The following is a 72,089-nucleotide window of genomic DNA, read 5'->3' as shown; positions in this document are numbered from 1 at the left end:
AATAAGCAGCTTTTCTAATGTCAGTCTAAAAGGTGAGCCAAGGAGGTTTGTTGAACATAAATTATCAGTCCAAAATTCACAAGGCTTGTTATCTTTGATTTTTTTCAAATTTTTTTTCAATGAATATTGCTTCCACCCCTAAATGAAAAATATTCTTCTTGCACAATATCACATCCAGATTTAGCTTTTACAATCAAACTCCTACATGTGTGCAAAATTAACAGCTATGGTAGAAAGCTTTCTTCCCCACAGTTCCCTTGATAGGCAGAAGCAGGGTAGTAGTTCTGAAAAGATAATTTAAATAACAATTGAACCATTGTACATGAATGACATTTCATATAGACTCTTTGATTATCATATTCCATGCTCCTAGGAGCTATAGGGCAAAAACAGAAGACAAGATTACCCTTTCTATGCTGTAATTTTTTTCTCAAAAAATGTCTCTCATTAAAGACATATAAAAGGCATGATTTTACTTTTGAACTATACAGACATCTCTTTGGTATTAAGCACAGATACATGTACATTTTTAAACATTGCATTGCATTGATGTTTTTGAATGTCATATTGTAATTGGAAGATACTGCTGTCTAAGTAAATTTATGCTGATTTGTATCTCTTGTGAATCTCTCCTGGTAGCAAAGTTGTAGGTGTTTATACCCTCCTCCCTCACTGGTGCATACTGTCCTGCAAAACTTTCTGACAAGGCTGACTTGTCAGTACTCACTAGCAGCTCAGCAGTCGATGCCCGTTCAAAGTCTATACTTTCTCTGACTTTGCTTTTTAACACCAGACATATACAACAAGACACAGCTCATTGTGTGTTTGCTTCAGAAAGAAAACCATGCTGTCAACATGACAAAATCAAGTACAAGACAAGCCAGGACACTGTAAAAATCATTTATCCTCAACTGCATGTAAAGATAGCATAAAGCAAGGAATACAAGTTTTGACAAGGCATTTAAATACTCACAACTTTCTGATATCAACCCAGTCAAAAATATTTCATTTTAAGATGGACAAGAATAACTGGGACAGAGCCTGGCTGTCTCTGCAATATTTCTTATGCTGACAGAGACACACAAAGGAGCAGCTGTGAGACTGTATGGGCAGCTCATTGCTGTCTTCTGGCCCAGCCTTCATCCATGGAGCACAGAAAGGAAGAGAGCCTTGGCTGTAGCTTGGTAGAAACAAGAAAAGCAGTTCCAAAACACCTCAAAATGCTTCTGATGTTCTAACCAACATCTGAATAGGATCATCAGTTGAAACCTACATAAAAATATTTTGAGACTTTTAAGTCTGGTACATGATCTTTATCTTGCTCTCTGTGACCTAGGTGACAGCTCAACAGCTATAAATGTCACCCCAGGCAGAAACATCAGGCAGAGTAGACAACTGCATTTTATTGTCAGTTTTCTGTCCCATCCCAAATCTGCATGCAAACTCAAAAAGTGTCATAAATTTTCTACCATCTAATTTTTATCTATTTGCATTTTATGAACACAAGTTTTCTTGGGATGTTCACTTCACTTCATTTGAAGCATTCAAGGTATCCATGTATGATTTTGTAAGTTTCGCTTACAAAATTATTGTTGGTGGTGATGAATCTATAGAGGTGATGGGCTAAAATAGGTATTTCACTCTTGTTTTATAATTCAGACCTCAGCTAGGCTGACCCATATTTGGGAAAACCCTCTTTTCCTCTCTCCCCATTAATTACAAAATAAGCCTTGAGGTTAGTTTTCCAGGATTTGCAATGGATCTGGGCATCTAAAAATGGACCAGATGAAGTTGGACCATGTAGAGGTGTCCGTGTCTTTCTGCCTTGGCCAGCCCTGACACCTCAACAGTGAAGGGCACGGTGCGGTAGCAAGATGAACCTCACCCATCCTTTGGGTTCTGGTTTGCCCAAACGAGTCAAGCGATGACAGCAGGAAAGAAAGAGGGAGTCTTCTCAGGGTTTAACTACTGGCTTTATTCATCCCACAGTGGGGATAACCTCACTTCAAGTGACCCCTTGGCAGAAGCAGCAGGAAAAAGAGGCAAGAGACCCCTCCCAGGTAACATCTTTTATTGGGGAGAGGAACTCAGGGATGGGTTTAACTGGGGACAAATCAGGGATCATGTGGATATGGCTCTCCAGGTAAATGACACATGTTATAAAAAATCAATAACTCGAGTGGGGAGACAGCTGAAGTCTTGTCCAATCACTTGGGGTCCTTACTGGAACTTTCCAGACTTTTGGGAGAGACCCCAAAGTGACAGACAAGACCCAGGGGCTCTATAACTTATGATTGACATATAACTGGGGTTGGCGTAAAACCAAGAAGGGTTGAACATGGGTGACATGGGGCAAACCATTACAACTTATAAAAAGGAATATAAAACAAGGAACAAATACATACATAAAACTGATAAAACCAAAACCACACCACTACAGGACCCGATCTGGTTGTGGTCCAACCAGATGATGTTGGACCACAGCCTCTGCATACGGGCTACATATTCAAACTTGAAGAGATTTTAGTTAGATAAATCAATACTTGCAAGTCATGAATGTGTTAGGAAGTAAATAAAGCTTGGTTTATTTCCATTTGCCCTTCAGTATATGTTTTGAACTGAAGGTACTAGCCTTTTACCTATATGTGCTCTATCTTTCAGTCTTCTTTTAATTAGTTGTCAGTTCATAATAAATCTGCTGTGTATGCATTTTTTGTCAGACAAACCTCTGGTACTGCTATCACATTTCAAGAGCTCAGGGGAGGAAGAAGTGGCTTTCTGTTGCTATGAGCAAATTTGTAGATTTATTAGATTTATTTGTGAGCTGAGGTTCATACATGACTGACAGTTTGTGTTTTCAAATGTTGTTTAAATTCACATCCATTAAGTAGTTTCTGTGTGCAAAATTAAATCTTTTGACTACATAATTTCCAAGTGTTTTTATTGTTTTTTTTTTTTTGGGGGGGGGGGGTGGTTTTTTGTGGGTTTTTTTTTTTGTTTGTTTGTTTGTTTTGATTGGGTTCTTTTTTTGTTGTTGTTTTGTTTTGTTTTTAGTTTAGTTTCTTTCTGGTTTGGTTTTGTTGGTTTTTTGGGGGGGATGGTTTGTTGTTTTTTTTCTTTTCATTGGTCAACTGATTTTTTTGTTCTGTTGTTTCGGGGTTTTTTAATCTGTAAAATACTCACCTGTTACTCCTCAAGTTTGCAGTTAGAGCACTTCAGCATTCCATCTGATCTTCTTTCCCAAGATGAAAATTATGATTCTATACAGGGTGCATGCAATGAAATTAACTTGGTGATAGAACATGGAAAAATAATTACTGGATTGTTATTTCTTTTATAAAAGGGTCACAAAAATATCTAGGAATTTAGGCCTGTTATTTTATCAGACAAAAAAATGCTAACACTCTCACTTCCTTGTAAAGTCAGGTTGGCTGTTGTTGATTTCCTTGGAAGTTACTGTTGCTTCATCAGAAAAGGGAACTCAATAAACATTAGTTACTTCAAAACAAATTATGAATTAAGCTAATCACAGAAAATACGCTTTCAGAGAAAAGAGAAACAGCTATTCATGTATGCTTTTTCCTGTGCTCTTCAGATCACCTTATGACTATCACAGCTTAAAAAGCCTCTGGAGGCAAAGTTCGTTTGGTTTCTTTCCTTAAGAGGCTGGGGCAAGGCTAATCATGTATACAATATTTATTTCCTTTTACTAGATCATTTATAAAGATCTCAGCTAAATGAAGCAATAGAAATTAAATTAATTTGTAAATGTTTTATGAAGAGGTGTCTTGTCTCTCTGCCTCGGCCAGCCCTGACACCCCGACAGTGAAGGGCACGGTCGGTAGCAAGATGAACCTCACCCATCCCTGTGAGTTCTTGTTTGCCCAAAGGAGTGAAGCAACGACAGCAGGAAAGAAAGAGGGAGGGAGGCTGTTCAGGGTTAACTGCTGGCTTTATTCATCAGGGTATCTGCCCCAGCAGACATCCCTCAGCAGAAGCAGCAGGGAAGAAAGGCGAGGGAAAAAAGGCGGGAAAACCTCCCAAAGTAACACCTTTTATTGGGGAGAGGAACTCAGGGATGGGTTTAACTGGGGACAAATCAGGGATCATGGGGGTGTGGCTCTGCAGGTAAATGACACACATTGTAACAAACCAATAACTCGGGTGAGGAGACAGCTGAAGTCTTGTCCAATCACTTGGGACCCTCACTGGAACTTTCCAGACTTTTGGGAGAGACCCCAAAGTGACAGACAAGACCCAGGGCTGTATAACTTATGATTGACATATAACTGGGGTTGGGGTGAAACCAAGAAGGGTTGAACATGGGTGACATGGGGCAAACCATTACAACTTATAAAAAGGAATATAAAACAAGGAACAAATACATACATAAAATTGATAAAACCAAAACCACACCACTACAGTTTTATTTGTTGGTATTTGAGACCTTGTACTGCTTGTTGGAGTGAGGGCACAGAAAACTCCAGGTTTCAGCTCAGGTAACTACCTTCCACCTCAGGAAAATTTCCTCTTCATTGTTTGTTAGAGTGAGGTTTTATTCTTTTCTTTGTCCTATTTTTTGTATCTTGCTGTGCACAGTGGAACTGCTCCTGTGTCTCATTTTGCACCTTACTGAGCTGTAGTAGGAAAGCCACTGCCAGACCATCTCCTTTTGTCAAGCGGTTCTTAGGCCATTTCTTGTTTATATCAAGTCAGCACTTACACACAGGTAATTTTGCCACAGCTAACAGCACTTAGTGTTTCTCCACAGGATACTGCAAAGTCTAAACACTTTCTGGGGTTATCACAGGGATTTCAAAATTGTCAGTATAAGCTGTACCTATTCCATAGAAATACTTGTTACTCTGCAGTTGAGAAAGGAAAGTTTGGGGGTTGTCAATGCTCATAGAAATACAAGCCTGGTTTCCATTGCTCTCTTCTTGAATTTTCCTAGACAGAGGATCAATAGCACAAACACACTCCAACTGAGAAAACTCTTTAAAAATGTGTCTAAAGGCAGTGCCTTCTAAACTGAGCTGTCCATTAGGCACCCAAGTGAGATGACAATTCACTGTCAGAAGCTGTTAATTGAATAAAGAAACAGCAACATACTTTCCAAAAAACATCTTCCCCTCATCATGTTATTTTTTTTCACCTTGACAATTATGTGAACATTTTGCAATTCCTTTCTATCCACATTATCAGTATTTCCATTGTATTTTCATAAGATGCTAAAAATTAACTAAATATTTTGCATTCACTGATAAGTCATGCATTTATTTCTATAAAGCATTTGTGAGATCACTAGTTGAAGCATTTCAGTCCCTACTGATGTCCTATGACTATATTAAATCAGCGAATTGGACATGCTTAGGTTTGTTCTCTGAGAAAGAGTCTAATAGACAGAGTGCGATCCACATTCAGGTTGCCTATTAGCAAAAGTTTCTGCCATCTCTAGACTCTTTTTTCATATCCAGGGAATGCTTGCGAAAGTGGTAGCTAAGGCCAAAACTATTTCAGTGACCACTTAAAACTTTTCAATGATGCATATAATAAACATCTAGCACTTGGGAATATTCATGACCACTGCCTAACTAGTTTAGACACAGAACAGAATAAGTTTTTCGAGATCTTGATTACTAGGTATTCCACACACTAGAAATATGTTAACACAACGACAGGTATACTGAAAAGAAACCAAAATAACCTTATATCTAATACATATCACTTGATAGGATTCTTAAGATAAGTAGTTTGCATGGTTTAAGATCATAAATTTATGGAAGAGAAACCCATAAAAGAATATCAAATACAGAGAAGCAACACATGATTTGTAGTATAAGTTGCTGAACTGAACACAGTGTGAAAACATTTAGAGGTGATAATAGGATAATTTCCATTCTTGCATAGTCTTCATTTTCTGGTTCTAGGTAGTTTATTCTTGTTGTTGTTTTTTTGGTTTTTGGTGGGGGTTTTTTAGTTTGGTTTTTGGGTGGGTTTTTTTGTTTGTTTGTTTGTTTTGTGGGTTTTTTGGTTTGGGTGTTTTTTTGTTTTGGTTTGGTTTTTTTTGGGGGGGTTTTTTTGGGTTTTTTTTTGGGGGGGTTGTTTTTGGGGTTTTTTTGTGGTGGTGGTGGGGTTTCTTGTTGTTTGTTGTTGTTGTTGTTTTGGGGTTTTGTTTGGGGTTTGTTTGTTTGTTTGGGTTGGGTTTTTTTTTTTTTTTTTGATTTTTTGTTTTTTTTTTTCCCCAAGTATATAAGAATTCCTTTATTACTTGATTTCCTTTTCACCATTCTATGTGAAAGATAACAGATATAACACAGAAAGAATGACACTGTTCCCATCCCTTCTTCCGGCTATGGATTTCACACAGGATATTGACATTTTGTTTGTAATTCAATGAATGATGTTGCATCCACTTGGCATTCAGTCACTACTCATGTCCACCATGACTCACTATTGGGGCCAGCCCTGTTTAATATCTTTATTGATCTGGATGAGGGGGCAAAGTTCACTCTCAGGAACTACAACACAATTACATGGGATCTGGAGGAATCTGGACTAATGGATTGACAGCCCAAGACCAGCAGCATAAGTGTCAACAAGACCAAGTTCCAGGGTCTCAAACTCTCATGAGGTCTCAGGGTCTCATCTCTCATGAGGTGCTACAGACTGGGGAAAGAGCAGCTGCAAAGCTGCCCATTGGAAAAAGACCTGGAGATGTGGGTCAATAGTCAGCTTAACATGACCCAGCGTGTGCCCAGGGGGCCAATAAGGTCAATGGCATCCTGGTTTCTAACAAGACTAGTGTGGTCAGGAGGAGCAGGGCAGTGATTGTCCCCCTGCACTCAGCACTGGTGCAGGCACACCTCAAGTGCTGTATCTAGTTCTGGACGCCTCACAACAGGAAGGACATTGAGGTACCAGGGCAACAGAGCTGGTGAAAGATCTGGAGAGTAAATTATATGAGGAGCAGATGAAGCAACTGGGGTTGTTCAGCCCGTAGAAAAGAAAGCTCAGGGAGAGCTTTATTGCATGGAGTTTGCAGCAAGGTGGAGATTGGTGTCTTTTCCCAGGAAACCAATGACAGAACAAGAGCACATAAACTCAGGTTGCACCAGGAGAGGTTTAGATTGTATGCAAGGAAGAATTTCTCCCAGGAAAGGGTTGTTAAGCATTGTAATGGGCTGCTCAGGGAGGTGATGTAGCCATAGTGCAGTCACCATCCTTTGAGGCGTTCATGAAAAGTCTGGGTATGTCGCTTGGTGCTATGGTTTAGTTGACAAGGTGGTGATCAGTCAAAAGTTGGACCTGATAATCTTAGAGGTCTTTTCCAACCTGAATTGTTCTCTGATTCTTTGATTATCTGTATTGTTGATGCATACCATGTAATTCTGGATCTTTATCAGTCTCAGCATGTTTGTCTCTCTGGACAGTGAAAATCAGCAGACTGCAGTAATTTTCTCTTTTTTGTTTAAAAATAATTTTTTTAAAAGACTGAGCAGAAAGGAGGAAAGATAGTGTCACTCAAATTACTGTACAGTGCAGTAGTCATGATGCACCTGGTGGTAGTAGACATAAATGTCTCCCCTGAAATAAGCAGAGTATGGAAATGGGAGATAGACCGCATTTCTGTAGGTTAATGGGATATTAGATATAAACTCAGTACTTAGCCTTCATTAGATTTTCAGGAATGACTTTCTCTTCTTCAATATGATCAAGTTTAACAGATTTCGTGCTTATCACTTTTATTCTAGCCTAGACTTGCAAGACTGACTCAACACAGTTCTTCAAAGTCTTCTTGATGTAGTTGCCTCCATTTCCTTGAATTGAAAGCCCAGATTATGGCAATGTCCGTATTTCGTTTAGGAATTTAGCATTAAAATTCTCAGTTGTTCTTTGTGCTTTCCTATTGATCCTACACTGTAAAATTTAATTGAAAGCAAAATTCAATTAAAAGAAAATATTACTCCTGTAATGCAATGAATACCTGCACAAATCTTGTAAAAAGAGTTTTAAATATCTTTAGTATCATTAACATCTGTGTGTGATTTGTGGCATAAAGGTCACATCTTTAGAGGAAATTTGAAAGCTCTTCGTAGTATTACATACTCATATTTCTTCATATAAAATGAAACCTTTTTCTGAAAAGTTTACAGTCAGCCAGTTAGCCTTTTGGACTTGCTGTTGTAAAAGTCAAATGAGCAATCTGCTTACAGCAGTCAATCAATCTCTCTGTAATGTGCAAACATAAAAAATAATTTACTAATTTAATAATCTTCCTATTCTACAGCCAGGAGATTGCATATTCTTTCTTTATTTTTTCCCCCACATACAATGTACCAATCTACAACGGTATGCCATTGGTGTTAAAAATAATAGACTGATGGCTTTGCAGAAAATAATATTTTATTTCATTAAAGGTGTAACATGAAAAATATTACTTTTTCCACTTTGACTCACACATCATCCTCGAACCCTAAAGTTTTAGAGCTATCAAAAGGTAATGAAACTGTCTGAATGTCTGAATGCCCTGCTAAAAAAGAAACATTGGCTACATTATAGACTGAGAAAAGAAAAAACCATATTTACTTGTAGAAACCCCCACCAAATCTAAATCTATCTTAAACATTCAGAATTTATGTCTAAATTTTGACATTTACAGAGATATAAAACAAACATTGTCAACTGTACTCAAAACACTTTTAATTTGTTGATCGTTTATAGCTTAGATTTAATTTACCATTTTTGCAATGATTTAATGACATTTTCAGTAATTTTTGCTTTTGACACTGAAACAGCATGGGGTTGATTTACTGTGTTTTCAGACTTCTGCTTTTATGTAAACACATTAGTATTTTCACAGCATGTTTGGAACAAATGGAGCAAATTCTGATCCTTCTACACCTATAAAAAACCTATTAACTTTATTGAGCAGCAGAGAGAAAATTTGACTGAATTGCTGGAGTAAGTCAAGAGGAATCAGGATAAAAGATGAAAAACTTTTGCCTATTCTAGGGGACAAGAGAAACCAATTTCATGTAGCAATGAAGAAAATGGAATAAACCAGCAGTCAAGACAGCTTCTTTGTCTGACAGCTTTTATCTGTTATAGCTTTTATTACAGCTAGCTTTACCAGCTTTCATAGTCATAGAAAATAAGTTCTCATGTATAGATGGCTCAATACAAAACAAATGTGTTGTACACATAACATCTTTCAAAAGAAGTGATCCCTAAATGTTCTCATGGACATAGGCAAAATAATTGCAAAATGAAATAACAAAAAATAGAGGGAGGAAAAAAGAAGGTAAATATGATAAGGTAGAGGATTTGTTTTCAGAGGAGACTTGAAATTATAACATCCCTATGAATTATAGCTTTCACTGGTAAACACTCCTGCTGTTGCTGACAGATTTTTTTCTATCTGCATTGCTTGACTTTTTTATACCACTGCAAAAGGCAAAAGAAACATCACATGGCTCTACTTCACCTTTCTAGCAAACAGGATAAGTCCTGAAAGGCAAAGGTATTGGGATGTGTTTAGTGAGAAGTGACATGTTGGATCTAATTCTGTTCTGTTAACTGTGAAATGCCATCGAAGTCACTGTTACACAGATGAAATTAGCAGGAGATTCTGCCTTTTACTTCTGAAAGTCTGCTAGCAGTGTCAGAGAGCAGAAGCTCATCTGAAATCTGTTTAACTTATCTCATGTTCTGTTCTTTTAGCTTTCCTCAAAATGTGTCAAAAGATATTTTTTCCTGGACCTTATTCAGCCTCCATAGAAATGAAAGAATTTTTTTTTTTTTTTTTTTTTTTTTTTAAACTAGTGGCCTGTGATCTGTCTGTAGTGGAGTCTTGTGAACAAATAAACTGACCAATGGGAATATTTACTTATATGTGGGGCTTTTTTGCTAAATCATAAGACCTTATGCTCTAGGGTGCCAGTCTTGTAAATCTTATCTATTTCAATTGGATCAGCAGGACTACACTTAAAGACATGGAATGGTTCATTTTCAGTAATCTCCTTTCTCTAATTGTAAGTTCCCTGCTACTACACTGTAGGTTTTAAATAACAAAATAATTGGCACATTAAATAAGTCTGCAGTTATGTATGTAAGTTCAAATTCAGATAAATATCTCTTGTCCAAAGAAAATTTGAGCATGCATTTGACCCAATAAAATTTTAGAACTATTTAAACACCTTCTTAAATGACTGGACACAGAAGTTTTCCTGCATCATCAGGAAGATGCTGTATTTGAGTCTACCAACAGGTAAATGCTACCTACAGGCAATATTTCAGTTCTAATTAAACCAATTTTTAACCCTCTAAAGGAATAGGTGGCCATTTATAGGCAAACTTGTGATTTGTGTGAACAATTACTGAAGTTGTAAATACAAATTGGGTTGAAATTAATCACTTAAATTTGTAAACATATGAATTTGGGGAAATCAGACCCCCATGCTTTAAAATAAGATGTAAATTGTACAAAGTGTGGCTGAACCAACGTCAAGTGAGGAATTTTAATTTGAGGAATTCCCCAATTGTGTACTCAATGTTATGCTAATTCTTTTTCCATTAATGGCTAAAAAAATTCATTGCTTCTGTTTTCAATGGGCTTGTGGCTAATGAAAAAGATCTTTTGTTCCATAGCAAAACTGTATAGTTCAGGCAGAATGATAACATGCTGGCTCTTTACACTTTGGATGCTAAAAAGCCTCAGGCAAAATATTTTGCTGAAAAAGGCAAGCCTGGCTCCATTCATTTCACAAGTACTGCCCTCTTACACTAGCTGTGACTTTGTCTCTTTATTTAATGATTCACTGAACCCAGATTTTGCATAACAGCCTATATCTATATGAGCTAAGTGTCAGCCTTCCTTTTAACGTGATCAGTTTTGAAGAGTAAGAATATATTCTTTTGTCCTGGGGTATCCTTCCAGCAGTTGTTGTTGAGGCAATAAAAATAAATCACAACATTATTGCAAAATGAAATTAACAGAAACAAAATCCTATGTCTCCATCTTTTTCAAAGGTGACTTTGAGCCTGAAAATTCTATGTTGTTTTGAATGAGGCCCCTATTTATCCACGGAACCAAAAAGGAGGGGAAACTCTTCAGGAACTACTATTGATTTTAAAAATCATTTAGAGCAAAGAATAGATTTCAAGTGACCTTCTGCTGTGATAACAATACCTGTAAACTTAAAAAACAGCTTTGTCTAAAGGAAGTCAAAGTCTCAGCTTTGAAACACAATATATAACAATTTAAGTTTAGTTTAAACCGCTAACCAGTAATAATATACCAGTTGATACATCAAGAAAGCACTTTACTGAATCAAGAATTTTGATCTTATTTTGATGTTCTGCTATTTTCAGTAAATTTTCAGTAATCACAAGCACCCAATGCAATCATTCAAAGTCTTGTGTTTGGTTTGGTATCAATCGTTACGCTCTGTTTTGTATTTTCCATTTTCTTTCATTTCAAATTTCTTTTACAATAAAAAATAAGTTTATAATTTATTTGTGTTTATTGTCAGCATATAAAATATAGAAACCCAAAGGATTTACAGTTAGCTCGGACACTTCATTCCTGATAATAAAAAAACATAATAGCAAAGCTACAGTCTTATTCTGCATTATTATTAGTGCATGGAAAGAGTCTTTAATCACTAACACATCTGCATTTGTTCATAAATACTTTATGAAGGGGATTGTCTCCTGAGTTTGCATGGGGTTTGTGAACAAGCCTTTTCACAGTAGGTAATGACTTACTACCCATAAGATTTTTAAATATTGCTACGGAATTCTGTTGGAGAAGTACAGAAATATCTCTTTCTGGGCAAGAATATAAGTTAGGAGATTTATGAAAGCTCATTTTACCTGAGATATGTGATGGCATGACAGTATAATTTAGCAAAAACTATAGGTATATGTAGCACTTATTCTATAGCTGAAATCTTTTCCCAAAAAGGGCCTGGGATTACCCATTTTACAGTGAAGAGTTATCGATTAGCATGTCTTCGTAGAGAGAGTATATCCTGGTTTCTCACATCACCGCATATTCATCTTAGACTTGCAAACACACACTCTTCTTCTAGTTGACCTTGATATCATTTACATATTTTATTAAATAATTTGAGCATTTATTCCTAGGTGAATACTCACTAATCTTTTTACATACGAGGGAAAGGGGAATAGAAACTGTCTTGTCTAGCTGTGACTTGAAAGAAAAGAGTGACCTCTGCTGAAGCATGTCACAGAACTCACATGGCAGGTGACAGCTCCATGCTATGACTCAAAATTGCTGCGGCTGAGAAGCTGGCATTTTCAAGATGAGTTGGAGGGAAGAGTTTTTGCACTGTGCATTTTGGGTATCGCCCTCCTGTAGTAAAATGCCTGCTGCAAATTTCTTTCTGAAGTCCTTCAAATCCCCTCAAGCCCTGAGTAAAGAGCACTGGAGCAGATTCTTCCTTGTTGGTTCCCCTGTGTGATATAGCTGTTGAATTCTGTAATTTCTTCATGATTTTGCAGAATTTTTTGCAGACTTTTCTTCTTCCCTGCTGCCTGTGTAGGCATTTACAAACATACATAGGTTCTTGTTTCAATTATTTATAGTTATATTTGGTTCTGGGAAAACAAAAGCATACATTTAGAGACAAAAATTTCTATTTATTGCTGTTCATTTCATCAGGGTCTAAAACAAACATCACAGAATTCTACAGTACTACTTGTAAGGAAGTGGATGCGAGTGATTCTAAACATTTTTACTTTTTGTTTTTAGAAGTTATTAACACTTATTTTTTAGTCTTCATGAAAACAGTGGGCTCTGTTCCTGTCACACAATCTTAGTATAAAACCCCTGTCAGTGTGGAAGCCTCATTTCACCAATACTTTCATTTTAAATCATTACTTTGTGGTATCACTACTTTTCCTAGAGAGTTGAAGTCCCATTCTGAACTTGTCTCCAATGTTTTTACATAGATGTCAACCTCACAGCAGAATAAAGTTCAGTTTCACTCATGGCAATGAAAACCAGATCAGAAATGAGGTTATGGTGGAACTGACATCATGACAAGAGTTCTTATCACTCAAAACTTTTTTCACAGCTTTTCCAGCTGTTTTCCTTCATGTGCAGAGTGAATCTCCTTCAAAATACATGCACGTAGCCCATAAATACACACTGAGCAAAATTCAGAAATCACCTCACCTGAATGGCACTTTCAGTGAAAAGGGAGAAATAAAAGTAGTACACATACTATAACGCATGCCAGCAGAATATGGATGGAGACACACCTTTCATCAAAGGATCTCCCTTCTCCTGAGCCAGGGAGAGGAAACCCTAGCCACTGGGAGAATAATTTAGTCACATTTTTCACAGCCAAACCCTTTCTTGCACGATTTGCACATCTACACATTTGCTTGAAAATCCAGGTGGTGAGATAGGGAGACAATGTATTATTAAGCACACAAATTATTCCTCTGTCATTTTGTTTTATGACTTTCTTCTGATATCTATCATGGTTGTTTAAAAAGGCAGCGGCATCTGATCTGAACACACATTCATGTGTATTGAAGCCAATACCTCAATTGGAGGTATTAGCTTATGTGGTTACAAATGTATGTGCAGTTCTTATAAGTAGCAAAGATATCCATTAATCCATTTATTTGTACCATTTGTACTACCAAGTATTTTTTACCCTACATCCAATTTTTAACAGCTATCCAACAATACATTCAGCTGTAAGGATCTGTAAATAAGACCATCACCCGGATTAAGAATATTCTTTAAAAATGATCATCCAATGAATTGAACAGGTACTGTTTTAACATACATCTTGGAGACAACATGTAACACACTCACACTGTGTGTGCAGATAATAGTGTGATCTCAGTACACAAAAACCTTCTGCTGAATAACTTTGGCAATGAAAGTGAAAATTCTACCTCCACTATCAGCGTTGCATTCACTGCAACTTCTGAAGTTGCAACTCCTTAAGCTGTGAGAGGAGTGAGTGATCCTCTCCCCCAGGAATTTCCTGGGAGAAAGGAACCCTGTGTTGTAAAAAGGGAATTAAGATATATGGAGACTTTTTCCTCCCATGTATGAAACATTTAACAGCTGCCTATTTGTAAAATTAAAAATAGTAGATTATTACTTAATTTGCATGAGTTCTCTATCTTCTACTATTAAATGGTTTTGGGTTACCAGGAATATTAAACAAAGCAAAGGCATATTTTATTTATGAAGTATTTTTCAGAATATGAGCTGGTAAAGCACAAAGGCTACCAGCACTATCTAAAATTCTCTTCAATTTTTATCTTTTATACATTGTTGCCTCTAAATGTATAGGCATTCAATGCTGTCAGGTTTATGCATTTTAACATGTTTCATGTTTTCCTTAAACAGTGTTTCTGGTAGAATATTTTTATTACTACAGAGTGACTGTTTTCCTTTCTGGGAAAGGATAGTCTTAGTCAGTGTGATTATAAAAAAACTTTGGGGACATAACTCTATGTTGTCGAGTAGCAGCAGACATGGAGTAGATATACAACATTTATTGCATATTAAAACTCCCAATTTTAAATGAATATCAAGGTCTTGACTTATGACTTAAAAATGCATGGCAGAATTTTCTTCCAAGTCCATCAGTGATGAAATGGTAGAATCTTTTATTCATAACATTCCTGATTTTACATCAATTGCTTCACTTCATAGGAGACTATTGTAAGGAATGCAAACTTCTTGACACTAGGAGAGCTTTAGCAGATTAGTAATTAATAAGCTTGTTGCTACATCTCATTGGCAAAATTCCTGTTACTTTCAATGAGAGCATGATCAGGCTCAAAGTCATCTGAAATTTCTGTGAATGTAAAGGCTGCTTATTTCTTTCAGCTACTTTTGAGCACTAATAAGGTTGATTTTATTGGAACTTATTACATCCTTACTGGAAGCAGAATTTGACCTCAGTTGAAAAGATTGCCCCCTTCTTTCACTTTGTTTTGAAAAAGAGCTACATTTTCATAATAGTGTCCGGGTACGCGCACAAATCTCATTACCCAATAATAGGATTTGTCTACATACCTCCTGCTCAGTCTTTTGGAAATGTACATGTCCCTCAGCATGGGTTATTTTTTCCCCTTGTTTCCATTTACATATGTCTATGAGTACAATAGCTTATATTCTATATAACAGTTTCAGTCAAGAAAAAGTAGCTAAGTATATAATCAAGGAGGAGGCGGAGATATCCTTAAAGAACAAAATCAACCTTGGAAGCTAAACTCTCACTTTTGTTACAATGATTGAGACATTTGAGAATAAAAATATGCCACAGAGGTGAAGCAATATGCAATGAAATAGCTCAAACAAAACAGCAAAATGCTAAAGCAGTGTTTAATTATAGTCTGCAATTCAGATATCCTCAGACTGGATGTGCAAAAGAAAAGTTGTCCTAGGAACACTGGAGATGCTAACATTTTAAACTGGGGTTATGAATTACACTTGGTTAACTTTGTTTGGTTTTTTGGGTTTTTTTGGGTTTTTTTTTTTTTTTGCTGGTGGTTTTTTGGTGGTTTTGTTTTGGTTTGGTTTGGTTTTTTGTTGTTTTTTGGTGATCTGGCTCTGTTTTGCATTTCTTTCATAGTAAAAAATAGTAAAGGAAAAGAATTTAAAATCACTTTAATCTTTAGTACTTTACTTCCAACCATTAGTTCTACAGTTGTTCTGATTAAACATGTTATAGAAGCTGAGTTAATTATTTTATTCAGAATGAAGAAGAGTAAGTTTTTGAAAAGACTACACATAAAGGTTTAGGGGAAAAACGCACAAGACCCCATAAACAACCCTTCTTCCCTCCTTCTCCCCAAACAAGAAGTAAACCATAAGAAGCAATAAGGAATAGAAAAATAGATAAACTGAACAGCGAAACATGTCCTGATCATTCCTATATACTGTGAATCTCTCTGGAAAGGCTCGTCTCTTGAAAGATGCATAAGGAACAGCTAGAAATTTGGTTGTCCTTTGCTTTATTTCTCCTATTTCTGTATCACACCACCAATCTCTCTTCTTATGTTTCTTAATCTTTCTTTCTCCTTATTAAAATAGTTGCTCAATTTATATGAAGAAACTTTTCTTTGTGATAAGACATACTTAATTTACTTTTGTTTAATTAACCTTCTGGAAAGTTAAGATCCATCTATCTTTCTTATTGAAAAGTATGGATAAGATGTGAGGTCACTACTTTGATATGAGGTTTTGCTCTGTGTGCATGCATTACACACTTGATACAGAAGGCTAAATTTTCACTTTTCCCTGAATACAGGCAAGTGTCCTAAGTCTTGTTGCTATGCAGTTTAGCCATAGCAACAAACACAAAAGCCACTGTGTTTTTACTTCCATTTTCCCTTCCAGAGAGTTTGCCTAGTAAACATGCTAGATATAGCACTGTCAAAATAAGTGCTGCATTTTCTGTGAGGGATGTCAAACATTTCACCTTTCAAAAGATTATATTGAGCAAAAATGCTAAGCAAGAAGGTGGAGAGGTTATAGCTGAGATATCCACATCCTCTTGACACTGAGGTAAGGATGTAAAAAAGTAATTGCTGTACAAGGAGGAGTCAGATTTTCTGTTATATATTTATCAAACATAAAAAATGCCATGTCCATTTTTTTTCTTTGTCAATATAGTGGCAAAAAAATATTTCAAATAACCAGACAAAAAAGGGGTACAACCCTAGCCTTCCATACTTAAATTTATAATGTATGTGATGCATTTTTGAATAACAAAAGTTGTTATCTCTCTTTTCTAGTCAATAATCGCTTACAATCAACATCATACTGAGCTAAAATAAACCTAGGTAGAGTTTGTGAGATAATATCCCATTCTATTGCAAAGATATATAAAGGATTTTCTCGTACCTGAGGTAAGGAGTGTGGGAGAAGACAAATAGTTTATTCAGCAGATTCTTTCACAACTTCCCCCATGATTTCCTGTAAGCCATGCAAAGGTAATTTATATTGTGAAAGAGAAGTTTGGTTTTCCGTCTCTTTCTCACTATAAATGAGACTTAGATTTCTGACTGTCATTTCCTTTACGGAAAATCTTAATAATTGCCTAGGCCATCTTTCTTTTTGAGCTTGTAAAATAAGGAAATTATAAAAATAATTCAGGTAGGTACTTTAAATTTAAAAATCTTAATAGCCAAAAATATCCTTTTAATTTTGGATAAAAAAGGTCAAGGAACTTATTGACTATTATAGCAGTACTGATTTATTGTAGTTCTGCTAATTTACCTAACCAAGAATTTTTTGAGTCAGTTCCATCAATATGACTAATTTAGGATATACTTATGAATACAAATTAATTTGGTTTAAAAAATCTTTATGTATTTCAAACATCTTAAGTGACACATCCATCGTTTTAAAGAATATATCATTACAAACACTAACTGGTTTTCACACACTTTTCAGTGCTGGACTTCAGGCTCTAAGTTTGCCTAGTGCTTACAATCAATTCACATAAATTAACCAAAACCTAAGAATTTTGTCTTTGTTGTGCTGACAGAGTATGAGAATCCTCTGTTAACTGGAAGTGTGAGTATATCCACATGTAGTAAATAGAAACTCTTTAGAAGTTCAAGGGAATAAATGGAGTCCCTAGTTTTCAGTGTTCTGTGTGTCTTCAATTTCAAATAACCTCAGTGGAGCTCTCTTGCTATTTCAAGAACTGAGATCTTAATCCCAGTCCTTCCACCATTCCTTTGTTATAGCTGTGGGGGATGTTAACATTCTTCATAGAGAATGGATTGAAAAACATTTCAATGACAGAAGAGGAAAATAGAAATAGATAGATTTTTGTTCCTTTTTTAATGTCTCTATTTGACCAAATTTTTTTGTATATTTTTTAGTTTGTTTTTTTCTTGATTAATTCCATATTTTCAAAATGTGATTGATTTCCAGTTGCTGATTTGTACACCAGTGAGGTTTTTTTTGAAAGGAACATAATTTATGGATAGACAAAAATGATGTAAATGGATTTATTTGGACAGCAAAGAAAACTATAAACTATTTCTCAGAGTATAAGTAGAATTTGGCCAAAATTTCCAGAGGTACTATGATCCCAATTTAGGCAGATGTATGTAATGAAATCTATAGCAATCTCTTTACCCCCAGTCACCTCATCAAGTGAGAGTAAAACTTTCAAAATGAATAAGGGAAATTATTCAATCTACCCTCTGGTCTACAAATAGTAGGAACAGCCTTACTTGCAAAACTTGCCTATAAAGCTTTCTCTCAGATCCACCTCAGTATGATATGGATAGACTAATCTTTTTTCTTCCACCCACTACCTTGCAAGGGATACTCTTTGTCTTGTGGAAGAGTATGTGCGCAGGCAGACTTGAAATATTCTGACCTTAATAAAATATGTTGCCATTACAAAATTGCTTGTTACATTTATCTTGTCCATTTCTTCCTCCAGTGTTGCTCATTTCCAAATAACAGATCCATTCCATTTTTTTTAGGAGCAGGAAGGACTTCAAATTTTCCTCCTCTTTTAAGTCAGCCCCTTTGATGCCATAGAAAACAGAATACATTTTTTAAATTGTTTCATGAATTTTTTGACTTCATTCAGTGTTAGGTTTGAAGCCAGTTCCAAAATGGGCTGCAGTAAAAAAACTGTCTTCACAGAGGTAGAGTTTCTGCTCATTTCATGAAGTTTCCATGTACCTTAGTATTGCTCTATGCAGTATGGCTCTAAGCATCCTTTCACCTTACATAAAGGTCAAAAATAAAAGCTTTTCTTAATGAGTTAGTCATCCAAAATTTTCTTTAAAATCAGAAAGGACAAACAGGCATCTCCTGAGAGCAGCTAATTTCATCCTAACATAGATAAATACCTGGGATCAGTCATATGAGTTTTCTGTTTGGAATTGTCCATATTTCCCTGTTGACAATGTGGGAAAAATGAAGGTTTCAACAGGGCAGATGCAAATTAAATGTTGAAAGAGAAATTATTTACATTTAGACCTGCACAGTTAAATAGGGTGAATACTACCATTTGTTTCTCCTTTCTTATGGTGGGGGTTCCCATGAATAAGTGTTTACTTCACCGGGGGTTATGCTGAAGCACCAGAATTCCTGGAGCAGCAAACCGTCTTTGCGAGTGCTGCCTACTTTGCTTAAGAGGGACACATGGAATTTTAGGCAGGCCCTTGTTATCCTCAGATTGAGGAGTGTGAGCAGCAGCTCCTTCTGGGATGGGGAAGTCTTCAGAAGACTTAGTCTTCATTCATCTGGGACCAAGACCGACTCTCCAAAGCTTCTGATTTTTATTTTTTCCATCTTGTTGGTATTCCATCTGTTTTTTGGTGGAGTTTTGTTTTGTTTTTGTTTTATTTGTTCTGTTTTTGTTTTGTTTTGTCTCTTCAGTTTTTCTATTATTGACAAAAATCTAGATTTAATTAAACATTCTCTATAATGGAAAATTACTGGGAAATCTAAGAAAAATCAGTCATGTCTTCTCCTGTGTCAGATTACTTTTATTCAGAAGGAGGAATGGGTTACATCATAGAGACAAAAACAAATTTTCATCTCTGCAGCTGTTTGGTTTCTAATTCATTGCTTTACAGTGTGGAAACTTTTCTTTCTCACACATGAAAGAGATAGCAGTGGAAAATTCTCACAGGATGGCTTCATACACAGTAACTTCTAGCAAGCTTATAATCATCTTGTACTGCTGCAGCAAAAGGAGATGAAAATAGAACTAAAAATTTGACTTCAGTGTACTTTTAAAGAAGTAATGTGACTCTTCAATTTTCTTTCTTTCTTTCTTTCTTTCTTTCTTTCTTTCTTTCTTTCTTTCTTTCTTTCTTTCTTTCTTTCTTTCTTTCTTTTCTTCTATATATTTTATTCAATTATTTAGCCATTTCCCACATCTTCCATCTCTGTGCTGTTTGTGCTGTTGCCTCAATTCCCACTACCTCAGCAGTTCCTCCTTCAAATGACTCTTTTCTTCTTCTACTTTCCATCTTCACCCTTACTTGAGAGTCTCTCTCTGACTCTGTATTTCTTACATTTCTCATTCCTTAATAACTCATGTGGGTCTTCTTCCTCTTTATTTGAGTGATGCTTTTTCCATATTTTCATTACAAATCAAAGTATGTTTACTCCAGTTTCTACTTTTTTCCTCTTCCATTTATCGGTATTATCTCAGGCATACTCAATTAAAATACAGAAACTGCAGCAATAAAACAAACCCTCCAATGTTTTCGACTACACATATTCATAGGAAATCTAAATTTCTTATAAAATCAAATGCATCACTTTAAGGTTTACCTATATATCCAAAAAACCAAATAGCGAAGGTGAGAAAAGTATAGAAGATGATGTAGTTGACCATTAAATACGCTATTAAAAACCCTTCTATTTGCATCTAGAAATGCTCCAATACAGATAACCTTATCTTATATGGAAGCTAATGATTTTTCATAATATGAAAGAACAGGAAATATAAGAGATAAGAGAAGACCAGCCAGATAGTTCAAACAGAAATCTCATGTGAGTCAGCTGGACCTTTTGACTAAGATGGACTTTAAAGTTACCTGTGGTCCCAGATCACAAAAATGTATTTAGTTAGAACTTTCCTTGATATTTATAAAAATGTTCATGTTTTGTATTAAAAACAAACAAACAAACAAACAAAAGAAGTATAAAACTCCCCCAAACCAAAACAAAAACAAACACAAAAAACCAAACCAAAACAACAATAACAACAACAACAACAACAACAACAACAACAACAACAAAAAAAAAAAAAAAAAAAAAAAAAAAAAAAAAAAAAAAAAACTCCAAATCAAAGCAAAACCAAAACCAAAACCAAAAACCAAAACCAAACCCACCAAACAAGTTCAGCAGCCTCTGACTGCAGAAAAATTTAAAAAAATCAGCCTTATTTAAGCCTGTAGTTCTTATGGGTTAGTTTTGGAATCCTGTACCTTCCAAAAAGCTTTTCCTGTAAAACAATTTGGTATTGAAAACTGAGATAGAAATAACACTATACAGTATAAATACTAATAATTGAAAAACACACTGCAAGCAAATTAATTTCATTACTGAAATATAAAACTCAAATTTACATTCCCAGCAATAGAAAACACAAATTTTCTTTCTTTTTGGCAATTCCTGTTTTGTATGATAAAATCCCTCAACAATTTATGCCACTTTTCTAAGTTTAAATTTGTGTTTTATTGGTATGAAAATTCTGCTTGCATAGTAGGATCCAGTTTTGTAAGATAGGTAGAAATATGGCCAGTCTTATTCCATGTGACTTGTAAACTCTTCATCACTGAGACAAGATGCTGGTAAACTCCCTTTTACCACTTTTAATGGTTATCATACTTAGTCAGCTCCTTTATTATCTTACTTTTTTTCATCAACACTCACTTTTTTTGCTACTATAAATTAATTGAAATTCCTCATAGCAGCCTTTGATCTAACCACATTCTTTACATAGTAAGATAAGACAAATACAAATTATACATTGGTTAAGAAAAACCCCAACAATAATGAAAAAATATAAAAAGAACATTTTTTTTCCTTTATCTAGCCAACTCTGTTACCTAACATTTGCTTTTTAAATTGAGATTGAAATCTCCTAAAGAAATGAAGCTATCATATCTAGTTATCCATAAACTTATCATTGACTTTTCGACAGATAGCTAACGTCACATTATACTATCCTGAATTCTATTAAATAGCAGTAGTCAAGCTCAGGAGGACAGGAAGGGATCCTGTCAGCATTGATAACTTTTAAGCATTTTGCATATGAGACCATATGTTGGTTTGCACAGTTGTCAAACCATGAAGATGAATAGAAGACACAGTGAACAGTGTTCCTTGCAAGCACTTTCTTTAGCATCTGTTTGGACATGGTTTTGACACTATCTAAAATCAAAAACTCCCTCCTTTGCCTTTGCAGGGATTGTGTTTCATACAAATAGCCTTTTGAAAGATTTTCAGAAGCTTCTGCTTGACACAAAACCTGGAGGCTATCTGTCAAAACAGAAGAAAACAAAGAGAGGGAGTTGGAGGGAAGAAAAAAAAGAAAATTTTTTTGCCAAACAGATGGGATTGGCAGTTATCCTAAAAGTAAGATGGGTTATGGCTCTGTCCAATACTAGGGATTTAAAAATAATTGCCTCAGCTCTGGATATTTTTGTCTGTTTTATTTTTCTCCCCTTAGAGATACAAACTAAGTTGTAAAAATAAGGCAAAAAGCAGGGACAGTTAAAAATGCTTTAAAATTGCTAGATATTTTCAATATCTTCCTTTGACAGATTCTGCTTTTTCAATAGTTACAATAAGAGAGTTAAATTCTGAAGTACTTACATGATAACTTGGAGTCCTACAAAGGAGTCTGTGAAGAATTCCTTTATCTTCACTGAGGCACATACCTTTAAAGTTTTTTCTTTGAAGAATCATCAATTTAGCTCCAAAACAAGACTTTTATACTCAAAATGGAGTTGATGTACTGAGGTTCATGACTGCAATCCCTACTTACCTCCTAACCATCCTGAGTCTGTACATGCTTAACTATCCAATAGTAAAGGTCTGAAAGTACCTAACATTCTGCTTTTGGGCATATCTAAAACTGCTCCCATCTTGACAGCACAAGCTGTCTCTGCACTTGCCTCCTCACTTCGATACTCTTATTTTTGTCCCTGAGAGCACAACTTTTATAGATGTATTTATATGGTAGATCAATAGATGTATGACAGATAGATAAAAAACAGATAAAAAGAAGCCTAAATTCACTGTACTACCTGAACCAGGCACCAACATAATTTCATTTCAGTCAGTGAAACTTTCTGTAAAGAGATCTGTGTATACCAATCTTTGCACAAAAGGTAGTTAATTAATGACAAATTAAGCCATCATTGGTTAAAATATCCAAACATATTTTTCCCCTCTTTGATCCTTTCTCATATCTCCATAAAATACAGACTATCCTTGGTTCAGGTCCTCCATCCTGTGCAAGCCAGGGAATAACGCTTACTGCTCACCCAAATGAAAAGTCTGTTCCAAATTCAGGATCTTCTGAAATTTGATTTTTCTCCCAAATCTAATCCTAGTAATCTAAGCATATACAGACCCATTTACTTACGTCTCCACATCTCCACCCTGCCACCTTGCCCCCATTTCAAGGAGTCCACTTTATTTGTTTATTTATTTATTTGGTTTTGGCAATGGCTTTCTTAAAAGGGGGGAGGCTTATGTTGGAAATTGAACTATGGAGGGTGTCAACTTCCAGTTTTCAAGTTTTTAAAAAATATTTTAACCACTGAATTTGCATATAGAATAAGATACTGCTGACTGCTCTTACAAATTTTTACAAAAGAGTAGGAGTAACCAGTGTTCCACTCTAGGACAGTTCCAGACTATACCAGTTAATAGAGATTATTCCTACACACCAGAGGCAGTGACATTATCTCCTCAGAACACTGTGATTTTAAACCAAAACTAAATTTCAGTGCTTCGGATGGTTGAATGACTCAGCCTTTCACAAGAACCACACTTGTTCTGGACCTTCTGTGTTTAAATGTTACATGTTACATATAATATACGTGTAAAGTTAGTAAATCTTTACAGAACTGGTTCATAAATAAATACAGTTTAATATGAAACACACCTACTTTAAAACTGATACAAAATTATTTGTGTTCCATAGGAATGTAATGATATCCATTTGAAAATTTAGATGCATATATGCACATCTAAGCAGCAGAGAGATTTTGTCCCCCTCCATGTGTTTTATGCTTCTGACATATATGTAAAGGACTATTTTAGAACCTTTTGAGAAGAAATTTTTGTCAACTTTTTATATATGATAAATTACATTTGTAAAATAATGCTATCATACCTCACTAAGTGTTGAAAGATTTCAGGTATTTCAGAGGTTATGTTAGAACAGCAGAAAAGTCATATATACTTATTAATAATTACCTCTGGTGATATTTGATAAGAATTCTCATCTGTGGGGTTTTTTTTCTGACCTTTCCAGGATTTCCAGACACTTTACAAGCTGAAGTGGCATCCATTTAAATGATAAATATTTTTGTAAGCATCAGTTTTGCTTAGGTTCAAATGCAAAGTTTGTTAGAGTAAATAATAAAGTTTTGATTGACCTTCTTGGACTTTGACTTGAGCTCGATGAGTAGATTTTGATTTTAAATGAACAGTTCAGTGCTATTCCCCTCCACCCCTTGAAGATCACTGTGTGTGCCACTTTTTAATTTGCTAGCCAGGAACTCATCAGTCACCAACCGTGTCCTACTTACCCTCCAAATGAAGAGGGTAGAGTACCTACTGCAGTTGGCAGCTGCTGCTGGTGCTTCAGCTCCTAATTTCCTGACAACCCTTGCTGCAAATGGCAAAGAAACAGGAGGAGGAGGGAAATGGCTTTGTAAGAGAGATTAAATCTCAGCCATATGCCAGTGTTTCTGCAGTGACTGTAAGATACTGGCCAGAATGATTCCTGCTGGTCTTGCTTTCTCTCCAGGAATTTCAAAATCTACCCAACTTTGCAGTATGGACTGGAATGTCTGGAAATAGCAAACAAGTAGCTTTTACTGTAACAGTGCTCAGAGATACAATCAAAGGACCTATGATTCCAGGAAAACCCAGGAAAAGACCTTTAGGGCATCTGAGGTTGATTTAAATGTCTAAATATATAGACATCAAGATAGATTTCCATTAACATGACACACAAATACAATCACCCTTGTCAGCGTGCTGTTTCTTTTTTATGTGGCTACATTTGTCATGTGAGAAAAGAAATATCACTTTAGTAGCAACTCTTGGGCACATTTGAGTGCTAAGAAAAAAAATCTTGACTGAGGTCAGATAAGTTGCATGTGTTTTCAGAGCAAATTAAATTTAAGTATCCTAGTTCTTCATCTTGTTACCATTCAGACAAAATAAAAATAATTGTGTCCAAAAATAAAGTAGATGTGGAGGAAGAAATGACTTGATGATTCCTCAAGAAGTTCTGGATGCCGAGTACAGTGAGCATAGACTGCTGCTTTAGGAATGTGCCCTCAATCTTAGTGCAGAAAGACAACTTTGAAGATAAATATACTAAAGTTAGTGATTATTAACAAAAGTAGAAAACTTAAAGGTTTTACTCATCAACAACATTTTCTTGGGTATTTTTAGATGATAATACAGATGATACTGTATATCTATAGCATTCTTGCTGGTTATTTATTTTTACTTAGCGAACTTCCTTTAATGAACAGAGCATTTCATTTCTTCTTCTTCTTCTATCTTCATTTCTTATCCATTTCATATCTGATGGTGAATTATAGGAATGTGATGGACAGAACAGGCTTTGCTTCCAGCACAATCTTTCTACTTCTGCACTACTAATATGAATGCAGATAGGCAGATAAATACATATGAAACCAAAAAAGGCAGGTGTACCTACCTGTATGCACAGAAAAACTCATCAGGCTATCTATATGAAACATACACAAAACAGGAACATCTATCAGAAAAATTGTGAAACAGCAAAGTGAAAATAGATTTAAAGACACTGTTTTAAATAGCTGTCGTATGCAGGGCATGCTTCATAAACTGCAGATAGGCTTCCTGAATAAAATATGAGGATATGTAGCTCCATGACTATCTCAGTTAGTTAAAAAAAAAAAGAAATTTGAAGAAAATTTATAAATAGGCCATACATTATCTCCAACGGGATAAACAAAATAGCCAGCAGTGACAGTATTTGCTTTTCATGTGTGCAAATACAAGGCCTAACAAATGTCATCTCCTCATTTGCAAATTAAGATATAAAGGAAATGTCTCTGACAGTACATGCAACAGTTCATATTTGAAGTTTGGCACAGTGAACTGACAGCCACAGAGGAACTGCAGTCGCCTAATCCTTTCATTCTGCCTTCCAGTACTGGCAAAGAGGGTGGAATTTAATAAATATGTGATGAGAAAAGGCTGTGAAAGGCTGGCATATCTTCTCCTCTGCAAGAACTCATCTTCAGAGATAATTAACTAGATGACAATATACAACATGCCATTAACAAGAGCATTCAAATCATTTCTGGACTTAAGTACACTTTTAAGCTGCTTATCAGATTTCCATTTATGAATCCATTCAGCTGTCAGGCTTACATCTTGGCCCTTTATTGAAGCTCACATGGGAATCCAAACCTTCTAATTTTCTATACGGATTCATTTCAGAATCAATTAGAGCTGGTGGCAGCCTTGTCCCTGTGTGCTAAGGGGATTAGCTGGACACTTGCTCAGCTGAAGCTACCTTTGAATGTACATTCAACCTTCCTTTGAGAAAGAGTTGTTTTCCAGAGGATTTTGAAGCAATTGAAGTACTGAAATCAACAGATGGCAGATAATCGCTGGAAACGTCTACAGTTTTGTTAGGAAAGGAAAAACACTATTTCAAACTGCATCCTTGGCACTGTACAAGGAAGAGATAAAGTGAGAAGGAGAAAGAAAAAAAGGAGAAAAGAGTAAAAGAATCAGAAAAAGAAAAGGAAAAGGAAGAGGAAAAGGAAAAGGGAAAAAGAAGAAAAGAAAAAAAAAAAAAAAGAGCAGGGGATTTTTCTGACAGTTCCCCATGGTGCACAACAAACACTCTAGCAATCAGAAGAACTCCCATCCCAAGGACTGTTGTTTTACATTTTTGCCTTCATAAGTACTTCACATCTCTGTTTTTTGCACTGACCTTTGGCCATTTTCTAGCCACATGCTATTAACTTCTCTACTACTTGTCTTAGCAATTTCAGTTTGCCATCAGTTTGGTTTGTGTGTTGGGGTTTTCTCCCTAAACAAACATTTTAAATTATTATTTTGCACTTCAAAATTAGAAAGTTCCATTCAATCCATTCTCACATTTTAAATCTAGAAGTCTCTTGCCTATGAGAAGAAGGCTTATGCTAATCCATTTTAAAAAAATTAGACACTAAAGTTTGAAATGAAGTTTCTGAGATTACTTGCAAAAAACTGACAACTTCACAAACTTCACATAAGCAGCAAAAAAAATAATGAAAGGAATCACAGAATCACAAAATAGTCTGAGATGGAAGGAACCCACAAAGACCATTAAGTCTAGCTTTTAAGTGTATGGCCCATATGGAGATCAAACCTTCATCTTTGATGTTGTTCACACCATGCTCCAGCCAACTGAGCTTGTATTAGATTGCATCAGCTTTTACTTAAACAATGCAGAAATTTGGGTTGTGCAAGTATCATACTCTAAAGAGAATTTATTTAGTTTCAAAGTGATGGTCAGAAGAAGGACAATGACTTCCTATGTTCTTGGAGCTGTATCTATGAGCCACAAGACTGAGAACATTGAGGATCATTTAAAAAGGGCTAAAAAGTGTGGACATGGCCAACAGTGGTCATGTTAGGTATGGCCTCTGACACTGGCTAGAGCGGCCTTGGCAGGTTTATCTGTTGTTCACTGCATTCACAGAGAAGACCTACCTACAAGGAGTTCCTGGCCTCACTAAAAGCCTCTCAGTGAGCTTCATGCAGAAGCCCTGCTCTAATTATGTGACAGTAAGTGCATTTGAGCTGCCTGGAGGCCCTGTAGGGGCTAAGAGTACAGGTCACTGATTTGCATTCGAGACATTCAGGGCAGAACTTCAGCATATTGAACCATTGGAGACATGAATGTTCCCAACAGTTGGATTTGAGTTAACTTGCTAATATATGTGATGTGTTCACATTTCAAAAAATCTTATTCAGTCTGCAAGGTCCTTTTTTCTTTAAGGCACCACTGGGCTATATGACACAAGGCCAGCTCTGAATGCTCCTGCCCTCACTGGGAATAAATTTTTTATAGAAAAAAAAATACCTCCTTCCAGATGGATTCAGAAAATTATAGATGTTGTACTATAGTGAAATATTTTTCATTTAAATATTGTTATAGTTCCAGTACTAAATATCTAAGTCTCAACTTTTTTTATTCTCTTGGCAGTCTTTTTAGAGTCCCTTTTATCTCCCATGAACTGTAGTGAGATCACAACATTCTTGTAAGGATTTTTTCCTAAATCAAGAAGAAAGAAACACTGCATAATCCATCCATGTATTGTATAATTAAATATGGTTTTAAAAATAAAGCAGCTTAGATGCTATAATTCTGCATTTTTCTAACTTGTGAAAAAATAACAGCCCTAATAAACATGCTTATTTACTAATGTTGCTCAAAATCTCCCTTTACTTCTCAGCTGGTATCCATGGGTTTCACATGTTTTCATAGCTGTCATATTTCTGAACTAATAGTATGCAATGTACTCAGTCCAAATGAGAATGAATCTGGAGGTGTGACTTTTTGATGTCACTTTCTGAATGGAAAAGCACAGGGAAAACAAAGTTCATGCATTATTCACAAAATAAAATATGAAAATTATTAATGCAATAAGAGTACATCACTCACATACATAAGCAGTGGTGTGTCTGTAGATCAAGGGTCAGATAGTACTGAAATTACTGTAGTCCCAATGTAACAATTTTGAATAATTTTGATATTCAGAGATTTAGACATACAGGTTTTGCAGTGCTTTACATGTAATAATGATTTTGGATACTACTTCCCAATGGAGAAGAAGAATGCTTTATTCTTACCATATGCTTGCATGACGCTCATTTTAAAGTAAGATGACAGTATGTTAAATTAAATGCTGCAGAGAGCATCATCTCCAGAATTCTGTTACACAGCAATGTGAAACAAAATACACTTATAAAGAAGCGTAAGTAAGATTCAGCTTGTATAAACAGTCATGAGTCTCTTAATTTGGGTAAAATCATTTTATGTTTGCAAAGGAACATATCTGTTATGTTCATTAAAGGTGACAGAGTAACAGCCCTTGAGAGTGAAGATATCTATTATCAAGAACATCTAGCCAAGTAGAGCAATCCACAGAAAGCTAGCTCAGCAAACCAATAAAGTAATAAATTCTGCCTCTGTGAGGATGCGTGGGTGCATATTTTGTAAAAGAAAATACTGGTAAATATGCTTTTTTCAGTATAGAGTAATGAGTAATCTTACTCTTAAATGTACATATGGTAAAAAACAAAGCAAAAAAAGTCCTGTTCAATATCTTTATCAGTCCTGTCTAATAGCTGTTTGGATGACCTGGATGAAAGAATCAGGAGTACCCCCGGTATGTTCACAGACAACACAAAATCGGGTGGGAGTGTTGATCTGCTGGAGGGCAAGAAGGCTCTACAGAGGGATCTGGATAAACTGCATCGATGGGCTGTAGGTAGTGGTATAAAGTTTAACAAGGCCAAGTGTCAGATGCTGCACTCCTGCCACAAAAACTCCATGCAGAGCTACAGGGAAAGAGTGGCTGTAAAGCTGATCAGCAGAGAAGGCAAGGAGACCAGTGGCATCTTGGCTTATATCAAGAATAGTGTGGCCAGCAGGACCAGGACAGTGATTGCCCCCCTGTACTTGGCACTGGTGAGACCACACCTCAAGTGCTGTGTCCAGTTCAGGGCCCCACATGACAATACAGACACTAAAGTCTTGCAGAGAGTCCAGAGAAGGCCAACAGAGCCTCTGAAGGGTCTAGAGAGTGACTTGTAGGAGGAGAGACTGAAGGAGCTGGGGGTATTTAGCCTGGAGAAAAAGAGGCTCAGGGTGGATCTTAATTCTCGCTACAACTACTCGAAAGGAGGGTGTAGCCAGATGGTGGTTGGTCTCTTCCTCCAGGCAACCAGTGACAGGACAAGAGGAAATTTCCTCAAGCTGCAGCACAAGAGTTTCAGGTTGGATATCAGGAAGAATTTTTTCAGTGAAATGGTTGTTAAATATTGGAATGGACTGCCCAGGGTGTCACCACTCCTGTTCAAGAAAGGGCTGGACATGGCATGCCATAGTTTGGTTTGCAAGACAGTGATTGGTTAAAGGTTGGACTCTATGACCTTAAAGGTCTTTTCCAACCTAAATGATCCTCTGATTCTGTGAAAAAAAAAAAAAAAAACAAACAAAAAAAAAAACCACCGCCTGACAAAACAAACAAACACTTCATTTAGCAATAGTATATATGAAGTGATGCTACTTTCATTATTGAAGTCAGTAGCCGTTTTGAACCTGGATTTCAACTCAAGCACTTGAACAAGTAAAGTTCTTTATTTTACACCTTTCACAAATTTTTGCATTTACAATTGCTTTAGAAAAATAGTACATTGAAACCTGACTGAAGAATACATTTGAAGTATTAAATTTCCATATATCAACTTGAGAATTAAAACTTAAGACCCAGAAATCAGATATGTTGTTTTTATTAGTATTTAACAGGAAGTAGCAAACAAGGGAATTGATAAGAAAATTTGCCGATGATAGATTTAGAAAAGTGGCAAGCACCAATGAGGACTCAGAAACTGGCAGTGTGGGCAGAAAAATCAGATATTCAACATTAAAATACGCAAGCTCAAGAATCTGTTCAGACATAAACCAATTGCTACAAAGATTGAAAGGGAGGCAACAACCTGGAAAGGATTCATTCTAGGAATACTATGCAGCACATTAGATATCAGTTCAAAAGTGTGAAATATTGTTGCAATAAAAGGTGAGGGGCTTGGAACACAAGCCCAGTGAGGAACGACTGAGGGAACGACTGGGCTTGTTTAGCCTGGAGAAAAAGAGACTCAGAGGTGACTTTATCCCTCTCTACAACTTCCTGAAAGGTGGCTGTAGTCAGGTGGGGGTTGGTCTCTTTCTCCAGGCAGCAACTGACAGAATGAGAGGACACAGTCTCAAGCTGCACCAAGGGAAATATGGGTTAGATATTAGGAAAAAGTTTTTTATAGAAAGAGTGATAAAGTACTGGAATTGTTTGCCTGGGGAGGTGGTGAAGTCACCATCCCTGGATGTGTTTACAAAAAAGACTTGGACCTGGCACTTGGTGCCATGGTTTAGTTGAGTTGTTAGAGCATTGATTTGACTCAGTGATCTTGAAGATCTCTTCCAACCTGGTGATTCTGTAATTCTGTGATTTTTTATTATTATTATTTATTTAGTAGTACAGTCAAAGGCACTATCTTTGGATAATTTTATTGTGAGTGCTAATTGAGACCTCCCAAAGCTAAGATATGACACCTGATCTCAATCACTTCTTACAGCAATCCTGATTTGATTTACCCACATACGACACCGTTTCACATATTTCATGCCATTCCAGTTTTCATCCATTTTTTTAGCAGGTTTGAGATCTAGTACATAGGCAGTTCCAGCATTTGATTCCAAATTTCCAACCTCAAGATAAGGTTTCCTCCTTTGGACTTTCATAATGCAGTAATTTCTCTTCAATCCTATTTCCAATCCCATATGTTACTGGAAGGGGCAGTTCTTGCTTTTCTCTGAGGATGAGGAAAGAAGCAGTAAATATATATGCAAGATGGATAGTTTTCTGTTCCCTCATGTACTGTATACTGTGGTCGTATAAGAAAAAGTAATTGCAAATCTTGCGTAAAGCTTGCATATACTGAAATATATTTTCAGCAAAGAAAAAAAATCTTCAGGGCTTTTAGATATTGAATAAATGTTAATACTGCTTTATCTAGCATGCCTGAACTGAGTTTCTTCTCACATCTGACATGCTTAGGCTTGGCTATTTTAAGAGGTAATCCAATTACACATCTGCAAATAAGATTGTGTAATTGAAACTATAGACCTAATTTATCCACATGAGATATTAATAGCTTTCTTTCACATATTTTTTAGATATATATTTTGTATTTGGGAATAGTCAGCTGTATTCATCTATGTCAGATATACTCACATTTGGTAAGCTGTGATTTACCTGATTTTTAATTTTTTGTTCTTATCCTCTCACAATGGATAGATGCCTTCCACTGTCATTAGAAGATATTTTCCTTGATTCTTACTTAAATGTATTTATTACAAGATATTTAGCTTCCCTAAATTTGTTTTCAAGAGCATTAACTTCCATCAGGATTCATCAATATATGTTATTAAGTGTTCAACAATCCAATAATCTCCATTTTCATGACGAAAAACGTTTCTTTGGTTTTGACTCACCATGACTTTGTTGCATATCTGAGGAAGGGCAATTAACATTTTTATATTATTCTTTCAAGTGTATTCTTACTTTTTTCTAAATGACTTAGAATTGGAATCCGTTCTTGTTATTTGTGTCACATAGGCATCTTTCAGAAGAATGTTGTGAACAACCATTATTCAAACCATTTTAACTCCTCCATGCTCCCTATTATAGCCACTTCTTTGTGGCTAAAACTTTAAAATGAAATTATAGGACTCAATTTAAAAGTGTTTTTAGAAATATCAGCTTTTACATCTATGTATATTTGGATTGTAAATGAAGAAATACTACTTTGTTTTATCATTTATTTTATTTTAAAAATGGATGAAAGTGTTTTCACAAACTTCTGTAAGATGTTTTTATTATTTTTAAATTATTTTTAATTTATGCACTTAATATAATCTCAACTGTATTTTTAAAGTCATATCATAATACAGCCAATCTTTTTAAATGTCCTATAAATCTTTAGCTAGAAATGTTTGTTGTGATTAATAATAATATTCTATGATCTTACCAAAATTACAAATATATTTTTTCTTGTTTAAAGTTCATTGCAGAGAAAACAGTGTTATTTATTTTTACTATCTCTGCTGAGAATTTTTTATTGATTAAACAACATTTTCATGTAAATATTGTATCAAAAGTTTATAACCAAATACTTTGATTCTTAGATAGTGAGGGCAAAATTTAACATTATGTTGATTGACTTTCATTGTGAATCAGGTCATAGATTTCATCCCATGAGTCACATTCCTGCCATTTTTATAACTGGAAAATACTTGTATATCACCTAGTTTTGACAAGCACTTAAAACGAGTAATCCAATGACATTGCTTGCTGATTTGCCCCAGTTACTAATTATGATATGTCAAAAATATTGTAATTATTATGAAATAGTAAATATTTTATTTACTCCTTGATTTTAAAAAATCTCAAATCCTTACTGTCTAGACATATGCAGGTGCATCAAAATAGTTAAATTAATTCCAATTTATTTTTCTCTTTTTTATTTAAATGTTTTATGATAAAGAAAATAAAACATTGGAAAACTTTTTTTCCATACTGCCAGTTAAGGACTCGTTTAGTAGATTTTTGCTTTAATTTTGTTACTCCAGTTCCTTTGTTGTCATCAATGTAACCTCATGTACCTACCTAGTAGGCAGTTGGGTACACTAACATATAACATAAACTATATACACTAACTCACATAACTATATTTTTTCTAGTTTATCTGGGCAGCTTGTATTCTGTCTGTCTGCATTTTTCCACTGTAACAGTAATAATAAATTTTTCCACAAGGACTTTTCCAGCAAAGAATCAGAAAATTGCATAAAATTTTCAGTATGTATAAATTGTATAAAATTTCCAAAACCATAACTTTCTAATCACGGCCTGTTTCTCTATCAACAGCAAATTTATTTCACTGGCTACTAAAGAAGTGCTACAAGACCAGCACATGAAATTTATCAAAAAATAATTGACAAAATTATATTTCACTCAGCATTTGTTAAATTTTAAACATTGAAACTGAAATGTTTTAATAAATATTCTCTTATTGGACCCTGAGAGCTTTTGTAGTAATTATTCTTTTGGGTTTGTTTTATTTCAGTGTTACTTGAGTGCTAACAATTGCATTTATGCTAGGACTAGAAAATGAGTACTTGGTGTCAGTTTACAATTCTTAATTCACACTGTGCTACAGTACCCTGGATCTGGCATTTTTATACCTTAATTCAGATTTTCCTGTCAGGCTAGTGTGTGATGGGGAAATCACCTAGTTAACAGTCATGTAAACAACAGTGACTGGTCAAATTAGATGTTGTGTGCTTTATTATTAAAAGAATGAGTAAAAATATGTGATGTGATTTTTCATGTGCATCTTCTCCCAGTTATTGAAGATGTGATTTACAGAATGATATAATAATTGCTTCTGTCAGGAGAATAAAATTTTGACCTTTTTCTTCCTACAATCAATTGCACATAGAAAACCAAGATATTTTTCTGTTTTACAATATTAAAATATTATAGAAAAACTAGAAAATACTAATACATAAAATAGATGTGTAAACATTCTGCTTTGCAGTAATATAAAAATGTTTATTCTGTAATCATCTCACTTTCTTGTTATTTTATTTTATTTTATTTTATTTTATTTTAAAAGTAAAGGGGTTTTGTGATTTAATCCTGGTAGGCTGCTAAGCACCACATAATCACTCGCTCAATGTCCCCTCCCTCTAAATTGGATCTAGACAAGAACTGGAAATGCAAAACTAGATTGAGAAAAAAGTATTTCTTTTAGTATAATCACAAAACCAAGACATAAGCCCACAGCCACCATCACCAAAATTAAATCCAAAGAAAGTAAAGCTCTGGAGTCCATATAGTCCCTAAGCAGCAGGCAGCCATGGAAAATTTCCACCCCCAGCATTACTACCTGAACTGCTGTGTTCAGCAACAGCTAAAACGTGGATGACTTACCAGCTCTGTTCAGTCACAAGTCTAAAACATAGCACAAATACAATCTGCTAAAATGAAAATTAATTCTACCCCAGCAAAAGCAGAACAGATTTCTTGACTGCAATATTTTCCTCTTAATTCTAGGAACTTTCCAGTTTTCCACCATGGTATACAACCTGTTGCAATATCGTATTTTCCCTCAGATTTCTCATAACTGGAGTTTGCAAAGGAAAACATAGACAAGTCTGATAATTTAGAAATTTCAAATAATCACATATAAAACTCACAATCTGAAATCTTTACAGTTTTCTCATCTTTTTGTTGGTACTCAGACAAATAAATAAATGTAACATAAATATAAAGTTTCTAGCAGATGTTTCCAGTATAAGTGCATGAAACACTACCAGGGAGTTCTAGTTGTCCTAAAGTAACAGAACTCCAAACCAGGAGGTTTGAAAGTTTAAATTTCAAACATCCTATTAATGCCAAGAGCATGAGTCCCCAGCATTTTTTCAGTCACTATATTTACACATAGTGAATATCTTGTCTTTTATGAAGGGAAAATTACTTTGTTTTCCACATGAAGGCCTGAGTCAGGGACAGTGCTAACTAAAGTTAAGAAAGAACTGCTTTGCCATCTCATTATTAACTGGACAAAGAAGTGTTGATACGTAATTTACTTCAGAGTATTTATTCATCTTATTTATTCATCTAGAGCAGAGACCTCTGTCATTTGTTCTGTACCTGTTGGATAGACGTGATAAGGCTCAAAACTTGTATAGGGCACCATAGATTTCTCTGGATATATGAGCTTGTTTCTCTTGTTTACAGTACCCAGGTGTAATTACAGGTGTAATTCATATCAAAAGATATGAATTAAGAAATACAGCCTGAAATATTCATTTAGTTTTATGTGATTTGAAGGACCGTTTCAATATGGACAGTATGGCAAGAAAGCCTGACATATCATCCTTTACAAAGAAGTGTTATTTCATTGATACTCTTAATTTGTTGATACTTGCAGTCAGGTCCCAGGATTTCTCCCCAAGGACAAAAATTCCAATGTTAAAAGATAACAACTTTGCACAGTTGTTTTTGACTATAGCGTCACATTTCAGACCACTTATAATAGTTGTTGAATAACATCATGGTTACTTAAATAAAAATGCTACCCACTGTTTATCAGAATCACTTTTCTGTTGAAATTTACAATTGCATCACTTATCACAGCAAGAAATCCATTTTACTAAAAATAATAGAAAGGGGCACACTGTATGGCAACTTTGTATAGCAGTTCATTTAAAACAAGTGTATTCAAAATGTCTGTAAAGGAGTCTTGGACTAATTGCACTTTCTGTTTTCCTATAATTCTTATTCTAGAGGTTGAAAAATATATCTAAGACTTGAATGACATTTCTGACAATTTCCAGCTGTTTTTACAGACTATTTTTAATGAATAAAAATAATGGATACAGTATTTCAACATGATTCTTCAGAAAAGATTTAACTATAGGTTCATGTATTACTTCAGTGTGTACATTTTTTAATCTTAAAGGTCATTTACATTTTTCTACAGTCAGAATATTTATTTTCAAAAAATATTTCAACAAATCGTGTCTCTGAGCCAGAAGAATGCATCATTGCAAGTTTAGTTTTGAGGATGTTAGTCCAAAAAGTAATTTCTTTCAATAAGGTTCTACTGTTTTCCAAACATGCTATTTTAATGATAAATTTCATAAAATTTTGAATGTTTTAAATATCTAAAGAAAGTGCTGGTCTTCATAGAAGTTAACTTTATAAAACTAACTTAAGTAAGAGCAAATACATACAGGAATAGGATCTGGATTATGGTCAGGAGTGACATGAATGTTGGATTTGAAAAAGGCCTGTCAGATTGCTAATCTATGAATTGAAGGGTTAATCTCTTTGGAGTAGGGTACATGTCTGCCTTGTACAAGTCACAAAAGAGAGAACAAAACCCCACATATCATTACTGTGCTTTATTACTTTATTTATTTATTTTCTACTATGTTATGGCTTAGAAGTTTACAATAACTCATTCCAATTGCACAAGCACTATATAGATTAAGCAAGCTTTCCCACAACATGAATAATACAGAATCCAACCACGCCAGGGTAACATTCAGGAACCTAAATAACTTGACCATACTCCAAATTCCTGCCTAGACTCTCTTTGTTTGCCAACCTCTGCATGACTTTGGGATGAAAAACCTAAACTTTGAAGAAAAATTCAGTATAGAAGCACATTCTATTTTCAACACAGTGACTGAATGAGCAATGTCTTTCAGAAAAAAAGGAAGAAATTAATGGCAATGCATAAGATCCTGAAGGACTGTATAATATCAGGTACACACATACAGGATCAGGGATAAGTAAAATGTCCTACACAATTGTAGCTCAAAATTTCCCTAGCTCTTAGTGTTGCAATCCAAACAAGACAAAACACATAACAAAATAAAAACCAATTAAAACAAAATGGAAAAGAAAAGAAAAGAAAAGAAAATAATATTAAGTGAGCCAACATTAAATGAAATAAAATTAAAAGCTCCTTATATGTTTCTCCAATTTCATGGTCTGACCCACAGAGCCACTGGTGCAATTGCAATAGCTTTAAGACTACCTCCTATTACTTAATTGCTTTTGTAACATTTGGTTATATTTCAAATGAAAGATTCATAGAACAGGACATAGACATAACTGAGGTGAAAGACTCTAGTCTTTTGAAGTATTGTCAGCTAATTCTAGAATTTCAGGCTCAAATTTATCGCACAACCTCAGGCACATGGTTGCTGTAACCAAGTGAGGAGCTAGGGCTTCATCTATTCATCTTCATCTATTATCTAAAGAAGGTAGAAACTCTCTCTAGAAGTGTCCACACACCTGAAGTATAAATACACAGAGAGATAATCTAAGGTGGTTAATTTTCTAACATGGACATAGGAGCAACATACACTAAGTGGGGTGACTTCAGAGACTGCTTTCTGTTCAAGTCCATTCAGATTCAGGAAAACAGAAGTTCTACAACCTCTGTTGCCTAATGCCTCTGCTCTGGTAGGTAAGCATTACAAAGATCCTACAAAATGTAGAGCAGCTACTTTATTTGACGAATAAATGAGAAAAAAACTGTTTAATGCCTGAAAGGTAGTCAGAGTAAAAAAAATCCCAAAAGACTTTAGTTGTGTGGTTGTCCTTCTCTCTTATTCTTATGGCATACTTTGGCACACATGATGATACCTGACATCCCGGAGGAGCTAACCCTTGGGCAAATGATATTCCTTACCAAGTATGCCTCCATCTATAACCAAGGGGTCAACCCATCCTTTAAATTAACCTGGACATGTCCTATCTGACCATTCTTACAAGCTAAAAGGATTGTATTGTTTCATTACCTTCCAGTTAGGTTATGTTACCACTATGAAAATTTGCTTTATAGATTATTTTCAAAGAATGCTTTCCTAGATTATTTTCCAATAATGTGAGTTTTGTACTTACATTTGTTTTACTTGGTTATTCTGTATGAAATATTCAGAGGCATACTGACCTAAAAATGAACTCCTTGGCTACTTTGAATTTTTATGCTGTTATTTAATGGTCAATTAATTCCACTTAAGGTCACAGTTACGCTTTTTTATTACTTGTGATGATGTTTTTGTTTGACATTCATGTTACTTTGTTGTATCTCATAAAAATGATTAATGAATAACTCCTAATTGTAGAATACAAGTTTTTATTCTTGTCACTCCCATTACGTAAAGATTTCTAATTCTTTGAAAGCCTATTACAAGCTAAATGAAGTTTTCCATTCTGAGGTGCAAAAGGCTTGAGTAAAAATACAGATTCTGTAGGTGATAGTGGACCAGGATATTCTTCCAGTATTTGAAACACTCCTTAAGTGAAGGAGATTTCTCTCACTACCATTCAGCAGATCACTAAAGCATGCGGATAATCGTGTTACTCACAGTCTACATTAATGATTAATCTAAAAATTCTACTCTTAACAATTTGAGTCTTGTACTATTTCAAATCTCAAACAAAATCTATGCAAATATACTTGCTGAGGTCAGTGGCTATGCTCATGTAATCAGAAATATTTATTATTATGTTTATTTTCTAAGTTAGTTACTTTGAAGATGTCCTTTGCATACCCTTTTCCATATATACATACACATGCTTAGCTTTCCAAGCCAGGTTTCCCACATAATTTTTTTGTTGCTACCCTCTCAAAATATGACTAACTACATTAACTGAAGGCAAAGTAGGTGAGAGGAAGAAATTGCATCTGGACTCTCTTCATTAAAGACAGAAATAATATTCTTGACATGTCACAAACCAAAGATATCACAGATATCAGAGAAAAGAAAAAGCTGCAATCTGCAAGACAATCAGTCAGAAAACGACATTAAGTTTGGCTTACATTTAAAGGTTTTCTTGATTTGGCTGTCACTTAGAAAATTTACCAGGCCAAAGAGTACTTCTGGACTAGCTTACTTTATTTAGAATTTGTGCAGTTTTAACGTCTTAAACTTTATCACTGATGGATGATTTTTTAGTACAGTACAACAAGCAGATTGTTTTAAGTGTTGATATACTTTGAGATACTGAATGCAAGAATTTCTCTGTATGACTGTGGCATGGCTGAAATGTGAAAAACTGGATAGTCTGTGCTTGATTACTTTGGAGAATTGCAGAGTTCTGTCATCTGGGTACTCTACATTCAGTTATTTTGAGGAACTTAAATTAGGGAAAAGATTGAGTATATCTAAAAAATGTCTATCCACCCTCTACACCTGCAATCAAGGAGAATACAGCATTTCTGAGTATATATAACCCCATTAAGCTTTATCACTCATGTATTTTCTCCCACTGAAAATTAAGAGGGGCACTATGACAATCAACATTCACTGTCTGTGAAAATTTATTAGCAGCAAAAGGGAGGTCACAACAAAAAAGTTTCAATTTAAGGGAACTAATAGGGAAAAAAATCACAAAACAGAGTTGTAGTATAAGTATTGTTTACATAAAACTAAATTGGTAGACCTTAGTCTTGTATAGGTATCAAATATTTATATTGTCCTTGTGTAGCCTGAATAAGAATCACTCAAGAATGAAGAAATTTTAAGGAGGAACAGTGAATTTTTAAAATCAGTGTTCATTTTCAGCAAGTCACAAGAGTTTCAACAAATATTGAAAGTTGAAAAAAGGCAGAAAGGGTGAAGGACAGAATGGAGAAGACACACCCCACACCTGCTCTGGAGTTAGATAGGCATGAAGCAATTTTAGTGGCAATCCCTTCCCAGCGCTTCAGAGCCCCTTTCCCATATCCATGCCTAGCAACTATCTTCTACTGCCTTTCTCAGATAATCCACACGCATACTTAAGTACAAAAATGACATAATATGTCCATAAAAATGATATCTAGAGGTAATATTTTCAATCAAAATTGTAATGAACAACACGAGCTTTCATATAGTTTCATTTGTTTTGTTAATTGTGTTTGTTTCCTCTTACAATATACCTCTTACAACCAACTACTGCCTCTTACAAAACACCTCTTGCAATCAAACATTTGAACAGTCTTTTAGAAACAAAAGTTGAAGTAACTACTGGCTCCTTTCTTCTTCCAGTTTCCACTATCCATTACAACAAGATTTATTGGTAATGAATTTTATTATGTAGGCATTAAATTTTAAAAACTCTCCTCATCAAGGCAGGAGATTGTGATACATTTTAAGAGGAGAAATTCACTTGGTGAATGAAGTCCAATGCTTGGGTCGAGTACAACACATTAAAAACATGGCATACCGTAATCTTGTCTGAACATACTTTACCTTCATTGAAATACCAACTCTTCAATAATTTCAAAAATTTGTGAGAAAAAAGTCTTCTTGGATTAAATTTTCTAGAAAACAAGTGCTCCTGACGGCATCACCATTAGTATATTTGAAGAGAGAGAAGTTATTCTACTCCTTCCTACTCCTCCAGAAAGTGCAAAATTCACCCTGTTCTTCCACTCCTGGAACCTTTGTAGGGGTGTAAGCAGCAGGAATAGGCAGGCAATAGGTGTGTTTTATATTGCATCTCTGGAACAATTTCTCAACTGGAATTGTGCATGAAAAGCCTATATTCCCTGACTTCTCTTGATATTATACTCTGTCACATTAAGCAAGAGGAATATAATAAATCAGGTTGACACTTTCTGAAAAAGAAAATATTTAAAAATATTTCCAACAAGTATGGATAAAAATGCTCCCCTTTGGGAATGATAACATTGATGAGGTTTTACATATCAGCCTCTCTTTCTCTCCAGTTTAGCACAAAAATATCAGTAAAAATATGACATAAAACATGCAAGAGTCCTTTTGTTGTTGTGTTCTTCACTGTGGATGTGTACATCTGCAATAAGACCCAACAGACATTGTCCGGTATGAACACCACTGCAATCAGTGAGTGCCTTCAGGACAGGCAGTGTCTTCAGGCCTTCTGCATCTTAGATAAAACCTAAAATTTCGAGGCTTACTTACCTTAATATCACCTTGGGCAGATCAGACAAAGGATATAGGGCTTCGGTCTCTGTCTGCTTGTCTTCCATTCCACAGAATGTTATCTCCACTTATTTCATGCCATAATTAATTAAATAGGTAGTTACTAATTGTACAACACATTTCATTGTGATGGTGACTGAACACAGGAACAAGTTTCCCAGAGGGGTTGGGGAGTTTCAAAAGCGTTTTACACCTTGAGTAGTCAAAACCCAACTGGACATAGCCCTGGGCAAGGTAGTCTACCTGCCCTGCTTTGAGTGATGGCTTGGACTAGACAATCTCCACAGGTTTTTTCCCCATGATTCCATGTGATTCCATGGCTGCTTGAGGTAAATCAGTTTACACAACTTCCCTGTTCCACAAGATTCAGACATTATATATGTTAGAACAACCATTTTCCATGTTAGAACTAAAACCCTTAACAATCATGAAAATGTACTGGTTTAAGACTAAAAGAAAAATTTTCTCACTTATTCTTTCATTTTTATTTTTCTTTTTCCTCACAACTTTGCCCCAACCTTCCTAACATAATTCCCCAAATTTAATTGGTTTTAAGCTACACACTAGTGGGAATTAAGTGTAAAGTCTTGAAGATCCTTCCTTAGTACACCTGCTATAATTCTTTATCCAACCTTCAGATTTTCCTTCAGAGAAAAAATTATTCCTCTTTCAGAGGAATAAAGATATTCCTCAGAAACAATTTTAACTACTGAAAAATACTACCATGGTCAATGAAGCACTCCATTCTAGCTCAGAGCTCCTAAATAGACAGGTTTTTCCAGGTTAATTTGATATGCCAAAAAATTTTAGATAACTTTATTTTTAAGGACAGCTAATTTTTCACTGGGAGTCATAATTGTAGAAAACAACTATTCTTTTTAATCCTGGTGAAGCCTGAATGGGTCTGTTCCAAATACTAATGACTTTTTCAAAGTATGAGTATAAAATAAAAAAAAAAATTAACTCTGACTACTACTCAAAAGAATACATCCAATAGTGAATACATCCAAAAGTTTAAAAGTTTCTCTCTGTTGCCTTTAATCATCTACAGTTTGTTGCATCTCCCTTCCTCACTGCTATACATTTGCACATATGCTCTGTGTCAGCCTCAGCCTAAAACCAATGGTCCCACTTGTGCCCAGTCATTTGTCACTTAAATTGTGACAAAACTAAAAAAAGTCCTGTATTTCCTGTGTCATCCAGAACCATCTGTCTTCTCTATCTGAAAATCAAAAGGAGAATACCAAAGAGTATATAAAAGTCCAATGTGAATTATGTCTCTGACTTGTCATCTCAGTCACTGTCTTCTTCTCTAGAAACTTGAGATGTAGACTAGCCAATATTTGTGGGGGAAAAAAAAAATCAAATCCGGATTGGTGCTTTGGATGATAAACCTTTCAGGCCAGTAATTTGCTTCACTTCATTAGTCACAGATGCTGTGGAAGATTGTTTGTCTGAAAAATGTGATAATAGCAAATCCTAGTACTTTACATCAGAAAACTGAAATTTGCCTTGTGAACTTAGAATTAAGGTAATCTGCTGTAGAAATGATCAAGAATTTTCAAGTGGGAAAAAAATCTCAGAAATCATATGGCTATTAAATTTTTTGAAAATTCTCTCTGTAGAGTTGAGTAAAAATTTTCTATTAGTTTCAGTATAATTTGTTTAAATATCTCATATACAAAACAATCCTGCTATAACTACAGGTGGTAGTAAATAATGAATAAATTCCAGTTTGTTTGATTTTTTTTTGTTTGTTTGTTTGTTTTTTGGGTTTTTTTGGTTGGTTTGGGTTTGTTTGTTTTTATTTTGAAGCAGTTTCAGTCATACCTACAAATATTGACAACAGCATAAATGACCCAAGATCTCAAGCTCTGTGTATGAAACAGAAATGCTTCCCCAAAAAATTACAGACCCCATAATAATATTTCCTTCTATAGCCAGGGAGAACTGGAGATATTCAGTGATTGTTTGCAGTATTCAGTTCCTGTATGTGGAAAAATCTTAGGCAATTAAAACTTTGGCAGTTTTTGTCCTCTATTAGTCCTATTTCAAAATTCACTACAAGTCTTATTTCTTTTTTATTGTAACCTGAATCTAAAATATGGAAAGATTGACTTTAATGTCTTCATCTTTAATCTGCAGAGACATTGCAAACAGTTTGTCTTTTCATTTTTGTTTTTTGTTCTTCTCATGATTACTATCTATAATTATGAAAGTTTTTCAATTATGTGTAGTTTTCAAATTATGTTTACATTTTTTTCTGCTTTCTCTTCACATACCTCACCCCTTATAAAATATATACATTATGTCTTATACATAAGACATCATTCTTTTGTATTACAGCAGAAGAGCTCATAACATCAAGGTTATTTAAATGTTTGGATTTTAATTCTATTAGTCAAATACATCTTAGTTTAAAATGCATAATAAAGCAGAGTCTTTTTACACTAAAAAAGCTGTACAAAATATTAGCGTCTGAAGAAATAAAAGTTGAAATGTAATTTTTTTCCTAGTTTTTGTCTGAAGCTTGTTATTGTTGTAATAAACACCATACTTTAATCTGATTTTGCTGCAAGACTTTGAAACTCCATGCTGAATGTGTACCACCTAAATATGAGAAAGAGCTTCTTTACTGTGCAGGTAACTGAGCACTGGAACAGGTTGCTCAGAGAGGTTGTGAGGTCTCCCTACTGGAGATATTCAAAACTGTCTGGACATAATCCTATGGCATGTCTCCAGGACAATCCTGCTTCAGCAGGGAGCTTAGACCACATGACCCCTTTGTGGTTCCTTCCAATCTCACTCAGTCTTGATTCTGTGATTCCAAAGTGGCAGAGGTAGCACACAGGTCATCTGTCAGGTCTGTCTTCTGAAGCAGATATTTTAGATAGATGGGTATCCTGATGGAAGCAGGTTTAGTGAGCAATGCAATTAATATCCCCAGCTTTGTTGAATGTTAGGGTTGTTTACACATCTCACAGTCCTGCATATGGACCTGAATTTTGTTGCCATTTGCACCTGAGAGATTCACTTGGTGCTGGACTATATTAATGGGAGCTAAAGGACGGTCACTAGCATTTCTTCTAGCACCACTCTTCAGACAAGTGGACACACACTAGAGACATTTATGGACAGCTCAATAGGTCTCAAAAAGTCAGAAGGAAAACAAAGTTCTGGAGACTTTAAGGGCCTAACACTCTTTCACAGTTTCTTTGTTCCTGGGCTTATGGGTAATGTCTAACACTTACAATAAAATCTCCATTTGCATATATATATAATATAGATATAGATAGATACAGATATAGATGATATAGCTATGGATATGGATATATATAGAGGTAGAGATAGGTCTAGATTATATAGATTAGATAGATATAGATATCAATAGATATTTTCTTTATCCTTTTTTATCTTTCACTTTTTTAAACTTATATGCTTTTTCTGAGGCTCCATGGGAACATTGTTCTGCTGTTTTAGGCATTTAGACATCAATATGGAATTTATAAAAAACTTATAGATATTAAGCTGTGAGAAAATGTATCTACTTTAATCTCTCTTCCCAATATGATTAAAGGCAGATTAATTTAATGATTTCAGATCTTTGTATAGAACAGAGGGATATTGATATCAAGGGAAGAGCATATACACTGTATCAGAGTGCGGGGGTGCGGTGCATCTTTTGGGAACCTGGGTCCCATTTCTGGCCAGCTCTGGCACGGAGCTCGCAGTGAAAGGTACAGCTCTGTGTGCTAAGATACATCCCCAATCCTGTGGGTTCTTGCCTTTGGCAGAAGCGTGAGCAATGGCAAAGAAGAAGAGAGGACTCTTGTGAGGAATTCAACTAGAGTTTGTTAAGCCCTGAGGGACTTGTACACATCCAGGGAGAGAATGTTCTAAACTGAGTTTTCTCCCTTCTACTGCACCTTAAGTATGGGGATGGGGAAAGAGGAAGGGGACAGCCTGGAACCAATCCAGAAAATCAATAGAACCAGTCAATACATTAAAGGGGGGAGAGAACTGGGACCCTGCCAATCCCTCGACATCCTCACTAGAATTTTCCAGACTTCAAAGCGAGGCTGTAAAGTGATGGACAGGACCCATAATTGTGATTAACAGACAATCACTCGGGAGAAACCAAGAAGGTTTTAACATGGGGTACATGGGACACTGTAAGTTGTATCAAAACAGTATAAAACAAAGAACAGATGCATGCAGAGAACTGGCAAAACCCAAAATGCACCACAACATCAGAGTTCAGAGGTAAAAACAGCCAAGCAAAAAAATAAACAAAACAATAAAAAATCAATCTAAAACAAAAGGTAAAACTATCAAAGCCCATCACTACACAAGATGTCAAATTCAATTATAAAAAATCGTTCTGAAATACATATCTTTATATAACTATGTATATTCAATTCATCATAGTATTTAGACAACAAAAAAAACCCACGAGATCATGTTTTCTTTATTTCTGAAAACCGCAAAGGGAAACATGGATAACTGTAAGGACTCTGTCTCTTATCAATGAATGCTTGTATGAACTTAAGCGGGATGTTTGTGGTGGTGTGCTCTCCAGACTGAAGAACAGTCTGGAAGTTGGACACCAAGTCAGCAGACATGGAAACTGAGTGCCACATTCCAGCAAGAGTGCCTGTTTGGCTTGAGTAGTTCTTAAGATCAGAACTAGAGGATATTCAAGCAGCAGCAAATTATTCAAATGCAAAGGAAGAGACCGACAACTTTTGTTGTATAACACTTCATCAGATTGGATCAGACTTTCTTTTAGTGGAGTTGAGACAAAAGCGCGTTTGCAGCATCCTACTTCAGAGATGGAATACCCCTCAATACAGTTTTTTATTCTGCTGAATTATGAATCAGAAACAAAATAGAACCAAATTATAGAAAAGCTATATTATTGTATTTATCCATACAATAGCATATTGGCTGAAGAGAATTTAAAATATTAAATAATGCACTTACAACGTACTTTAAAATTTTCAAATCTATCTATCTATATGTATATATAAAATTCACCTTTAGATTTGTAGATCATAATTAAAAAATGCCCACATCACTGGCTTTTCATTAAGACCAACAGGTTGCTCCAAAGGCCAAGGGTATCAGTAGAAAGGTTTCCCTAAGGTTTCAGCTTTTTTGATTAACAACAATTAAATAGACACACAACAGAGAATTCTGGAAAAAACAAGTAATGTGTCCCTTTTTTCCCCCCCCAAAAAAAAAATGATAAACAAAACCCTAGGACTCAAGTGCTTAAAAACCTCCTTGACAAATCTTGTGAAAATTGCAGCCTTTTCCTCTCACTATCTCAAGCCTTAGTCTTTTGTTTTACTGATACCAGAGTGGTTTTAACCTTAATGCTAAGGAATAATTCCATTATGCTTTCCTCTGGCCAGCAAGGCTTCATATATGTACTTCTCTGAATCAGGGCTCACAGCATTCCCATCAATAACAGGATGACACTAATTAGTTCACTAAGGTCTATGAATAAGACTGGTATTACTTTTGAAATTTTATGCAGCTCCTAAAATCCACCAGAATACTGTGGGCTGTCCCAACATTTAGAACTTTTTGAACAGAATTAACTTATTAGCAGATGACTGTGGAACAGGTTTATTGGTAAATAAAAATTAAGTCAACATGATTAGAATGTGTTTTTAAGGACATTAATTACATTATGCTCCTTATGAGGAATCTACACTTTAGACTAAAATGTAGTTATTTCCCATTTTGAAAAGCATAAGTTATATATATAAGTTTAGAAAAGTAATGTATTAATCTTAATTTCAAGGACTAACGTGTTCAGATAATTACTTGCTTTATTAATGGATTTCAGGAGTAACCATTTTTAGGCCTGTGAACAAATTAAAAGAGTCCTTATCTTATTAATGTGAAAATCCCTTCTGTGCTCTGTCTATCTGGTACATTGGTAATTAAGGATTTAGAGGCCCTTTGCCTGAATCTCCTCATTGAAGCAGGTAAAATCATAAAGTGTGTGACTACCTTTATAAAGCCTCTAGATTATAGATATCAATGCCACTGTTTATTAATTTTGAAAGTTCTGGAAACATAAGCATAGATAAATTCAAAAGAATTGCCATTTCACAGTCCCCACTTCTTGATAAAATAAAACCAAAAAGGAACTTGTTCTCTGATAACATGTAGGAGTATGAGCAGAGTTAAACTAAAGGTTTCATATATTATTCCCAGCACACATGTTTGAGAAGCTGGCAAGTGAGGTTATGTTGTCTTTTTTTACACATCTCAATAATGATACAGTGACGAACAAGAATTAGATGCAAGGAGCACGTAAATGACTAACACTCTGACACTTCTAAGTGTCCAGAAGAATAAGTTGTCCAGACTTTCCTACATGATGCATTAAGGTAATACACTTAGCAAAATTATTTGCAAAAAGATAGCATAAAGAATACGAAACTCTGAAAACACAAGTGTAAGAGCCTGAGCAAGAGGTACGGGACTCCAGGTGGCTCTTTAAAGGTGCTGTTTATTTCATTGATTGAAGTCACAGCAGTCATGGGTCGTGGGTAACAGAGCCAAGCCTACAGCTGTCAGCATCAGCTAATAGGCAAAACCTGAAGCCACTTTATCTCTGGTTACAATATCTTATATAGTTTGCTTTACTGAGCATTTTAATGCATAAAACCAATCAGTATCACACACAACACCTTTACATTTACCTATAGCCTATCAGAGCTACTATTATTACCATATTGGTTGGTAGTATCCAGTCATCGAGTTAGTACGTTACGTTTAAAGCTTAAAGTTGTTTTTCTGTTTTCTTGCAGTGAAAAATTCTTAGTCCTTTTTTCTACTTGGTAAAAACACATTTCTTGTTTGCATATGGTATCTTTTGCTTTTCTAGAAACCTCTTTTTGCTTGCTTAAAACATCTTTGTTTGGGATCAACATATCCTTTGCTTTAGCCATAAAACATCTTTCCAACTCCACTTAACCTTTGCCTTCTTAGTTGTCCAGTAAATGGCTCAGCAATCCTTAATTTAGACATCTTTTATTCTGCTATATCAAAACTTGTTTCTATCTCTACTCCACTTACAGGTTCCACATTCAGAGAGCCTTCTGCTAAACCTACATATCTGTGAAACTTTCCTGTCAAACTTTCATCATTTCTAACACACAGCCACCTAAAAGCTCCCATCTATGAATGCAGCAGCTGAGACAAAGGCTGAAAGTCAAAACAAGAAGGCTGGATTCAGCTGACACTAGAGGTTCCTGGCTCACTATAGGTCTTAGTGTTTCAAAATTCAGTTAGAACTGATTAACATACAACAGAGTATGTACTGAGATTTTCTTATTCTAACTAGTAGCTGTAATTACTGAAGAATACCCTTGGATGGAAGGAGCAATTATTAATATTTAAATTCAGCATTTCTATTTCCTGCTACTGTTCTCTTTCCTGCTTGTGCAGGAGGCAGTTTGATCATTGTTTTAAAACATATGTTGCTAATAGGTAGCAGGTCATTTATGTTCCAACAGAATTTGAATATCCAAGAAGTTTCACAAAGCTCAAGTATTTCTCCTTTCAGTACCACTAGTTCTTTCTTAACCAGTTCTTTCTCAGTGAAGAACAGTCATCAATAAGATCAGAAGAATAATCCATAGTTCTCTTGTTTGATCAGCTGAACTGGTCTCTTTAGAAAGAATAAGTCTTGTTCCACTGTTACAGTGGCATGGAAGAATGTTTGGAAACATCTTTTCACTCATTGTCCATTTTCTTTCCTGCACTTTCCTGACTTGATTATGACCATATTTCTACTCTGATTCTGATTATTGCCTGGCTATTTGATAAGTGTTGCTTAGCATTTTTGAGTTCTGTGATTTCATATAAAGTCAATGTACCCATGGGAACAAGAAGAAATAGGCATAGAAAAGTTTGGGAAAGTGGGATACTTAAAACATGGCTGATATTAATTGTATTATTTAGGATCTGAATTTTTAAAGTGCTGATAACTTTATAAAGAACTATAACTGCCTTTCAGCTTTTGTGAAGCCTTAAATACTACAAGCCAGTGAAAAAAAATCAAAGAGTTTACCCTGAATTAAGACGTGTTTTTTATAAATATATATTCGAACTAAGAATGACTTAGTTTTTTTTGTCTATTCATGCTTTGCTGATTTGAATCATAATCAGCTGATTGCTGCTATTTATTATTTGTATATCCAAGAAAAAGACTGTAGAATGTATAAAAAGAGATGGGTAGGATTTCTGCATTATGTTGCTTACAGTATCATATCTTTGAATTTTAAAAAAGAAACCCATAGGCTTTTTCTGGAGTTTTATGAGAAGCCAATTTGAGGACAAGAAATCTTAGATTCTTCTGATTCTGCTCTGATATAGATCAATCTTCTTTCTGCAGAGTATTATCATTCCTGAGAGAGCATTGTATGCATAAATAGATTATAAAATGTTCATAAATATCATGAGCATGTTAGGCTTAAGTACCATGTATTAGAGATAATTATAAGCATATAAGTAGAAGGTTTTACAGTTAACCTATTGATCCATTGAACTCTAGCAATTTACAGTAACCGGCTGACCACTCAAGAAGCCATATATAATCCTTTATAATCCTTTAAGTGTGGCCATCAATAACATTTATTTTAAAATAAAACATGATTCAAATGCATATTTAAAACTGCTTCTCATAAATGGGTAGGTTTAATTAATGACTATTGTTACTATTTCTATGAGCTCTGATTTATTAGCTTAAATAGCTTTGGGACTTCATGACCCTTGCTTTCTACTTTATTCTTCTCACAGAAAATTCTTCATTTGATGAAGGAAAAGTTTATGGGTTTGGTTTTGGTTTTTTGTTACTTTGCTTTTTCTTCTTTTTTTAACATGTGAATGGTTACTTGAGAGGCACAAAAAAATTTACCGGCATACTGAATTGGGTTTTCACAACAGCTCTTACTAAATATATTCAAAAGATGATGTACAAGTCACAAGAATCATCAGAAGAGTAGGGTAGAAGATCAGAGAGTACGATCATTGAACTGAAATGTCTGAATAGACATTATAAATTTATTAATTTATATATTTTATTCCTCTATATAATTCACAATCACGATCAGGAACTTCCCCGTTTATTAATTTTAACTGAAGATCAGAAAATAACTCTAGCATAAAGATTGTTCAATCAATTTATTTGTTTGTTTGTTTGTTTGTTTTAAAGCACAAAAGGAAGTTTGAAAACTGTGTTCTGTTTTTCACTGAAAAGTGAAAAACAAAAAAGTGGAAAAGTGAACAACACAACTGACCTCACCCACCCACAAAATTATTTAATTTTTGAAAATGACACATTTCTGAACATACTTCTGCTCTGCATAATTACACAGTAGCATTGTGTGTGAAAACAGGTTTATAGACCTAAGCACAGTAAATGACTAACCATAATTTTTTACTATTTCTGTTGGACTTTACTCCAGAGATCATGTATCTATTTAAAAATTTATTTTACAGATGCAAGGGATTTTTTGCCCTAAAGAAATTTCAGATCCACATTTGTTATGCATATTTGACCTCCGCCCTTCATTCTGAGTCAGAAAGGTTGTGGGGCTGTTGTCGGTTTCTGTCAGAGTAAAACTGACAGTTGCTCCATTAATGAGAAATTCAGCTATTGATCTGATCTTTTCTCCACTGCCATTGATTTCTGTTCCTTGTTTTGTCATTTGGACCTAAAACTGTCAATAAGTTATTGACTGAAGGATAGAAAGTCAATTATTTGTATTCTCTTTAGAGCTTGTGAAAATGGAATTTGTATTCATTGGTGTTTTACTATGAAATTCTGAGCCTGTAATAAAGCTGTTTCCAGTCATTCTGGGTTTGAGAAGTTTATGATTATGAAAGATAATTTTCAACACAATTAATTTACAGATTAATGATTTCTAAATGGAAATGGAGAACAATTCAGAATTAAACATCTGTTAAGTCATCTTACATAGTATATATTTTAACAAGACATTACAACAATAGCTCCTCCGGTAATATAACACTTTACATCCATGCAACAGTGCCCAAATTACTATTAGTTTTTATTTTGGGTCCTTTTTAATTCAAGGAAAGAGTAAACAAAGTACAGTACATAGAAGTCCCTGGAAAATCTATCAAATACAGATTTCAGTATGGTATAGAAGAGAGGGTTTGAAGCAGAAAGGATGATCTGAGAAATTTTTTTACTATATAGAGTTATAAGGAAATCATTGCTAGATTTAATTTTCTCTTTGGATAACAAGTGACATGTGCACTTTGAGGAATTCTGAATTTTCTGCTGAATGACCTCAGATTTAGAGGTGCATCTAGATTATTAGCTTTTCAAGTAGCACTTCTTTACATTTCTGTGAGTAATGTTTTATGATATGTTTTACTTGATACTTCCATACATGGTCTCTCAATTGAGTCCTCTGGGTAAACTAACAAAAAGAAGCAGAAACCAAATAACCACAGTTAGCTGTATAAGCCCTATTGGCAAAGAACAATGAATATGTTTTCATTCGACCAGATCCTCCATGTTAAATAAGAATGATATTGGAGGATAGCCTGTAAGAGGCACGTGGCAGGAAACAACCTCAAGCATTTGAGGGAGCTGCTCACTTCGAGGCACTTAAGGGCACAAGGAAGACAACAAAAACAAATGCCAGTATGTATCAGAAAATAGCAATTCTCAAAGAATGTGTCAAGAACAATGGCACAGATAACCTTTACTGGTGATTATAGTAGCTTTGAAATGGGAATCAGAATGTTAGTGAAATGACCAAAAGCGAATAATGGAGGGATTTTGTTGGACATAATTTTCACAATCAACTCCCAAACGCTTTACTTTTTTATCTTTGTCACTTTACTGTACATCAAATTCTATTTTTTTTAGAGAATTACTGTCATGGTACTCCCTACCACAATCAGCTGCAAAATTTATCTGAATTAGGATAAAGTTTTAAAATCCAAGGAAATTCCATGATAACCTGCATGAGGAAACTCTCAGCAGGAATCTTTTCTTACTTACATATTTATTTATGCTCATGATGATGTATAGCTGCATATTGAAAGCATGAAAACTGCATATTGTAAAGGGCAAAAAAACCCTGCAGGTAAGTTAAGAGGAAAAAGATATATGATATTATTGAAAGGGCAGCAACAAATACATTTATTTAAGGTCTATGAAAATTACAGCTACCACTTCTACCTATAAGAATGAATTGTAAACAGCAATTTGGACAAATGAAGAAATAGTTTCCATGCTAGTAGATAAACATGATCTATTACAGAGTTTTATAGAGTTCATGTACATTGTGGTTTTGTATTTTTGGGTCCAAATACTAAGAATAAAAGAGCTGTTAGGTTTTTTGCAGTTCATTTCTGGTTTGGTTTTTTGGTTGTTTTTTTTTTTGCCTGGAAGACCTTGTTCAACAGGAAAGTGTGATCCCAAATTAAATCTGCAGTTATTGCTTCTCAGGAACTCACAGCCAGAGATGTTTAATGACCCGTATTAGCCTGCTCAATAGGAAATACTCTGCTCTCCTAAAACAGATGGGATATCCTTTATGTACTTTTACATTTTTTTTAATATTAGAATATTTGCAAGTCTACTAGAACAGATTTTAGAGATATTTTCTCTATGGTGGGGGTGGGGGGGGAAGGGGAAAGAAAAAAAAATATAAGTTAGTGGATAAAATACTTGCCCATCAGGGAAGGGTTATTTATGCTTAATTTAATGAAATCTGTTTGTTCATCTGTTTGTTTTGGTGTATAATCCATAGACATTTTTATTTATTGACATCTTTAATAATCTATTGCAATTTAAAAAATTCAATTTTTTTCAAACACCAACTTTTCCTGTATTTCACCACCCTTTTTTAGTCTCCTAGAAGTAAGAGCAGGAAAAAAAATGGTCTATGACTATATCACTAAGAGAAAGATACATAATTTATGTATCGAATGATCTGTTTTTCACTGGAGGGCTTCTTTTATTTGCATTCCAAAGAATATTTATGCAAAATAAGTATTCAGGAATTGTGGTGATCAGGAAGTGAAACTTGGTTACAGACTTTTATTTGTGCTTAAACATCTAGAGATTATTACAAAAAAAATTAAAAATACCTCTTTTCTTGTCTCATTATATAGGAAATATCAAATTCAAGATTGGCACAAGAAAAGCCATTTAAAACTAATTCTCCTAATAAATTTTCATAGAGCACCAAGAAGTACTGAATTATGAAGCCTTTACTGTAGACATGCATTTTTAAAAGCAGTTCTGGATAAGTTTTGGCACTGATCTCAGCCTTGAATGAGAGTGTATTCTTGTGACAAGGACAATCTGGTTTGAACTAAGGAACTTCCAGAGTTAGCAATTTATTTTTGTTCATATCAGAGATCCCAGAACATCAAAGAGTGCAGGAAATATTGCAAAGTATTTTTACTTTCAGGTTTTCCCTTGCTTCCAATTTTGTTACTTTGTCATCTAGAAAAGATAATATTAAATTCATCTAGAGAACCTGAATCATAAAACTCTTTTGTCAAATGCAAAGATGCAGTACATTTAAAACTATAAGTGACATTTAATCAATTTCATTGTATAAATATTATGCACAGCTGTCAAAATATCATCAGGAAAACTTCAAGATTTTTGTCAGTCATTGCACAAACAGATTGACACAGAACCCTGTGTAAAATGATTTTTTTTATATAGATATAAAGATATACCTTCATTCAGTGAACAGTGAAGAGATCATCAAGCTTTTAATACTTCTGTTTCCTAATTTAAAAAAAGTTTATCAGTGCAATAATTTTCCCCAAAACTGATAGAACTTTAAGTCTTTAAAGGTATGGGCTAAAAGCTGGGGGGTTATCATATATTTTGGTTCTACAGAATTAGATTAACATGAAAAGCAAGGGTGGAAAGCTGAAATATGAGCAACCTGAATTCTGAAGTAGCAATTATAAGCATTCTTTTAGCCTGGGTCTGGGAATCATCAAGTATGGTCTCAAGAGAATGGGATCAGCTCTACTTCTATTGTGAAACATGACACGTGCTTTCAAACTGCTTGCATGCTCTTCCCAAAATGGAATAAAGTACTCAAAACACTACTTTGTGAGTTTTTATGCCATTTTAAATAGATCTTACTTCCTGGTCAATATGCTCCCATTTGTTGACACACACATGTGCCCTGTTAAAGATATGGATATTTTCCTCTTATCATCCATGCCTGATTTGCAGGATGATGCGTGAAACAGATAAAGCGGGATGAGATCACCCCGTGTTTGCTATTGTAACTTCATGAAATTGTATTTCAGTTAAATAGATTTGGCACCATTTCTTAGGAAAGCTATTCATCATTTTGTGCCAGGAAAAAAGATTTCAGAGAGAAATTTCCCTTAAGGGAAGTCAGTGGGAGTTGCTGTTATCAAAAATTTGTCAGCAATCTTCCAACAATCACGATTTTACATGGCAATTCTTACAAAAAATAAATAAATAATGCCCTACTGAAAACTACTCAGTTACTTGAATTAAAATAATGTATTGTTATCAATTAGCAGAACTTTTAAATTTAATTTTTAAAGCCATATTACATATATATTTCCTTTAAAAATGAAAGAAGTAAAAAAAAAAAAATCATACTGAATGTTTTACCTGTTTTTCTTCCTGTGATTATTATTGGTCTATACTATGCTTATTTCTTCTATTCTTTTGGGCTCTCTAGACCATGATTTCTTTGATCATTTTCTTTGATCATTCCTTTCCATTATTATTGCTTGCTAATGACAAGTATTTGTTGATTTGGGTTTTTGTTTTTAAACTCTTGTTGAAAAATTGACAGCTTTTATAATCTTATCCGTAACATGCCTTTATTTTTCCCTTACCTGCTAATTGGCTCCAGGGCTATGGGCAGGCAGTGGGGAGGTTCTAGGCCATGCAGAACATGGAGACTAAATTCTGTAAATGTCTTAATTTGTTTCATATACAGTGATTTGCTAGAGTTTTCCCATCTTAAGGACAGTTGGTCCTCTCACTGATCCTAAGAAGATTTTTTGTTTCATGTATCACATCACTTAAAATCCTATTTTGATTTATAGCTCAGTAATTTACCTGTTGGTTTTGAGTTGGCTTTTGTCCTTCCTAGCAGTTTTCTACATCTCATTTCTATGTGCATTATAAGGCTTAGAAATTATTTGTCGCAAAATGCAACAGAAATTTCTGCTTCAGTTACAGTAGTTAATTTCCTCTTACTAAATCACTAATAGACAATTTTCTGAGAAAGTTGGGTTGCCCAGTTTGCTGTAGGTATTGCTGTCAGTAATAAGATTACATTGTCAAAGAGCTTGTCATCAGAAGGCAAACAAGTTTTAGTTTTATCTTTACTGACCTTAAGCACTACTGTCCTTTTCACTTTCTTCAGGTTTCAATCATATTTGTATCATATTTATCTTATCTGCAGAAATAGACAAAATATCCTACTCAGGAATGTGGTTGGGCAAACAGCACATTTGTTTAATTTCAGACTATGCAACAGTTTTTCCAAATGTCAAAGTATTACTGGTTTTTTAAAAACACCAATGAGCAGTTTTCGTCTTTTATAGAAAACTTTCACGTAAAACCAAAACTGCCATTTCCTTATGCGTCAATTTTCCTTTATTTTATAATCATCTCAGTAAGTTGCTGCCAGTACAAAAGAGACAGACATAACATTTACACAAAACATGTATTTTTATTCCAAAGCACTGATGCTGTACCAGTGCTTTTTTTGTTAGAATGCTGATGTATTCTATCTTTTATGCACAATATAAACCTCAGTCCCAGCAATCAGACAACTCTCAAATATTTAAAAGTTTCAAATCAACACCTCTAAGTTCTGATACATGTCTCACATAAATACATGCAGTTTAAATTTCACAAGTTTAATGCTTTTTTGCTGTAGTGTATGAAGATTTTTACCTGATTAATTATAAATTTCAAAATTATTTGGTTTATCTTAGCAAAATGGCATTCAAATAAAGACCAGTTTTTTGCAGAGCCATTTTCAATGGGCAGGTCATATAGATTCACATCATTTCCATATGGTCAGTAGCAACATGAAATGCTAAGGGGGAAAATAAATTTTTAAAAGTCTCGAAAATCAGATTTTGGTGTCATTCACATAGACAAAGAGGCTTGGTGTTACATAAAAAGAGCACACTAATTTGTATATATCATGCAAATACTGTTATGATGTATCCTAGACAGTCATTCAACCTCAGAAAGAAGACTCTGATATCAGTAAGGAAATTTTCAGACTGAAAATCCTGAAGCTGTTTGTACTGACTGACTAATCAACTATCAAAGAGTTGCTTGAAAAAATGTTTTTCCTTTAAAATGGTGCAAAAGTCAAGGGGTAGCATACTGAAGTCATGTGATTGATAGACATGGAGACTCTTGAGTCAGGAAGGTAGCACAACATCTATTTAAGAGAAAGATCCTACTTTAAAAAGTACATGCTCAATGCTGGCGTAAACAGGGAGACCAGATGCTCTCAGATCTAATCCAAGCAGACGCAGGTAAAATCCAGGAGCAGCATCCACTTTTACAGCCAAAAATGAGAATATTGAATGATTAGAACTAGTTAGTAACATTTATAATTTTTATCTTCTCTTAAAAAAAAAAGCCTAACTTGTAATTAAATACAACACCTGCTCCCAAAATGGCATAATTTGTCAAAGCAAAGATTTTTCTAAGTAGTGGATAACAATGTATTAAACTGTGTAAATTTCTCATCCAACTTATACAGTACTCAGCCTGATTAGGAGCTTGGGGTGAGCTACCTGCTGTCTCTGAGGCTTGAAGTAAAAAATGAGCCAAAACTCCTATGGAGCTGAGAGAAAATAGCACAGCACAAATCAGTGTCACATGGCTGAATTCTCATCTGGTCCCAAGAACAGTCACCTCACACCTGTTGTCCAAAGAGAGATGCCCCTTCCCTGTTCAGGAGAGTGCCAAGATACCAATCAGCTTGAAACAAAATACCAAAACCACGCCAGAATCATGATTAATATTGCACTTAAAGGAGGTAAGTGACCTTACCCAGGTGCTTTGGCTTTATACCAACGTGGTTAATATATGTATGTTAGTTTTATTTGTAATTGATATTGTTGAAGCCAGCAGTGATGAAGACAGTTAAAATTGGTGCTTTCTAATGAACCTATGCAAGTTTTAGCAGTATCACCTTTAGTATAATTGTATTCCTCCAGCATATTATTAGCTTTCACTCTACACTGCTCCTCCCAATTATTTTAATCCTTTTTTGTTTGTTTGTTTGTTTTGTTTTGTTTTGTTTTTTAATTTGGAGCAGGTTTTACTTGCTTCTTGCTGGTTTACTGGAGAAAATAGAAAAGTTGGAAGGAAGAGAGAAAATGGTGAGTTCATTAAGAGATGTCAGCCTGAGAGGAGCAGAGCGTTCCTGCTCTGCTATTTAAACCTTCCAAGACAGGTTGCAGTAATGCAATCTCTTTTCTACATTTAGACTCTCCTACTGTCTTTCAGGTCTCATTTTTATTGTGTGAAGCATTTAATCTCTTCCATCTTTTCCCTCATTCATAACTTGATATCCAATTACAGTAACTATTCTTGCTTCCTCATGTGAGATATATCTTTTCAATATTTATTATTTTCAAATGCTAACTCTTACCACAGACTTTCTTCATATTTTTAGCCTTAAAAAGCCAATTAAAATTCACAGGAGCTGATAAGTCTAACTTTTTCACTGTTTTTATCGATTTTCATCACAGTAAGTTTTTACATGCAAATATAGTTTTCAGCTTGATATTTCAGAGTCAGGCAAAAAACCACGGCCATTAGCACTTCATGATTCCTACTGAAATTTGCCCCAGGTGAAATGTTTGATTCACTGTAGCTGATCAGAATGATTAAGATATCAAGCTTAAATAACTATTTTTTATGCTTCATTTGGCATCTCACAACCTGCATGTGCATCTGTTTTCAAGAGAACTGGCAATTCTGACAGAGATAAACTGCCTCTAGACAATACTACCTTGTAGTGTATTTTAAGTAGGTACTAATTGCAAGCTTCAAGTTAGATGAGCTTGCACAAACTTGTAGTATCTCCAATTTAATCTATGTGCAATAATTACTTAAAACAAATCAAATACAATTTATACCATTTAAAAGGTGGTGCTCTGGCCTGCAGGTGTTCATGGGGTGAGTACATTTAACTCAGTTCAATCTCTTCTGTATCTTGCTATACTGCTGCCTTAGCAAGAAATTTTGGAATTCCAATAAATGGAAATACTGATGTATTATGTGCAAAAATGATAGCAATCATGATATTTTTTCCAGCCCTATTTTAAGAAACATACAAGAAAGTTCCCAACTGTTTTCATTCTCAAGAGTGAGGAAAAGAAAGCATTTTACTGTTCTTATAAATAATCTGAGAATATAAACAAGCCTAGAGACTGTAGCTAAGTGTCTTTGATTACACACTAGTCACTGACATACCTATTTCCAATTAGATTTAATGCTCAGTAACATAATGTATAAAAATAAAATACTTCAGAGAAAACATCTAAAAAAGGTTATTTTGAACAACCAGCTCTAGCATTCTAATTTATCCAGTAAGACCTGTATTTTAACAAGAAAAGAACACAAATGTAAAAGCATAAAAATATTCTAATGTTACTTAGTCCACAGCTGGAGATTTGGATGAGAAATAGACAGTGCAGACATACAAAGAGAAAAAATGGCTTTTTATACATGTGAAATATAAAGTGATAATATTTTGCAAGACTTTTGGTATATCCACAAAATTCCTGCTACTGGCAGCAAACATACAGAATATAATACAACAAGAAGAAAACAAACAACATATTTTTTTTTAAAAAAAAGTCACATATTGTATAATTTTTATTTGAATGGAGCTTCAAATTTCTTTTAGAAATGGTGATTTGACAAAAAAACTGTGAAATAAAATGTAATTTAATTCCTTATTTCGGGTCGAAAAGGAAAAATATTTATTGGATTCGGTGACTATAGAAGACATAAACATAAGTCTTTCTATTTAAGATTTCTGTAAGTCTTTGAAGAATGAACAGTCCAACTAATTTTTTTCCTGATATATATAGGCAATAAAGACTTCAATTGTCTTTTCAATGAGTTATTCTCTCTTATATCAGTTTTTAAAAACAAACCTGGAAGAAAATAATCAAGAATATATATATTTTTTTAAATTTCACCGGATGTGCCATTAAAATTTATTTCATCTGATAAAAAGGTTTTATTTTATTCCAATTATGTTTTGACACTTCAGAAAGAGTTGGGTTATTTTTCACTTTTCAGAATTCTGCAAATGAAGAAGCTGATGGCTAAGCCATTTTCCTGTGGATTAAAACTCTTTGTTGTGAAGATGTCACATGTTAGATACTGTGCTCAGCTCCATATGTCAGGAAAACAACCTAACTATCCATGCAGTGTTTAGTACAGAGGTTTTCTAGACACTATTCCTGTCAATACTATGCCATTCCCTGAACTGACAATAAAATAATGTCTATTTTTCCCAGTGACTCTTTTAAAGGTGCAGAGATGTTGTTCACGTAGGGATTCCTTTCCTCTTGCAAATAAAAAAAATATCTGTGACAGAGAATAGCAGTAGTAGAGAGCCTCACATTTTCCATAAACTTTTCATTAACACCTCCTGCACTGACAGGTGGCAGTGCCAGGAGCAAACACGCCCAGAGAGCCCCTCTCAAAACACCCCCTGGGGATCGCTCACCCTCCATGAGGTCTCCAATATCTCAGCTCCTGCAAGAAGGGAATGACACAATTAGATGCAAACATAATTTCACAATTTGTAAATTTATTTTGCCCCCCATTTTCAGCTCAAACATTGTTCAGGAAAGCCAAAATTTTGTTGCACTCCAGCATAATTTCACATGTTGAATGCAGACTTTTCAAAGATGTAGCCTAGAAGAATATTGTGTAATGCTATTTAGACCTTTCTAGAAAGACACAGAAGGTCTTTTCTGTGTCTATGAAAACATCAATATTTTCCACAATTCCTATTTATTTTGCTATACTGACATACCTCTCATATTGTTTTTTCCTAAAATCTGCCTTTCTTTGCCACTCTATGGTTTCCATGTTATAATTTATAATTTATAATGAAATAATATGCTTAGAGGGATAACACTCTAACTAAGTCAGAGTGTTATCAATAGCTTGATTGCAGCATACTACAGCTGACAATACTATTTCAGTTACAGAGAGTTTGAGAAATATATACTTTGTATCAGACAAAAAGAAGATCATTATTTTGAAATGAGAAAACAAGTAATTACCATCTGAGAAATTTTAAAAAGCAGAGTCTGCTACTAGAAATCCTCCAGTAGCGGTAACTTTGATATTAGAAGTGTGGAAAAGAAGTTTTTATATCCATTCCTGAGTCTGAATCTTTTTTTTTGAGAGTTTGCCCATGGCTATAGTTGACAAGATAAGAACTCAGAATCATGGTTGCTCTAGAATCAGAATATTAAAATAAAATTCACATACACATTTGACCTTTCTTTCACCAATATTTGACTTGTTTCTAACTACTAACATTCTAAGAAAATAGTAGCAAAATGTATATTTATTTTCGACTTTCCTTCTAAAATGTTCTTTACATGAAAAGATGACCAAAAACGTTTCCCGTGTCCACTTCTAAATTTTTCTCATTAATATAATGTGCAATGCATGCTAACATACTGGCTAACATTCTTGCAATAATTCCTTTGCTTTTATACTTTTCCTTTAGCATTCTTGATTCAAATTCATCCTATTTAACACTCATGCCATTGGATAATAAGAAGCTATGGGTAAGGAAAATGTGCTGCTGCAAATGGATTTAAATCCTCTCAATGGACTTCCTGCAGCCTTTGCTGTATCTTCTGCAATTTAAGTTTTGGTAAAAAACCAGAAAGTTCACAGAGTATCAAATATTAGAAAGCCCTCACTGTGTAAACCATGTTCAGAAATATTCAAAAGAAAATATTTTTTTTCTAACAGAAAGATTCTTGTTCATTTTGCTGCATTATTAAATATAACAGTGTAATTACCTATGCTGTTAAGCAAAAAGCTGCTGATCATCATAGCAGAACCAGTAAGTCATGGCACTTATCCACTGTGACTAACTGTATCTGCCACTTCTGAAACCCTATTCACCTGAAAATGCTTCTTCAACATAATAGAAATTGTGGCTACGCAGGTTTACAACATTTTACTTTTAAAAGTTCACTTTTTCTTGAAGGAAAATAACAGGAGAAGAATTTCAACTTTAGTCAGCTGAAAACTTCTAGAATCTCTCAGAAAGTTGTTCAGAAGCCAAGGTTTTTTTCAGCTTATAGAATTGAGTTGGCAAGAACCTTAAAGACCACTTAGTTCTCACCTGTTTGTGTTGGTCAGGGACACTTTCCACTAAAACAGGTTGCTTAAGGCCCCATCCAACCTGGCCTTGAACACTTCCAGGGATAGAGTATTAACAACTTCTCTGAGCAATCTCCTCCTGGTCTCATCAGCCACATAGTGAAGAATTTTTTTCTAATATCTAATTTAAGCCTATCATCTTTCAGTTTAATGCCATTCCTCCTTGGCTTGACTGTAAAAAATACAGTGTACCTCTCCAGCTTTTTTGTAGGTTCCCTTTAGTAATGGAAAGCAGCTACAACGTCTCCCCAGAGCCTTCTCTTTTCCAGGCTGAAAAATCCCAAATCTCTCAGCTTGTCTTCTCCTCATAGAAGATGTGTTCCAGCCCTCTGATCATCTTTGTGACTCTGCTCTGAACTAACTCCAACAAGCTCATGTCTTTTTATGTTTGGGGCTTAGCAGATTTTGACTTTCTAGCTTATATCTTAATATAGTCTTAGCACAGTATTATAAAAGAAGATTTAGGTAAAAACATACATGAAATTCTCATAGACTTTCTGAAACGCTGAGGAAAAAGTTTACTTGTTTTCCTGAAAGGGGGTTACTCACCTGACATTTGCAAGGCACTACTAAGGGAATTTCTCCATCAATTATCAAATATTTTTTTTATTACTCCACAACTTTTCTAGCATTTAAAAATGCTGATGTTACCACAAATATTCTTGTGTGCTAGGACCCAAGAAGAGACCCAGAGAAGAAAATAGGAAGAAAATAAGTTCTGAATATTTCTGCACACACCCCATTTGAGTTTCACTTGCACTTGAACTTTCACTTTGAACTGTAATCAGAGTTTGAAAGCTCAGTCTTAAACAATGACATTTATGGGGGAAAAGTATAGGGATGAAAAGGAGTCAGTGTGGAAACAAGAAGGATTTAAAGTATATTTAAACAAAGAGGGAAAATAATTGGGTTTTTTTTTTCCTTTTTTCCCTCTGACCTGCATCAGAGATTTCAGAAGAATACCTTTGCTATATTTACAAAATGTATCATATCAGAAATACAGCTAAAGCCTCTTGAACTTTTCTGTATCATAGCAGAAAAGTTGCCCAGACATTAATAAAAATACATAAAGTTGAAATAGAACTATTTGATGAGTGGTTGCTCACACTGATATATTCTCTCTGGCCATAAAGTTTAAATATAAGTTTTAGAAGAAAATATAAAAAACCCAGAAGCATTAGCACAATGGGGAATCAAGACCCATCTCAGGGCTCTGTGGTAACAGAGATGAATAAAAATTATGCCATTAAGGTAGACAGAAATACAAATCTTGCTTATAGAGCTAGAACTGCAGTGGGGAACTCCTGGAGAGGGAAACATGCTACAGGCTGGTTAGTTCTGCCACTGAGACCATGCATCCATAGCATTTAAAGAACTGAGGAAAGAGAAAAAGCAGCATCAGCAGCATTATTTCCTTTTGGATAGTAAAAATACCTTTTGGATAGTAAAAATACCTTACCAGAAAAAAATAAGACAGTTTCTCATTCTTTAGAGGCTCACAGCAAGTAATGAATTAAGACTTCTGTTAAAGAATATTGGGGGAAGAGAGAAGGTGAGAGCAATGACCAACAGGGAAGGATGGACAACTTCCCAGTTCCCAGACTGTGCCTCACTTTACCCTGACCTTTTCACTAAAGTGAAGTGACTGATAAAATCTTTGTCAGCCACACTCACTTTTCCCAAGAATGGTATTTCATAGCTGTCTACAATAGCTGGTGGGATTCAATTGCCAGAGGTGACCAGGACTTTTTTATGGCAGTAGAGGAATCCGACGCAGATAGTTTAGTCTTTCACACAGCTACATATAGGTCAGATTTGATCCATTTCTGTAACTGCCCATATTAATCAGTTGAATTAGGGTGTTCTCTGACACTGAGCTTTACCTGTATGCTATGACTTCTTGAACACATAATTTTTTTTCTTTCCAAAGTGAAGTAGTAGCATTCAAATTGTTTGTAGGGAGTGGTCCACAATGTTAATTGTGTGTGCTGTGTCGGGGAGTTGTTCAAGTAGTCCTGCTTGGTATAAATCAAAACTATGTCTGGTACCATGCAAAAAATTTCAGTGTGGCAAGTGAAGTAACACAGCATAGGAGTCCTGGCACTGTCAAATTTTCTAGTATAAAGAAGCCCATATGTCTCTTTCCTTAATCTGTTTAGGCTACTTTAGGGGATTGTACTTTTTAATGGATGAACATACAGCTATAAGTTTTTGCCTACAAGGTATACATCAATCACTTTTATGTTAATTGCTGCTAGACAATGGAAGTCTGTATACAGCTAAATGGCAAGAGACAAGCCTTCTGCTGAAACATTCAAATAGCCCAAGTCTACTTTTAGCTAGTTAAATATATAACAGGCGACAGAACACTTCTTGCTAAACTAGTGCAGTAAAACCATTGGAGGTATATGGAAAAGTTTCAGATCCAGCTCACCAATATAAAATTATCTCCATGGTCTTTACATCAACTGGTTACAAATTAATAAAACAAGAATTTAAATTATATTAAAATATGTTTGCGGAGTTAGAATTCCATCTCTGGTGGATGTTTTTCATGCCAGTTTCAGGCTTACAAAAATTTTATTTTAAATGAAGTTGAAATTAAAATATCGGGAAAATATTGCCAACAAAACAGTGTTATTCCATTTGAAATGTCTCTGTTGCTAAATCTTCCATTACATTTCTAATTTGCATCACCATGCAGTGACAACTGACATAAAACCTAATGTATTTCCTTGAAATTTATGTCATCTGTAAAGAGTCATATCTATGAGCACTGTATTACAGCAACAATAACACATTCAGTCTTAAAAGGAGTTTTTCTTGAAAGATACAAATATTCATGTTAACTTTTGGTAAAAATCAAATGAGAGTTCTTTAAGTGGCACTTGTAATTAAAGGCAAGCATAAGGGGTGGTAAGAGTAACTGCAGGAAGGTTGGAAATTATTTTGTTTCTTTTTTTCTTGCAAAACTGCAAGAAACCAACAGGATTCACATTTCCACCAAGAACCAACAGGAGTTATGTTTCTTGTTGCTTTCATGCACCTGCTGCCATTAATAGGAGGTGGCCCCAGTACTTTTCCATGCCACTGATATATTACTATACAAATTGAAACGTGTCTTGGAATGTGTTCCACCCACTTTTTGGGCCTGCCTCACCTTATGATTTTGTTGTCTTCTCAACACAAAAAGAAAGCAGCGATAGAACCTAAGAATCCCAGTTGTTAATATAATACAGATGCATGTACCTTGTTTTTTTTTGAAGTAATAAAAATAAATTTGTTTGATGTGTTTTCCCTGTAACTATGAGAAAGTTTATTCATATTAAAAATATTCATATTGTTTTCTTTTTTAATTTTTTTTGCAGTCTTCATCATATATGCTCTCAAAGTATTTATTTATTAAAAAAAATGCAAAAGGTACTTAAGTAATTTTCAATACTTCTTTACTGCTCTAGTTTATACTCTACCACATGGCTTTAGTGAGTCTAAAATAAAATACTAAACCAGTAAAAAAATCCACAAAATCAAAATTAATTGCCTACGGCAGCCGAAATAACATATTGAATTACTGTTTATAAGCACAACAGTATAGCAAAATCAATAAATCCTGCTCTCACAGAACTATTTTATGTCAGTACATGGGTTTTTTTAATATTATTTAATTATTTTTCAAGAACCTTTCCATGTTAGGAAGAAATGTATAAAACTATTTAATCAATAATATGTTTCCCTTTGATGTTATCATAACTCCTTTGCTTTTATCAGAGTATGAAATGTTTATGGTTAAACAAAGCTTGCTGAAAGTTTATGTGATTTATCAGCTTTAGGCAGGAGGTTTCTTTTCAGAAAGTAAACCGAAGACTTGGGCTCTGGTCCAGGCCATCTCATAAACACGTGGTTAATTATAAGCACAGAAACAATGTTTCTAAAGCCATTTAAAAAAAAAAAAAAAAAATAAAAATAAAAAAGGCGCCAAAAAAACCCCACATTTTATTTCCTCTTTCTGCATCAAAACTTAAATTAGTAAGAGATGCCAATCCTGTTCTGTCTCTTGGCTTTTTTCCTTCCCTTGTTACTTGGAAAACCAAAATATTCTTAATTGTGATATACTGTTAAATTCTATGGAGGAATAGAAAAGTTTTGCCAGTTACTGAGAACTGGGTAGACACCTGGAAACTTTATTTTTAGTTCTTTACACATCAGCTTGTCACCATTTTTCAATACCTAGTTTACACTATAATGACACAGTAAGTGGGAGCCTCAGTCACTGTCTCCCTGCTGATGAAGCAATCAAAATACACCTGTTTTCTGCTGGGAGAAAATCAGCAGTAGTTGTGGTGGCTTTTTAACCTGCAAGACAGTGATAAACTAGCATGCTGTAAACATTTGAATTGGACAAACTTTCTCTTACTGTTTGCAAATTGAACATGAGCAGCAGGACACTGGCTCATGCATTCCTCTGTGTGATGACAGACCATACAGTCACAAGTAAAAAATTATAGTCATGCCCAGCAAAGAAATTCCAGGAATTCGACCTATGGGGAATACCTTCTTGATTACAGCTTCAGCACTGATGATGTAAGGATCATGCCCTGGCTGAAAAGAGGTTTTGTTTTAGCAAAAGTCTAACATCTCTAGCTGTGACCAATCTCTGATACTTTGTGCTATTTTATCATCCTGTGCTACAAAGGGAATAAAAGCAGGATAAATATTCTTGGACCTAGTATCTGTCTAACCAAAGCCAGAAGCTTTACATTAATGTTTTGTCACACATATCACATCTAACACAACCAGGAGAGAGAGATGACTGTGTTAACCTCTCTTGGGTGGGGGACACCCACAGACTCATATGCTTTAGTCTCTGACATTATCATGATTCCTTACACATCCTACAGTTGTTTATATAAGCTTATGTTCTCCATTACAAAAAAAAGAGAAACAAATGAAAAGCCAAAACATTGGTTCTTTTTACTTGCAATCCCATGGACTGAACATGAAGTGTTTTTTTCTAAATGCTTGACACCTCCTATTACTAAAATATCTGAGTTGAGAAGTAATCAGCTAGTCTTTGAGATCTTAAAAGGCTGTTTTTCTGAAGGAAAAAAAAACCCACAACCAAACTGTTGCTAGTTTTAAAATATTTTCTTTTTTGGTTTATACACACTTCTTAAAGGAGTGGGAGCGAAATAGCTCATTTCCTTGAACTTTGTTGAAAACCCCTACAATTACAATTTAACTTGCTATGAATTTCATGTCCCATTGTGTTTGTTTCTTTTTTCCCTGTGGAAAGGGTTTGCTTTTGTTTTCCCTTGTTTCCCTCATGACATTAATGGATTCAAAGATAGTTCCAGTTTCCATTGCTTCAAATATGGTGTCCTAGACACTCCCTTGGCAGGCCAAATGCTGAGGCCCTGCCAATCTGATCAGGAATCTGGACATGCCCTAATGACACTAAACCAACATTCAGTTGTTCCCTCTTTTAACCTAAATATGGACTACGTCCAGTCACACTTGATAACAATAATATTATGCACAGTAATGTTATGCACAAAAGAATTCTTAGCATATTCTTAGAGCTATAAGGTCAAATACCAGAAAAATTAGGAGATACCAGATATAAATACATTAGTGTTTTCTTTTGTCCTACTATCTAATACCATTTTTTCATGACTGACGCTTCCAGCGAATTGTGAAATAAATTAACCCAAGTATTATTTCACCCCCCAGTCATAATGTGGCTCTCTATCTAATACAACTCATACAATTAAAAAAAAAAAAATTAAATATCTCTTTAGCTTTTCTATGGCAGTGATCACTACAGTATCTGCATGTTCCATAAATATTAATGAGACTCTTCATGGCATTTTAGTAAGAGGAAGGGGTGGAGATCTTGTTAAATAAAACTGGAGGGAATTACAAAGAAACACAATTTGAAATCAAACTTATTAACACAGTTAACATTAATGTATTTTCTATTTCCAGAGCAGTTCTTACAGACAGCAACAGCAGCTGTGAGCTCTCAGCAGTTCTGAAGATAACCCTCCCCAAGTTAAGCCTGGAGAAAATGACAGAGACCTAATTAATATGCAGTCTTTTAAAACTTCAGCTTTCTGTGGCTTAAAATATTGCCACAGATGTTTTGTAGCAGGGGTAGGAACAGTGTTCATTCATTAGGACACTATTTATTACTCTTAACTATCCTCTGACTACTTATTCAGTAAACCATTTCTGGTTTTGCAGGAAAAAAAGGATGATGCAAGTGGCATTCTTTCATTCCCTAGCACTGATTCACACTGAAAGTTTGCCGTCATCTTGTTGCAATGGGTTTGACACAGTTATCATAGCACATATATTCAAATAAAGACTCATTCTGAACTTCCATTCTGTCTTGGACTTTTGGCTATTCATCTCAGTCTCATTCTCCTCATACAGAAAATTCTGATTATGTTCTCCTAATTTCTGAGTAAGGCCAGTCCATACTAATATCACAGTGTGGCAGTCTCCAACTCCATGTTTTTTTTCAGGGCCTCCCTTTTATATGTTATGTGCCTCTGTTTCAGGCTAAAACATCTTCCTCTTCCTTTTGCTTGCTGTGAGGGTGGGATCTGAGCAGGAGAGAGAGGTTGGCATCCACAAGCATGTGGTGGCAGAGAAAATCCTTCGCCTCAGGCTGACATCAATATAACACTGTCATGGTATCTTAGTTATTGAAATATTAGAAATCTTAGTTTTCATATGAAACCTGTGTGTTTTTCTAAAACTTCTTTACATCACAAAATTGAGATGAACTTTATTAGAGACAGAAAGCACAGTTCTGGTACAAATTCCACCTTCCTTACTGAACCAAGGCACTAGATTGAAAGATTTTCAGAATTTCTGTTGAGAAATTTAATCTGTTCTCCATATTTATGGAGGAACATTTTGTCTGATTTTTTAATTAGAAGAATAGAAACCAAAAAAACATCTGAGCTGCCACAAAGGACTGTCACAAATTCTGTAAAATACGGTTTAGAATAACAAGCTTAAAAATGACCAAAAGCAAAGTCAGACAGCTTTAATGAGAGCATCCCTACTGACTTCAATAATAATACTTTTAAAAGCGATTAATTTCAATTCTTTTCCACCAGTACAGATGTTGCTAGCCCAATGTTACAGATTTATATGATCTAGAAGAAAGAAATGAAGCAAAGACCATCAGGGAAGATTCCTAAGCAGACATCACAACTATTTTATTATACCTGACTACCAATTAAAATTAAAAGTCAAATTCTAAAGCAACTCTGTCATCTAATACTTTTGTTACTTAACTGTGTTATGACAACAGGCTTGCTGCCACCAAACCTGGCCAAGCTGGTTAAAGCTCACTCTCACATATACAATGTGCTCGCTATTTCCCACTTTTTCAATGTTCCTGCAAGGCCAAGGCTTGCACAGCTTCTTCTAGGAACTGCAACTTGTACAAAAAGCATTGCTTCCCATTATTCTTTAGTGAGGCTCAGGAAATAGATCTACACCTCCAGCAGAGCTAGCAACCAATCACTTATCATGAAGGGAAAGGAAATATCAATGGCAAGAAAGGAACAGGCAATTTTTAAGACCTAGTTCTATGTTTTCTACTGAATAACACTGTTGCATCAAGGAGCAGCATTGTGGATTTTGTTGTTTTGCAGAAAGGCATAATTGTTTTTTGTGCTTTACGCTTCTGTCAGTCTTGGAGCACTTAGGTCTTCTTGTAAATGTAGTTTTTAGTCCCTGCTGTGCACATTGTCCTACAAGCTTTTTGTTCTTTTGTCACTTAGACAGGCACCACCTGATTCTTTAAATGATGTTGCAGCAGATACCGCATTGGCAAGTGATTTTAAGATATTCCTGAAAATGTATATAACCTTTGACTAGTTTTAATGCATTCTATTTTCCTGATAACCTCACTGAAAATAATATAGTAATATTCTCATAATATCAAAGTCTCATCTTCTCAGAAAATGTTAATACATCATCTATTAGTTCAAAAGGTACCATCTTAACACGCATTTATTTAGGTGAATATACGTTTATTTATTTAATTTAGTATTAAAAAAAACCTTGCAGGTGTTATCACCATTACCAAATTACACTAGCTCTGCTTTTTGGTTTCTGCAATTAAAAATAATATAGGATTTAACAAAAGACCCATGAAAAGTGTGGGAGAAGAGAACAAATAAATCAAAGACACAGCATATTATATTTTTCCTAGCATTTTCTTAAATTTAATGAAAAATTAACATTCCTATTAATTATTTACCTCATAAGCTGTTGTTGTTAAGGCTAATTTTCCAAAGCATATATATATATAGGAAACTGGCATTTCATGCTGTAGCTATCAAATGCTGCCATATGTGCTGCCTTTTGTAGAGAAATTATCATCTATTTTAGGAAACATTTGTTAAAATGTAAAATAAATACAATTTAATAGACTTCAACAGAATACAAATTTAATATTCTCTTTCAATTCTTTGGCTTTCAAGATTTTATGCCAGCTTCATCACTATTAGACTATGTGAATGTCTGCCAATCTTGGATTTTCAGCCGTGTATTAATGCTTTGGATTCATCCCAATCGACTTCAACCAACCAAAACGTAGATATTTGGCCTAAAAGGGTCATCTGACCATGCAGTCACACCTAGTCACCATTTAGTCATGTAAGCTCCCCCAGAGGATGATTCATCCCACCCTCAGATTGCTATCTGAAATAGAAAGGATGAATTTTTCTATGAAGGTGCCCACTGGTGGTAAGTTAAAACACTCGCAAACAATAATTTGTTTGTTTTGTTAAGCTTCCCTCATGATTCAGCACTGTGGATGCCAGAAGTGATTGGGGAAAGCACACTCAAGTGCTAATATCCTCTCCTTCATAATGGAGAACTAAATAAGTCTGATTATCCATAGCCACTGAGAACTTCTGAATACCCAGGTACCTCACTCGTTAGTGCCATTTTTTTTTTCAAGCTCTGTTTTTTTTCTCTTTAATATTTTGTTATTTTAAAACATTTCATATCTGTTTTAATGTGGACATAGATAAGGGATGAAGGTGAGCTGTGGATAATAGAAGATAATGGGCCATCTCAGTGTGGGATGAGAATTGGAGTCAGAGGACACATTTATGGTATTTGATTCCACAGTGATTAGAATCAAAGCTTATGCTCAAAAGCGTGCCAATACTGACATAGCAAGCGTCATGTGTCTGGATAGCCTGTATCTATTTTGGAAATTTGGGTATGGAATTTAAATATAATGCAACTAGGGACGTCATTTTACTTTGACTTCTTTGAAGTTGAAAGTAAACCCAGGTTGCAGAGGTGCAAGTACGTCAAATATGCAGAGAGGTACAGAGATATTTAAATAACAGGAAACTCACCACCCTTCAGCACCTCAAATTGTGTCTGATTTTCAGAGTTTGAAAATCAGAGTATTTTTAATATACATGTGAAAATAATTAATATATGAATATTTTAACTGACTGGTGAATGACTAATTGTCTGCAAGAACTTAGATGATACTCATGGAAGAATAATGTTGCCAAGATTTCTTTGTTATCATGGCTGAAATCTTTCATTAGGAACAGCTGATTCTACAAGTACAAAAACTGCAAGCTGAATAGACATAGTGATTAAATAAATGCAACTTCTTTTTTCATTACGTATTAAAAATGTCTGATGAACAATTAATGCCTTGATGTAGATCATTTACTTGAGGTGTTTATCTAGTTCAGCCTGTTCAGTACTGTTTGTGGCTACAATTCACAGAAAAGTGCATTTTGGTGCTTCTGGTAAATTAAAATATTCAAATAACAAAGGGCTTATAAATTTCAGTGTCCTTTCCTGACCTAGACTTTCAAATAAATTTCTAACTTTACTTCCCTCCTTAAGTTTACTTAAACTTTTTCCTGTATATTTATAACCCAAAACATCTTCAATTTCGTCATGATCTTCCCACTGTCTTGTCTATTTTTTGCAAAAATTTCTACTAATCTTCAGCAAAAAGAATTGTCTTGAAAAAGACAATTCTCTATCCAGCTCTGAATTGAATTTTCTCAGCTTACAACCCTCTTTTCCATTTAAAGTCTTTTTCTAGTATCTATTGAGTTAAATTTTTTATTCTCTGGATCTCTCATCTGCTTTGCTTTGATTTCATTAAAGAGACTAACCTGAGTGGAGGAACAGCTGAGGCCCATCACAATGTGTCAGGGCTATTGTTCTTAGCTGAAAAAGAAGAAAACAAGCCATGGAAGTCACTGCAAGAAAGGGGATTGGAGACCAAGTAAAATCTTTCACAGAGGTGTTCTCTGAGGGATTAATATACAGCACAAGAAAATCAACTATGATAATTCTGAACTTGAAAAGGTAAAGGAGGTACTGAGGAGAATGTCAAAGGAATTGCAAAGATTTGTTCTCTCCCACCTCTAAAGCTTTGTCTTACCTTG

General features: G+C 34.8%; 1 long non-coding RNA gene across 1 annotated transcript; it reads left to right on the top strand.

The window, feature by feature from the left end:
- The first annotated feature begins 16,531 nt into the window (after positions 1-16,531).
- On the top strand, positions 16,532-57,782 carry LOC310907717. Its single transcript, XR_014589706.1, has 3 exons — positions 16,532-16,573; positions 31,764-31,826; positions 57,506-57,782. It is a non-coding gene; the product is annotated as an uncharacterized lncRNA (long non-coding RNA).
- The last annotated feature ends 14,307 nt before the right edge of the window (positions 57,783-72,089 follow it).

The sequence above is a fragment of the Zosterops lateralis genome (genome assembly GCF_965231275.1).
Source record: "Zosterops lateralis genome assembly, chromosome: 3".
NCBI classification, from domain to species: Eukaryota; Metazoa; Chordata; class Aves; order Passeriformes; family Zosteropidae; genus Zosterops; species Zosterops lateralis.
Note: the sequence above shows the minus strand (reverse complement) of the source record. Positions and strands in the feature narration are given on the sequence as shown.